The 72,089-nt window shown below is 39.3% G+C and overlaps 1 protein-coding gene and 1 pseudogene across 1 annotated transcript; one reads left to right on the forward strand and one right to left on the reverse strand.

Annotated features, from left to right (window-relative positions):
• Positions 1–6,347: 6,347 nt before the first annotated feature.
• On the reverse strand, positions 6,348–9,903 carry LOC114319661 (protein IQ-DOMAIN 18). Its single transcript, XM_028266705.2, has 5 exons — positions 9,467–9,903; positions 9,063–9,374; positions 8,643–8,921; positions 8,422–8,562; positions 6,348–7,759 (listed from the first exon to the last, which is right to left on the reverse strand). Exons 1-5 carry the CDS (start codon positions 9,641–9,643, stop codon positions 6,980–6,982), a joined length of 1,689 nt encoding a protein of 562 aa, XP_028122506.2. The 5' UTR covers positions 9,644–9,903; the 3' UTR covers positions 6,348–6,979.
• Positions 9,904–21,969: 12,066 nt separating this feature from the next.
• Positions 21,970–24,475, forward strand: LOC114319664 (uncharacterized; annotated as a pseudogene).
• Positions 24,476–72,089: the final 47,614 nt, after the last annotated feature.

Consider the following 72,089-nt stretch of genomic DNA (forward strand, 5'->3'; position numbering starts at 1 on the left):
CTCCCTGCACTCTGCTAACGTGCGCCGCTGACATCATCGCTGACATCATCTCTGTCCAGCAGCCTTTTCTGGCTATTTTCGACCTTCCGGACTCACTGGTACACTCTGTTTTACCAAATTTTGCTCCTACAGGTCTCTTCCTGTTGCTTTAATCCTACTTAACTAGTATTATGGATCGTCTTGACACCTCTCATCCCATTTCCGTTATTCTGAATGGTTCAAACTATGTTCTGTGGGCCCAAGCCATGTCTTCCTTTCTTAAAGGCAAGAAGCTCTGGCGAATTGTCACCGGGGATGTGACTAAACCAGTCAAAGACAGTGCCACTACTGAAACTCCTGTTCATACTGCTACATATGAAGACCGACTTGAGGAATGGGACAGTAAGAATTACCAAATCATTACCTGGTTTCGTAATACCTCTGTTACCTCTATCAGTCTTCAATTTGGCCGGTTTCAGCTTGACTCTGTAACTACTCCTGCGAAAGACATCTGGGATTTTTTGAAAGAACGATACCAGACTACTGGTCTTGCCCATCAATATCAACTTCAGAACCAACTTCACCGCATGCGCCAAGAATCCACTCAGTCCATTAATGACTTCCTTTCTCAAATATACTCTGTTTGGGATCAGCTTGCTCTTTCAGAACCAACCTGGCATGACCCCGAAGATGCAGTTTTATTTACTAACCATCGTAACCAGCAAAGGTTGGTGCAATTTCTCATGGCTCTTACCCCCTCTTTTGAGCCCGTACGTGCCTCTCTACTTCATCGCCATCCCTTGCCCACTCTTGAACAAGCCATTTCTGAGTTGCTATCAGAGGAGACTCGTCTAGGTACTCTTCAAACTCATCATGTGGACTCTGTTCTTGCCACTCCTCCGTCCCGGCCATCATTTACCCAGCGGACAACTGCTTGCCTCTATTGTCAGAATCGGGGCCTTCCTTCAACCCATCTCCTGGTCAATTGCCCCGTCAGATCCTGCCGCTACTGTAACAAACTTGGTCCTGGTCATCTGCAACGGGATTGTTTTCGCAATCCATCCCGCTCATCCTCCAATAGCCACTCCTCTCGCGGTGGCTCTTTCCGGGGAAGTTTTCATCGTTCCGGCAACCAGTCTCATCACAATGCTACTTCTGCTTCCGGGAATCAGTCTTATCACACTGCTGCTGCTGCTTCCGGGAATCAGTCTCATCACACTGACACTGCCCCCTCTGCAGGGTTCTCTGAGTCACCTGCTCCATCTACCCCTCACTTTTCTCCAACGGATGTAGAGGCCATGCTCAAACAACTTCTCTCCTCATCTGGTACACCTCCTCCTACTGCTTTGTCTGTAATCCCAGGTAACTCTTCTTGGTATTTTGACTCTGCCTGTTGTAATCATATGACCTCCAGTTCTACTATCTTTTCTTCCTTATCTTCATCTCCTCATATTCCCTCAATACATACTGCTGATGGTTCCCTCATGTCTGTTCGTCATGTTGGTACTGTTTCCACCTCTTCTTTATCTCTACCTCACGTTTATCATATCCCTGCTCTTACCTTAAACATTATTTCCATTGGTCAATTATGTGAACTTGGTCTAACTGTCACATTTTCTGTTACTGATTGTTTGGTACAGGACCCTCAGACAGGGCAGACTATTGGGATCGGCCGTAAGCGTGGACGTCTCTATGAACTCATTCACCTTCATGTTCCTGCCTCTCCTCAGATTGCTGCTCCTACATCTACTTCCTTATCATCTCCCTTTCATCTTTGGCATTGTCGCTTAGGGCATATTTCTGTTACTCGTTTAAGGTCTTTGGTTTCTAGTGGACAGTTGGGTCATGTAATTCCCGATAATTTCGATTGTATACCCTGTCAACTTGCCAAACAACCTGCTTTATCATTTAATAAGAGTACTTCTGTTTCTCTTGCCCCTTTTGATCTTATACATTCGGATATTTGGGGGCCCTCCCCTACTACTACTATGGGGGGATCCCGCTATTTTGTTGTTTTTATTGATGATTTTTCTCGGTTTACTTGGCTTTTTCTCATGAAAAATAGGTCTGAACTTAAACACATTTATTATCGATTTGCACAAATGGTTCACACCCAATTCTCCAAAACCATCAAAATTTTTCGCTCTGACAATGCTATGGAATATCGGGATTCAGATTTCCTTTCTTTTCTTCAGCATCATGGTACACTGCCTCATCGTTCCTGTGCTGGCACGTCCCAGCAAAATGGCCGCGCTGAACGGAAACATAGGCATATTCTTGACACTACTCGCGCTCTCCTTCTCTCTTCTTCCTGTCCTGAAAACTTTTGGGGAGAAGCTGCCCTCACTGCTGTTTACACTATCAACTGTGCTCCTACCCCTGTCATCCATAATCAAACTCCCTTTGAACGTCTGCATGGCACTCCCCCTCCTTACGCCAATCCCCGGGTTTTTGGTTCTGCTGGTTTTGTTCTACTTCAATCCCATGAACACACCAAGCTTGAACCTCGCTCTCGTCTTTGTTGCTTTCTTGGGTATGGCATTGAACATAAAGGCTTTCGCTGTTGGGATCCTCTCTCTAAACGTCTTCGTATCTCCCGCCATGTCGTTTTCTGGGAACACCAAATGTTTTCCTCGCTATCCTCCTTTCACTTACCCGGACTTTCCACTACTGCACTGTTTACTAATCCTTCCATCGATCTTTTCTCTGCTGATTTTGATACAGGTTCCTCCTCCATCGAGACGCCCTTGCTCACCCCTGATCCTGTCCAGCCTGCTCTACCTGAAGGTCTACCTCTGGTTGCCACACCTCCTTCTCCACCGACTCTTCCTCCCACCGATCCTCCTACGGGTCGACCCCGCCGGGTAACTCAACCTCCTATCCATCTTCGTGATTATATTGTTGGATCTGCTGCCTTCTCTACTTATGAACCTACCTCCTATCGTGAGGCTTGTACTAATCCTCTTTGGCAGCAAGCTATGACTGATGAACTCCATGCCTTAGACAAAGCTCATACTTGGGATCTTGTTGATCTTCCTCCTGGCAAGACTGCGATTGGCTGCAAATGGGTTTACAAAATCAAAACACATTCTGATGGCTCTATTGAACGCTACAAAGCTCGTCTTGTTGCCAAGGGTTTCAACCAAGAATATGGCATTGATTATGAGGAGACATTCTCTCCTGTTGCTCGGCTTACCTCTGTTCGCAGTTTACTTGCTGTTGCTACTGCTCGCCACTGGGGGCTCTTTCAGATGGATGTCAAAAATGCTTTCCTCAATGGTCATCTTCTTGAAGAGGTCTACATGCGACCTCCACCTGGGTCCACTTTTCAACCTCATCAGGTTTGCAAACTACAGCGTGCTCTTTATGGTCTCAAGCAAGCGTCTCGTGCTTGGTTTGCTAAGTTCAGTTCTACCATTTATGACTTCGGATTCACCTCTAGCTCCTATGACTCTGCTCTTTTTATACGGACTACTTCTCATGGTACTACTCTTCTTCTTCTGTATGTGGATGATATGATTATCACTGGTGATGATCAAGCTGGTATTCTCCACCTCAAACAATTTCTCCACCAACAGTTTGAGATGAAGGACCTTGGTACTCTTAACTACTTCTTAGGCCTTGAAGTCTCTCATGATTCTACTGGTTCCTATTTGTCCCAGGCCAAATATGCATCCGATCTTCTGGCTCGAGCTGGCCTTACTAATTGCAAAACTGCCTCTACTCCGGTTGATCCTCAGATTCGTCTCACTCCTCTCGATGGGACTCTTCTCTCTGATGCTACTCTTTATCGCCAGCTCGTCGGCAGTCTTGTCTATCTCACAGTCACTCGTCCTGACATTGCCTATGCTATTCACATTGTCAGTCAGTACATGTCGGCTCCTCGCACTCCCCACTATACTGCTCTACTCCGTATCCTTCGCTACCTCAAAGGCACTATGTTCCATGGTCTTCACTTCTCGGCTTTTTCCTCTCTTGACCTACGTGCCTTTTCCGATGCTGATTGGGCTGGGGATCCTACGGATCGACGCTCCACCACGGGATTCTGTTTCTTCTTAGGGGATTCTCTTCTTGCTTGGCGTAGCAAAAAACAATCCCTCACTGCCCGCTCTAGCACCGAAGCTGAATACCGAGCTCTTGCTGATACTACTCAGGAACTTCTCTAGCTTCGCTGGCTCCTTGCTGATATGGGTGTTTCTTCATCTGCTCCTACCCCTCTCTACTGTGACAATCAGAGTGCCATTCAGATTGCTCACAATGATGTTTTTCATGATCGCACCAAACATATTGAGATTGATTGTCATTTTATTCGCCAGCATGTCACCTGTGGAACTGTTCATCTTCTTCCTATTGCTTCAGTCGATCAACCCGCTGATATCTTCACTAAGGCTCATCCTCCTGGCCGTTTCAATGATCTTGTTTCCAAACTCAACTTGGTTGATGCTTTCCTTCCTTGAGTTTGCGGGGGCTGTTAGAATAGCTTTAGCTTTATCATTATTAATTGTATAGCTTTATGATAGACTAGCTTTAGCTTTATATTATTAATTGTATAGCTTTACTTTTTGCTTTCGGTGGTAATGGTGGTATCCAATGCCCATATTTCTCTCTATAAAGAGAGACTTCATTCTCTTTGTAAATCAATCAATATACAAACATTTCAGAGTCTCTCTCTCACTCTATAGCTTCTCTCACTCTCTCAAACTAATCTTTCAACAAAGATTAGCAGTGCTGCAGCCATAATCTCTTCAACTTTCAAGCTCTAAGGTTTAATTATTAAGTCATTTTATTCATTTAAAATTCATTGAAATATATATTTTTTTTACTGGAAATTTAACATTTTTAAAAACGTAATAAAACAAGATCTCAATATTTAACTTGAGATAGATAGATAGATTAAAAAAGAAAAAACGACTTGAATGGAAGCACAAAGAACTAGTGAATAGTTAGTACCGGGTAAGTAGTGGCCTTTGAGTCAAAACTGGTGTTGGAAATAATAATTTCAATCAACTCAGCTACAGTTACTTTTCGTACTGATATCAAAATGGGGGTGGTGGGTCGCAAAGATCCCAAAAGCACCCACTGAGAGTGATTAAATATGGGGTCATGAATTTTGTCAATAATCAGTTTGGATTTCAGTGATGACATATATACATACATTTACACTTTGATTCTCACTTTCTTTGTTTCATTCTGAGCCTTCCATTCCATTCAATGGGGGGCATGGAAGAGAAAGAAATGGGCGAAAAGGTCTAGAAAAAGCATGAGAGAGAGAGAGAGAGATTGCCCCCTTTGCACTAACAAGTGTATTGAAGTGAAATTTATGAGGCTTTTTTGCACATGGAAACGCAGAAGAGGAGAAGAAAAAAGTACACAAATAAAGGGTGATGATATATATATATATATATATATATATATATATATAGCACATGAAAGTGTCTTTCCTCCTGATCATAATGGGAACTTTCCCCAAGCCATTGTCCCCTACCCCATTCAGATGATAGAATTATTTGCAACATCTAATGTGAAATTTTATAGAAAGCTGTCATACGTTTATATAATAGGTTCCATTTTAATAATTCAATTTGTTAATTTCTTAAAATTTTAATGTGTAAATTATTTATAAAAAAAAATTTAGATTGGCATGATCATTGTAATCAATGAGGCCATCTCCAACGGTTCACAAAATCCAACATCAAATTCAAATTTGATGAAAAAAAGTTGCTTTTTGTGCTCCAACAGTTGCACCAAAAGAGTATCAAATTGAGAAAATATCAAACGTTTCACCAAACTGAGGACGAATTGCTCCTTTCACCAATTCTCTGTGCATAGCCGTTAAAGTAGAAATTTGTGGAAATTTTACACATGGTGGTTGACCACCCGGTTGACCAACCGGTCTACCAGCTCATGCAAATTACTGGTTCAAACAATTCAAAAAAAATTTGAACCAACGGTTAGGTAGGTTCAAACAGTTCAAAAAGGTAAAAAAAAAAAAATTAATAATTTGCTTTACCGGTCGACCCACGGGATGATTCTTCTTTTTGATGCACCGTTGGAGCAACTGATATTAGATTGAGAAAATGAGCCATTTTTTACTCAAATTTAGTAAAAAAAATATTGAACCGTTGGAGATGCTCTGATGTAACAAATTTAGCTACCCCAATGCTGCTATTGAAATGAATAGAAGAATCATTGTAGAGCTAAGAAATTGATGTTGGGATCACTCATGTACCTTGCCCAGTTAGATATGGTTAATTCAATATTTACAGTCTAACCAAGGTGTATGATTAATTTAAAAACAAACTTCTCAAATACCCAATCCAAACAAGTCTAGATAAAAATAATAATAATAAATAAAAAAAAAGGACAAATTATACGAAGTTAGTTCTACCATACAGTCAAAATAACCTCTCAAAAGGTCAAAACAATTCTCTTAAAACAAGATACATACATGTGACTGTATTGATAACTATTGAACTCGACAACATAACAAAATAGCTACAAGAACACAATCCTACTAAACAAGAATTCTTTTTTGTTCTTTTTATGGTCAATAAATCCAACTACTTACTCAATATTCAACTGACTAACACACTCATTCCAACAACCACAATGCCCCAATTTTTTATCCGGAGGGTTAAAAGAAAGAAAATAAAAGAGCAGCCCCAACAAATTGTAATAGCTCTAGAAGGTCATCATATAGAGGTCGACTTCTCTACCGTCTAAGGTATGAACAGGTTTGGTTTAATCTTGCACATTGTGTCATGTCAACATTTTTTTTGTAAATTAAAAGTTTAGATTTTGTCCATCCATTCACAAACTCAATATTGGATCTGAGTAAAAATTTTGACCCAATATTTAATAAGTCAATGGGTAGATAAAATTTAAGCTTTTAATTTATAAAAAGTGTCTACTTAACACAATTTAGAAGGTCAGATTGAACTCTCTGGTCTATATCTGAAGTGAAGAGAAGCTATTCTCCATATAGTATTTGGTGTTTAAATCATCTCAACCACCTCCTAAGATCACTGGTTGATGAAGGGGAGATCTCACCACCAAGACTGTCCGTACAGCAAGATGAATAATTGGAATGAAACCCAGTTACACTCTTAAAGCTTGGACTCCTCAGATTATTATTATTGTAGCCTCCATAACCACCATACCCAGTAATTCCTCCATTGTTGTATGGGTCCGGAACCGGGTATGACAACCGCTTTTTAACCGTCCCAAATCTTTCCCTCTCTGGCGTCGATGGCCTCTGCCTCGGTGCACTCTGGGACCTAGCCCTTGCTTTAGCAGACTCTGTTGCAGCCATGTAATTTGGAACCACACCACCACCGCCGCCAACACCACCGTTGTAGTAGTAATTAGACCTTAAGCTCGGTGTCTGTGCTGCCTGGTAGCTTCGTTCTTCTCTAGCACAGCGGGGGCTTGCAGAGCGGACTTGGGGAGGCCTTGTTTGGGACGGAGAGGGCGTAACAGGGGAGACATGGAGGGCTCGATGGTGCAGAGGAGACGCATGGCATTGTGAAGTGGATCTTTGGTTGTGGTTTTGGGGATGGTATTGGGGTTGATTTGATCGTCGGAAATTAGGAGCCAAGTATGAGTCAGGTTGTGAGGTATTGTCAATTTCGACAGTTTTAATAGGGTCTCTTTGATCAGTTGAAGCTCTTCCCCTGCCCTCCCACGGCTTCCCTGCCATCCACCTGTCCAGCCATTGTGGTTGTCTCTCTCCAAGCTCGTCTTCGTTTCCAAATGATTGGTTCCTCCTAGTTCTCCACATCTTCGACATAGTATTGCAGAAAACATTTGCAACTATTAGCTCATAACTTCCATAAGAGTAAGAACATAGATACAACTTATCAAGGCATTGAAGACATTAGATGTGTTGGGACAATTTATAAAAACTCTGTACGGTATCTCCAATCCTTGACTAATTCTTTCATTAAATGGAAATTTTGATGAATAAATGTGAGCTTCAGTCATTTCATCAAACTTGTATCAAGTCAAGGTAAACACAAAACTTTCACTAAATTAAGGATGAACCAAATACTTCAAATTTTCAACAGCCATTTTTACTTGAATTTGACAAAATTTTGTAATGATTGGACATGATCCCCCCATAAATAAATGGTTAGGTTAAACCAGGTTTTTAGCATAAATTGATTTATTTTTTTTAAAAAAAGATGGAGTGTATCATACTCGATCAAGTTTTTAACCAAATTTTCAATTGAAAGAAAGAGAGTCAAGATTAGAGAAGAGTCTGCTAATTTTCACCAAAATTTTACTTTAGAATGTTTTGCCCCACTCTGTATAGTCTGTTAATGGATTGCAAATGGGTTACTGATAAAATCATCCCGAAATTATAACAAAGCTCTTGAAAGAAGAACTGCAATCAACAGAGTTGAAGGATTACAGCAACTATTTTGAGAGAGAGAGATGAACCTGGTGAGAGAGAGCATGAGAAAAAGTTTTTTCACGCTTCAAAGCAGCTTCCTTTCGATTCTGTAGCATGGCTTTCACTTCCTCAACTGTGTGTGGGCGTCCGTCCCAGTCATCAGCAATGCTGCTACTTCCATCTTTCGACTGTCAACAATGTATTTACACAAATGCGATTAAAGAATCTGAAGCTTCAATGAATGAATGAGTAAAAAGCGAGAGAATACCATTGACTTTCTATCAGAAGCAGTAGTAGTATCTGGTTGAAGTTGAAGAAGATATGGGGATTCCCATAAGCTGCTATTTGGGTCACTGAAGGTTGATTTTCTGCTTCTGGTATCTTGTGGAGATTGGCGTTGTGTGCGTTGACCAAGTACCCGGGCCTGCACTCGAACCAGAGCTTGCATACATCGGAGTGTCATCTTCGCTTGCTTTCGAACATTGTGACCTCTCACTAAGGCTTGCAACTTTACTAGCCCTTTTAGCGCACGAAGAGCTCTCCTTGCCTTGAACAAAACCCAAATCATAAAATTAAGCAACCATACTTGATTGAAATATCTATATATCTATCTATCTATCTATCTATCTTCTATTTATCTATCATAATTCATTTTACTTAACTAGATCAGAATGCATTTCTCTCTCACCAAATATCCTCTGAATGCTGTCTGAATAACAGTCGCGGCATAGTGTTCCTTCGCATAATTAGGTGGTGGTGGCCTGGCGAGCCGAGCAACCTTCATGGCGGCTTGGGCGGTGGCCACCGCTGCCTCTGCGGCTACAGCGCTCGCCACAGCCACTGCAATGGCGTGTCTTTGCTCAGCAGTGGCGGCAGCTGCTGCATCTGAAACGCCACCGCCGCCGTTGCAAGCGGTAGCCGGCATTTTCGGCGGTGTTTGTTGGGTTGCTGGTTCGTGGTTCGTGGGCTTCCGGAAAAGCCATCTTCGTTTCTCTCTTTTCTACATAATAGAGTAAAGAAAGGGACATTACATGAAAAAGGAACAGATCAAGAGAGAGAGAGAGAGAGAGGGGGAAGGTAAAATAATCGAACCTTATCTTCTTCTTCTGGTTGTGGTTGTGGTTGTGGTTGATCAACTGCGTTGGGGTTGTGGTCGTGGTCGTGGTCGTTTCTTCTTCTGGTACTTGTCTTTTCAGAGTCCTTGGATGGAGATCTAAAGGCCCTTTTAACGGCGGTCAACCAGGAGGAGCCTCCTCCCTTCTTGCCCATGGAGAGAGAGAGATGTGGTGGTGTTGGTGGGAGTGAGTGACTAATACTAACAATAATTAATAAGCTCTTTCTTGTACATTACATTTACTAGTGTGAATAGAAGAGACGATCATGGACACGGCACGGAAGCTTCACTTTGGGCAACTTGAGAGTGAACCGTTTGCTAATGTGGAGGGAGATAAGTGGTGTTTCTGGTCAAAGTAGCCTAAGCCAGGGAATTTCGAAATCATCAAATTACTACTGTTACTGTATTCAAAATTGCAAATAAGCTAGTACTAATCTATACAATATATTAAGCAAAAAGAGTTTTTTAACCCTAAGGCCTGTGAGAGTTCCAATCTCTTAATCCTAATTTTTAAAATTTTTGATTTAAAAAAAAAAATCTCAGCATTTATTGACACCTCCCAACCCACAATCCCTTTTGACTTCTCTCATAATTATTGCAACACCCTTTTCAATTTCTCCCATCTATACTATATATTAAGTAAAAGGGGGTTTTTAACCCCAAGGCCTGTGGGAGCTCTAATCTCCTAATCTTAATTTTTAAAATTTTTGATTTAAAAAAAAAAAACCTCAGCATTTATTGACATCTCTCAACCCACAATCCCTTTTGACTTCTCTCATAATTATTGCAACACCATTTTCAATTTCTCCCATACACTATGGTTACACACAAAAATAAAAAAAAGATAAGAATTCAGCTATAATCTCACAAATTTTAAAAAAAAAATATTAAAACTTGCATTATTTTTCTCTTCCCCAAAAAATCAGATAATATTTTTTATTAAAGTTGTAGATATCTACCTATATTTTATATATTATATTACAACATAACAAAAAAAATTAAAAAACTATTTTTTTTTAAAGTTATCTAGATAAACTTTAAATCAATAAAACTCACATGTCTATCACATATCTAACTCACATCATAACTTACCTAAATAATAATAATTAAAAAACAAATAGAAATCACAGATAAATTAAATTTAAAAAAAAAGATACCCACAACTCCATCTTAAATAAATTGGAAAAAAAAAATCCGAATAGAAACCAATTATGATTTAATAATATAATTATATATATATATATATTATGTATATCTATCAAAATTTTAAATCACTTAATGAGAAAAATTAATCAATTTTCCAAAATTATTGATTTTTAATTTACAAAATAGATTAAAAAAAACTATTGACTGATTTATTTATTTAATAACAAAAATATTTCATAATCTCTCACTCCTAATCTCTCTCACAAATTTAAAAAAAAATATTAAAACTTGCATTATTTTTCTCTTCCCAAAAAAATCAGATAATATTTTTTATTAAAGTTGTAGATATCTACCTATATTTTATATATTATATTATAACATAACAAAAAAAAATTAAAAAACTATTTTTTTTTTAAGTTATCTAAATAAACTTTAAATCAATAAAACTCACATGTCTATCACATATCTAACTCACATCATAACTTACCTAAATAATAATAATTAAAAACAAATGGAAATCACAGATAAATTAAATTTAAAAAAAAAAGATACCCACAACTCCATCTTAAATAAATTGTAAAAAAAAAATCCGAATAGAAACCACACAAAAATAAAAATAAAAATAAAAAGATATATCTATATATCTATCTATCTATCTATCTATACTATATATTAAGCAAAAGGTGGTTTTTAACCCTAAGTCCTGTGGGAGCTCAAATCTCCTAATCCTAATTTTCTAATTTTTTTATTTAAAAAAAAATATCAGCATTTATTAACTTCTCCCAACCCAACCTCAGCATTTATTGACTTCTCCTAACCTACAATCCCTTTTGACTTCTCTCATAATTATTGCAAAACCCTTTCCAATTTTTCACATACACTACGGTTACACACAAAAATAAAAAAATAAAAAAAGAATTTAGCTATAGATCTCAAAATGATATAACATCTAAATTTGAATTATGATTTAATAATATAATTATGTATTTTTTTTATGTATATCTGTCAAAATTTTAAATCACTTAACGGGACAAATTAATAACTTACCTAAATAATAATAATTAAAAACAAATGGAAACCACAGATAAATTAAATTAAAAAAAATAGATACCCACAACTCCATCTTAAATAAATTGAAAAAAAAATACCCGAATAGAAACCACACAAAAATAAAAATAAAAATAAAAAGATATATCTATCTATCAATCTATACTATACTATATATTAAGCAAAAGGGGTTTTTAACCCCAAGGCCTGTGGGAGTTTCAATATTCCAAGCTAAATTTTCTAAATTTTTTATTAAAAAAAAAAACTCAGCATTTATTGATTTGGTTAAAATCCTCTGATCAGCATTTAAAATCCCCTTATACAAATAATTATGGATACAATCTGTGTATAATTAGTGCAGTACCCTTTTTAAATTCTCTCATACACTATGGCTAGTGATAAGATTGTTAAATTATTTTTATAAAAAATTTTAAAAAACATAATTTATATATTAAAAAAATCTAAAACAAATATAAATATTTATAATTATCCCGTGCATAGCACGGGTGATAGGCTAGTACTATATATTAAGCAAAAAGAGTTTTTAACCCCAAGACTTGTGGGAGCTCCAATATTCCAATTCTAATTTTCTATTTTTTTGATTTAAAAAAAACCTCAGTATTTATTAATTTCTCCCAATCCCCATGCCTTTTGGGAGATTTGGTCAAAACCCCCTAATAATTAAACTTTAATGCATTAAAGACCAGCATAAACAAAATTCTTGAAAATTTCAACACATCTAGCTATAGATCTCAAAATGATATAACATCTAAATTTGAATTATGATTTAATAATATAATTATGTATTTTTTTTTATGTATATCTGTCAAAATTTTAAATCACTTAACGGGACAAATTTATAACTTACCTAAATAACAATAATTAAAAACAAATGGAAACCACAGATAAATTAAATTAAAAAAATAGATTCCCACAACTCCATCTTAAATAAATTGAAAAAAAAATACCCGAATAGAAACCACACAAAAATAAAAATAAAAATAAAAAGATATATCTATCTATCTATCTATCTATCTATCTATCTATGTATCTATCTATCTATACTATACTATATATTAAGCAAAAGAGGTTTTTAACCCCAAGGCCTGTGGGAGCTTCAATATTCCAAGATGAATTTTCTAAATTTTTTATTAAAAAAAAAAAACTTAGCATTTATTGATTTGGTCAAAATCCTCTGATCAGTATTTAAAATCCCCTTATACAAATAATTATGGATACAATCTGTGTATAATTACTGCAGTACCCTTTTTAAATTCTCTCATACACTATGGCTAGTGATAAGATTGTTAAATTATTTTTATAAAAAATCTTAAAAAACATAATTTATATATTAAAAAAATCTAAAATAAATATAAATATCTATAATTATCCCGTGCATAGCACGGGTGATAAGCTAGTACTATATATTAAGCAAAAGGGGTTTTTAACCCCAAGGCTTGTGGGAGCTCCAATATTCCAATCCTAATTTTCTATTTTTTTGATTTAAAAAAAAAACCTCAGTATTTATTAATTTCTCCCAATCCCCATGCCTTTTGGGAGATTTGGTCAAAACCCCCTAATAATTAAACTTTAATGCATTAAAGACCAGCATAAACAAAATTCTTGAAAATTTCAACACATCTATCTATCTATATTATATTATCTATATCTATATCTATACTATATATTAAGCAAAATGGGGTTTTTAACCCCCAAGGCCTGTGGGAGTTTTAATATTCCAATCTGAATTTTCTAAATTTTTTATTTAAAAAAAAACGCAGCATTTATTGATTTGGTCAAAATTTTCTGATTAGCATTTATTAACTTTTTTCAATCCACGTGCCTTTCCACATACTTGCATTTATTGATACAATCCCCTAATCAACATTTAAAATTACCTCATACAAATAATTATAGATACAATTCGTGTATAATTACTGCAGAACCCTTTTTAATTTCTCTCATACACTATACCTAGTGATAAGATTGTTAAATTATTTTTACAAAAAATATTAAAAGCATAATTTATATATTAAAAAAAATCTAAAATAAATATAAATATCTATAATTATGCCGTGCATAGCACGAGTGATAGGCTAGTTGTAAATATATATAAAAATAAGGGATTGGTTTCCGTCCCGTCCGTGATCGGATTGAAAGGTGTTATTGGACTCGGTCTGTGAGAGTCTACTATGGATCTCGTTTTGATAATCTGAACCGTTCAATATACACAACTCGTTGAGTACTATATGCTTGTAAACAATCACGTTGATAAAATATCGATAGCAGTTTCATTAGATCAGGTTTCTGTCAAACATTTATTTTTTTACCCGTTAATTTTTTTTTATACAAAATTGATTTTGATCACGTAATTATCGATATCCAATTAACGTGATTATTTGTAGGTATATAATACTCGACGAGTTCTACACATTGAACGGTTCAGATTATAAAAATGAGACCTGTGGTGCACCACCACGGGCCCAACAGCACCCTCTACGGCATATCACTTAAAATTTCAACAGTTTATCAAATTTATCATCAAATCCAGAATTTCTCAAATTTTTCATCAAATGGAGGACAGGTGTGCCTTTTATCAAATCACTATTCATTGTCGTTGGATTTTCACCACCAAATTGTCTCTAGATGACCACCTCAACACAAAAATTTGTAAAAAAATTACACTAGCCGATCATCCATCCAGTCAACCGTTGGTTTGATAAAGCCTTAAAACCTTCCGTTAAAACATTTGATATCAAAGAAATTTTTATTCAAATTTAATTAAAAAAAAAGATGCACTGTTAAAGACTTTGCCGGGACCCCCCAGTGCCACATGAGGCTCTGCCATTGGTTGAAAGCAAAAAAAAAAAAAAAAAAATTTTTTTTGAACCAATCACAAGAGACCCCAGCACCCCCACTAAGGGTCTCATGCATTTTCCCACTGTTAAATACATACAATCCAATTCTATTAAAAAATTTTGAAATAATATATATATATATATATATTAATTTAATAAAAGGTAAGTGTAATTTTTTTAAAAAAATTCTGTAAAAATTTGTAATTTGTCAGTAATTATTCTAACAGATTTCTATTCATAAATTTTGTTTGTAACTTATAATAAAGGTCAGTGGACTTTTTTTAAAAGAAATATAATTTGGATGGGTGGTGGGCATGGAATGGAATGGATGACAGCAATGGTAGTTGTCAGAGAAAGAGGGTGGTCATCAACTTTGAACACCCAAATTATTTTTCAGAAAAAAGGGAACGAGCAAGTTCACAGGCAGAGAGAGGGACACACCGCTTTCAATGTGCTCTCTCTCGAAATCACTCATACACTTACAGACACACACAGTACAGTCTCTCTCTCTCTCTCTCTCTCTCTCTCTCTCTCTCTCTGTGCGTGTGTATTTTATTGTATTATTGAGAGGAGAGTGCACGTTGAGGGTGGGTTGCACAGAAACCAAAACACTATTCAATGCATGCCCTCTCTAATATCAATTTTTTTTTTTCTTTTTTTTTTTTTTCTTTTTTGTTGTTTTAATCCTTTTAACTTCTTTCAATGGGGGGATAAAGCTGAGATTCTCCCTTTCCTTAAAAAAAGGTTTATTTTTTTTTATAAGATTAAAACCAAAAACTATGGACTTTTAAGTTGCAAAACTCTACTAAAAATAACAGATCAACTCTCGTGGTGTCACATGTCATGGGCCAATGGGCCAGTTAAAGGTGAACAGTGAATATGCTACGAAAGAGTGAAAGAGAGAGACAGATCCATGAGCCCATTTATCAAATCAGGATCGCTTTATATTATTTGCATGGTTTGTCAATACTTCTTATTTTTAATGTTATTAGTGATTGAGCATGTGTATTATTTGTGGCACCTGATTTTTTATTATTAATGGTTAATATTGTAATTATACGTCTTTTAAATTGTTATGTGCTAATATATATATATATAAAGTATGAAAATTTATATAGATAAATTAATCTATATCTAAAATATAACTAAATAAGAAATAAATATATATTCGATTGAAGAATTTAAATGATAAATGAAAATTTTTATAAATATAAATATTAATTTATAATTAGATTGTTGAAATCTTAATCTTATTTTAAATAATAAATAATAAATAGGTTCTTTAAATATATAGTATTATACAAATATTTTTTTGGATTAATTACTTAAAAGTCCTATCTACATATTTGGTGGTAGGTTAGGTCCTATCAAAAAGTTTTTGAACCAATAAGTCTCATTTAAAGGTAAAAAGATGTTTTGCCCTTTAATTTCAAAACTGAGAATGTTCTCAATTTATAATTATCAAAACTAAGAAATTTCTCAATTTTTTTCTAGTATAAACTGAAAATATTTTCAAAATTAGAAAATTTATAATTATTAATTTTGAGAAATTTCTCAATTTTTTTCATGATTAAAATTGAGAATATTATAAACTGAGAATGTTCTCAATTTCAAAAAATCCTAGATCACACCCATAAACAGAGCACCTTGTTGTTCTGTCTCTCAAAAGCCAAACGCTGAGAAAAGTTTCTTCTATGTCAGAGCTTCCTCTCACCATGATTCTCTCTCTTCCTTTTCCAAATTCTAACGAAATTTACTATCCTCTCTCTCTCACACACTTTTTTATGCAAAAAAAGAAACTCTCCCCGTGTACCCCTGCCTGTACCGTCTTATCACAATCACCAGATTTTTTCTCAGAAAAAAGGAAGTAAGAAAAAAAAAGCAAAAGTATTTTCCTAGGAACCAAACACAGAGATCGACCCAAAAATGGGACAATGGAGGCAGATCTGTTCAGAGGCAGATCAATAACAACCTCAACCTCACGTATGAGCCACTCGTAGATTTGAGTTCTTCATCTTCATCGACGACGACAACACGACAGATCTGAGTAGGGGAAGGAGGTGGTGGTTCTAGTGGCAGAGCTGGATTTCCAACAACAGAGCTCCGTCGAGGACGTCGATGGAGGACTTGAGGACGGAAGGGAGACGGAAGGCGACATCGAGACAGTTTGCCTGGAGTTCGTTGGAAGGGTAAATTGGTCTATTAAAAATTAATGGGACCTGAAGGAGCAAATAATTTTTTCTAGGACTTAGTGGATTATAAGTTCACAAAATGGGACTTGTATGTAAATGGTCCTATTTATCAACTTTCCACTTTAATTTTTCATAATCCATACATATAATATAATTGAAGGTATGAAATTAATTACAAAATTTTGTTTTAATAGTTCATCTCATAGTATAAATTTATTGAACCTACTATTGCATATTATTTACATACTATTGGTGTAAGAATGCATTAATATCAATATGTAATATATTTTTATACATCAATAGTTATTGAGTCTCGTTTCCTATAACACGAATATCTTGCATGATGAAAAATATAACATTAGTTATTAGTATATTTTCATTTATATAGAAAATGTGGAATAATTTTTTTAAGGAAATGGAATGATATTGTACCTTAATATTTCGATTGATATAGGAATTTTACAATTATTTTTACAATGTTTATAGATTCATACTTATAAGTGTTTGCATTGTCATTTTTATGAAATTGTCAAGTTACATAATTTATTATGGTATCTGTAAGTAATTAGCATATAACAAAATTTATCGAAACTTTTATTTGATATACTTGCTTTTTGTATCATTGAGTTGTTGCGATAATGTTTGGTTATCATTTGATTTTTTTTCCCCTTATAATTTGACTAAAATATGTGCATAAGGTACATTATTTTTCTTAAACTTTACAACAGATAGAACAATTTTTGCTTCGACTCATCTAACTTTACTTGGAGAGCATATTGAAATAATTTTTTTGTAGTTTTTGTTTCACTATCTTCTTGTTTTTCTTCTTACTCACCATTATAGCTCATTGTAATAAAAATATTTTGATGAGGAAGAGCTTGAGGCGATATTAAATTGTTATAAATTTCAAAATTCATTTTTCCTCAATAATGTGATTTTTTTTATAAGGGGAAAAAAATTACAATTATTGTCGTGATAGAGGTGTTTTGTAAAGTCTTGATTTGTTATTAAAAGTGTTTGTTGTGGACACTTATTTGTATGACATGTATGTATATATGTATTCAACATAAGTTGATAAGAGAACAATACATAATTTCACAATTTTTTTCCTAACAAATATAACTATATTACTAAAGTAATACATGTTAGAAAATTAAAATATCCGATGGTAATATAATATTACAGGTTGACAATGTATGAATACAGTAACATATATAAATTTATATTTATATTTTTTTATATATTTATATAGTAGAAATTGACATATATAAGATATTACAAAAATGATATGTGAAATCTTTTGTAACAATATAATACAGATAACAATGATAAGTTAATTATTTATAATTAAATAGTTGGTCAAAATGTAGATGTTTAGTGTTACATTTTTGTGTGTATGCACCATTTTTAATTAGATTATTAAATTCACATAAAAATTGAAAAAAATTTGTGAATAATTTGTGTAAAATTAGAGATTATTGAAGAAGATTTTAAAAAGAGAAGTTTATAGTGTTTGGTTTGATTTGTTTTTTTCAAATATTTGTTTTGAATTTTTTTGGTTTTTTTTGTTTTCTTTTTGTTTTTGACATTGTTTTTTTAATAACCCTTTTATTTTCTTTTTAGATTCACTTAATTTAATACTGTTTTATTTTATAATTTTACTTTTAGATTTAGATTCACTTAATCTAAACACACTTAAAAAATAATTTGTTGTGTATTCATTTTGAAAAAAAAAATATTAAAAATTAAATAATAATAATAACAACAAAAATATATAATAATAAAAAATACATATTTGAATTTATAAATTTCTTTTGCCAATATTTTACTTTTTAATTATATTTAGATTATTAGATATTAGATTTTCATGTAAAAGTATAATTTAAATACAAAATATGAAGAAATTCTAACATCTTTAATTTTCAAAACTGAGAAAAATATAAAAAAATTTAAAATTTAAAATAAAAATTAAAAAATAAAACCAACGAAAGTAATTCTTGTTTAAAATTTTGACATTATACCTTGATTATTAAAGTACCATATAAAATATTATAGTTTAGAAAACATAATTTAAACAAAAAGAAAGTAAATGAAAAAAATCTGAGAAATTTTGAGATATAGTACAAATTTCTGTGTTAAAAACGAATGCATATAACTTTAAGATTTAATCAAAATTATTTATAAATATTATGTATATCAATATAGAAGCAGACATAGAAAATAAGAAAGGCTAATTATTTTTTATTTTTCAATCACCATCAATGTAAAAAATAAATATACGGTTTCTTTTTTTTTTTTCTTTCTTTTTTTTTTTGATAAGAAGGAAGACGGTTTATATATATTTATATAGGACTCTTGAAAGCAGATATATCGGTTTTGAGTGTTTAACTCCAAAAATAAAGAAAGAGTTAGTTTATAGAAGACTCTTCATGACTTTTAGAAAATATAGTAAATTTGAGAGGATAAAATTGAGATTTAAAAAAAGTAGAAAACATGAGACACTCTTCACACTTTTATAATTATAATAATAATAATAATAATAATAATAATAATAATAGTAGTAGATAGTAGATAGATAGACAATGATGGATTTCACAATTTTTTTTTAATAAATATATTAGCTTTTACATATATATACATAATTTTTATTGTATTAATACACTTATAAGGTCAAATAAGTAGAGATGGATTCACTTTATTTGGTTTAATTTTTAAAAATTATTTTTGAATTTTTTTTGCTTTTAGTCAAACTTTTTGGTGATCAATTTTTTTTTGTTGGTATTTCTAAACTAGATGCACTTAAAGAATAAAATATTTATCAAAAAATTTATTTTGTTTTACCAAATACAAAAAAATATTTTATTTTTTAAGTGCATCATGGATCTGGAATGTAAAAATAATTGATTAAAATATAAAACAAATCACTAAAGATAATAAAATATAAAAAATAAAAAACTTAAAAACCGTTTTCGAATTTCATAACCAAGCAGGGCGATTGTTTCCAGTTTTTGAAATAACTCAATGGGTCCAATTTGCGTTTGTGGATTCACTAAAAGCCCACTTTGATAATGTATTGTTTAAATTTTGTAAAAAAAAAAATTTTAAAAAAATGATTATTCATGAACAAAATTTAGATTGATTTAGCAATCATATTTATCATATACTCACAAAATTTTTATCATATTTGTTCTCAAAAAAAATCATTTTAAAAATCATGTTTGTAAATTTTTTTTTTGAAAAATAAATATAATAAAAATATAATTACAAATATCAAAATCAATTTAATTTTTTTTTTCTCTCACAAATAATCAATAGGACTAGTCAATCCACTATACAAACTAGGCACAATCAGTCATCCTCCTATCAAAATGGCACACTATCTAATTCATTATAATCTCAATTGGCCATTGTTATACTTCTTCTTTTTTTTTTTTTCTATTTTTTTTTTTTTTTTACCATTCTATTTAACTTGTCACCTGTGTGATTAATTTATTGTTTGCTTCACAAGACATTGCTCCACAGCAATTTCTTGGCATTTCACAAAATATCAACACAATAATAGATAATTTTGTGACAATGGTTCTCAAAGCACCTAATAACTTATCCTATACGAGGGCAGAGCTATATTATGAAAAAGAAAAATGTTTACACCCCTAAAATAAGGAAAATATTTAGTGGCCCGAATTTTTGTAGCTCAAATGGTTCAAATGTGTCAAAACGACATCGTTTTACACCTAAAATGACATCGTTTTGGATGTTTCGAGCCATTCGAGTCATGATTTTTTGGGCCACCAATCAGTGTTGCTAAAATAATATCATCATCAAATTTGCTAGCACAAGGCTGGTCAAACCTCTCATATTTCAATAATGTCCGAATTACCACAATTCTATATCATATTATTCTTACTATTTTACTTATAATATCGGAATAATGGTCGCACCATTAATGTAAATGTCCAAGACAGTACTGGCAACTAAACTGAGACATCCAAAGATTAAGAAGAGAAAGAAATACATTGAAAAAGAAACGTGATATATATAGACGGTAAATGTAATATTATTCCTCTTTTACTCTGCAAGTAAACTTTCCTAAATTTGAGTACTAAGGCCTCGTTTGGGAACCCTCACTTTTAGTCAAAAAGTCAAAAAGTTACTAAATTAGCCAAAAAGTCAACAACCTATACAAAAAAGTCAAAGATTCTCTTTTCTCTCTACTTTTTGCACATCTTTTCGTAAAAAGCCAAAAAGTTATCCCAAACATACTAGTTTTTTTTAGCTTATATTTTAGCCAAATAGCCAAAAAATTACTAAATTAGCCTGTTCCCAAATGAGGCCTAAGCTTTGAAAAACATGCTTCAATAGTCATATATCACAATGAGGACAGTTTATTCAGAAAATAAGGTGAGTTTAGGCATAAGATTGAGAAAGGCTCTGTTCAGTGAAGTAACAGGAGGCCCGCCCTGAGGGCAGGCCAAAGAGGCCTGTGCCTTGGGCCTTTAGATTTGGGCTGAAAATAGGATTCCAAAAAATGATTTTTTGTTTTAGATATAAAAAAGAAATCCAAATATTAAAAGCCCAATTGAACATAAGGCCAAAAATAAAAAAAAACATATCAGATTTGAGGCCCAATGAACGTGGGCTCAAAAACGTGACACATCATGATATACCCACAGAATGAATTCACATCATGATATATCAAGTTTGAGGCCCAATGAACATCATGATATACCCACAGAATGAATTCACAAGGGTCTTGCTTGCATATTTGACGAAACACATAAACAGCACCTGAGATTCTGAGAAGAATGAAACACATCTTTGTCTCCTCCATATTTGACGAAACCGTGAGTCTTGCATTGGACTGATGAAGATGAAACCGTGAGTGAGTCTTCAGTCTTCTCCTCTCCTCCATATTTGATGGACGCTGAGCATTAACGATTTTGGGCATCAAAACCGTGAGTCTCTCTCTCTCTCTCTCTCTCTCTCTCTATATATATATATATATATATGTATATATCACATTTAAATGGAGGAAGTTTTTGTCCTAATTTTTTTCCTAATTTGTTGCCCTAATTTTCCCCCTAATTTTCCTCTTAATTTCTTGCCCTATATAATTTGTTCTTTAAATTAGAAAATTACCTAATTTATGTGCTTTTGTGAAAGTCTATAATTTTTGTTGTGCTCTAATTCTGAAAGTATATTATTTGCAGAGATCAGCGATTGTGAATTTGTGTGGATTTATGATTATATAGAGTAGTCATGCCTCCTAGGAAGTATATTTCTGGATGTGAAAAAAGAAAAAAGAAGCAAAAATTAGAAAATTTTATTCAATCTCAATCGGGAGCGCTTGATAAATTTTTTGGTAGCAAGAAACAAATAGAAAGTTCATGTTTGGTTGATGAAGATTTGGTAATTGAAGAACTTAATCAATGTAATGAGAATGATAATGAAGATTTGGGTGTTGAAGAGGCTATTGAATGTTTGAATGAGAATGACAATGAAGATTTGGTGAATGAGAAAGCCACTGCAATTGAAGATTTTAATGTTGAATATGGACCTTCAAATATTGATGACCCAAGTAATTGGGACAAGATTGATCAAAATTTTAGAGATTTATTAGTTGAAAGAGGTCCTATAAGAAGTAATGTTGTCAATTTTCCTAGAGATGATAAGGATAGACATTTCTCTTCTACATATTACATTCGAAATTTATCAAATGAAGAGAAGCAAGATATGAAATGGCTAGTATATTCAGATGCTTCAAACAAAGTATTTTGCTTTTGTTGTAAGTTGTTTAAGGAAGATGGGAACAAGACTCAGTTGGCTACTAATGGATTTAAAGATTGGAAGAATCTAGGTCACAGGCTTAGAAGTCATGAAACTAGCAATGAGCACATGACTTGTATGAGCAAATGGATTGAATTGGAAAAAAAGATTGCAAAAGAATGAAACAATTGATAAAGGTGTTCAAGAACAAATCAATAGGGAGAGAGAACATTGGAAAAATGTATTACTAAGGATAATTGCTGCTGTGAGAACTCTTGCTAAAAATAATTTAGCGTTTCGTGGAGACAATGAGAAGATTTATCAAGAAAGAAATGGAAATTTTTTGAGTTTAATTGAAATGATTGCTTAATTTGATTCGGTAATGCAAGACCACCTGCATCGCATTGAAAGGAATGAAATTCAGTACTATTATCTTGGTCACAAAATCCAAAATGAATTGATATAGATGTTAGCGGGTGAGATCAAAAGTACAATTGTGAAAAGAATCAAAGAAGTGAAATATTTTTCAGTTATTCTTGATTGTAGTCCAGATGTTAGTCATGAAGAACAAATGTCTCTTGTAATAAGATGTGTGGATGTTTCAACTAATCAAGTAAAGGTGGAAGAGTTCTTTTTAGAATTTTTAAAGGTGGATGACACATCGGGATTGGGTCTTTTTAATGTACTTAAAGAGGTATTGTGCACACTCCAACTTGATATGATAATGGCTCTAACATGAAAGGGAAACACAAAGGTGTACATAAAGGCTACTTGAAATAAATCCTAGAGCATTCTACACACCATGTGGTTGTCATAGTCTTAACCTTGTACTTTGTGATATGGCTAACTCTTGTCCCAAAGCTATCTCTTTTTTTGGAGTGTTACAACGTATATATTTATTGTTTTCATCTTCTACAAAGCGGTGGAAAGTTTTCAAAGATTATGTGGAAGGTCTCACATTGAAGCCATTGCCACAAACAAGGTGGGAAAGTCACGTTGAAAGTGTTAAAGTAATAAGATATCAAGCTCCACAAATAAGAGATGCTTTAAATCATTTGGAAAATCTTGGTGAACCCCACAATACATAGAGTGAAGCTGAGTCTTTAGTAACATATGAAATTGAGAACTTTGAATTTTTGCTTGGCATGATTATTTGGCACAATTTATTGTTTGCAGTTAACTCAGTTAGCAAAATATTTCAAAGGGAAGACATGCATATTGATGTTGCTATAATTCAGTTAAAAGGACTCATTACCTTTCTTGAAAAGTATAGAGAAACTGGATTTTTGGATGCCATGATTGAGGCAAAAGAAGTTGCTACTCTAATGGAAATTGATCCAGTATTTGTGAAAAGCGTGTCATTCGTAGAAAGAAGCAATTTGATGAGAATGTTAGTGAAGAGGTGACACAGGCTGCTGAAGAATCTTTTAGAGTTAATTACTTTATGTATATAATTGATCAAGCTCTTTCTTCACTTAAGAGTAGGTTTGAACAATTTCAAGTATATGAGGAAAATTTTAGATTTTTGTTTGATTTGAAAAAGTTGAGTTCTACCAACAAGGAATGTTTGAAGACTTATTGTGTTAATCTTGAAGATTTTCTGAAACATGATGAACTTTCTGATATTGATGGGAGAGATCTATTTTCAGAGTTGAATGTCTTGAAAGAAGTTTTACCAGAAGGAATCAAAAGGCCAATTGAAGTATTAAATAATTTGAAAACAATTGATGGTTGTTTCCCAAATGCATGGATTGTGTATAGAATTTTGTTAACTATACCTGTTACAGTGGCCTCTGGAGAAAGAAGTTTTTCAAAGTTAAAGTTAATCAAATCTTACCTTCGATCAACTATGTCACAAGAAAGATTGAATGTGTTAGCTTTGTTATCCATTGAAAAGGATATGGTGGATAAATTCGATTATGCAAGTTTCATTAGTGATTTTGCAGCTAAAAATGTGAGAAGAGTAATGCTTATGTGAAAGTTGGTTCAACTGTAAACTGGATATTGCTAAACTATAAAGCAACAAAACCAGATTTTTAGTTTTTTGAGTATTTGTAATGATTGCTTCTTATCTTAATATATGAAAGTAAATTTTTGTTTATAATTTTAATGATTATATGTGCAAATAAATTTTTATCCATTTATCCATCAACTTTTTTTTTTTTTCCCAATGTAAGAAAGGTCCTTTTTCCGAAGGTCGCCTTGAGCCCCCTAAATCTCAAGGTCGGCCCTGGTAACCAGTGAGGCCTGGTTCAAATTTATGCTATGTAACACAAAAGTTCAATCAAATACCTCCTTCCTCACACTTCTCACAATTACTTCTGTTAGCTATTATTAATCAAAGCAAGACAAATAAAATCAACTAGCTAACCTGGTTTTTATTTAAAGCCACCTGACACGTCTCATCATTTCCGCTTTTGAACTTTCAAAACATAATACAAAATCTAGCTCGACATTCATCTGTAAAATATAACAAAAAAGATTATGAGAGCAACTAAGAATAAGCAACTGATACCAAAAATAATAAAAAACAAAAACTACAACTATGAATTGGTAACATGAAGAGTGAGTTCTATTTGACTAAAAGGTGCAATCATGGAAATTGATGAAACATTTAGGCTAACTATGTTTTCAGCTGCAGCAAGATTTTCTTTGCCCGTTGAAGAACCTTGACACAACTTTCCTTCAGGCTTGAAGTCCTAGATAGATCAATGCTCTGCTTAAAAGACAAAGGCAAGAGGAAAAAAAAAAAAAAAGCTTGATTCATGCAAAAAACAATAATACAATCTTCAAGAAATGTGTCATATACAATGAAAAACCATACCTTAATGCGAGCACAGGAGACACTGTTAGCATTTGTGCTCTGAAAAATTAAGGTTACGTTTGGCTTAATTTTGAAACTGTAATTCTCTTTTTGGAGTTGTCATTTGAATGTGGAATTATGAGTTGAGTTTTGAAAAGAGAAATTTTGTTTGGTTATGAGTTTTGAAAATGTTTTGAAAAGTGTTTTGAAAGGAGTTTTGAAAAAAGTTATGAATATTAAATTTTGAAAAGTGTTTTGAATTTTTGAGTTATATTTTAAGTTTTGAGTTTTTGAATTTTGAGTTGTATTTTGAATTTTTTGGACTTATTTTTTTAAAATATTAAAAAATGTTTAAGAAAAATTTAAATTTTTTTTTTATTTTAAACATTTTATTTTATTTTGTAAATATTTTAATTTTTAATTTTAATATTTTAAATTCAAAACACAACTCACACTCAAACCATTCATCTGCCTTCTTGGGCTCCGGACCCCCATGAGACTCATTCGGTTTAGCTCGCAAGAATTCCCGAAAAAGGAAAACTGATCTAGTCTCCATGACATTCTCTCGTGCTTGATTCTCTGCCTTCATGATATTCATAGACTCCCTCAAGGCCCTCTCCATCTCTTTGGTTAAGGCACCCATAGCGGCTTGACCCGCTTGCTCGGGGATCCCCGCTTGTCCCCTTTGTTCGGCCACATTAGTTGGGTCTGCTTGCTCGACCACTAATGTCCTAACCCCTCCTTTTGCATCGAAACCTCGTGAACCGATACCTCATGAACACCTTGGCGAGGCCTACCACGCCTTCCGCCTTTACCACCACGTGCACGACCTCCTCTGACATCCTAATTAGGGACAAGAATAAACAATTTTGCACACTAACACATACGTGTTTTGCAATCGCATCCCACATGTTACGTCACAATAATTTCATAAATTTCCATTTCACATAAACACTTAGTTTCACACCACATAAACACATTAGTTATAATGCCCCCAAAATAATACGATAAAACCAACTTATAAGCCGAAGAATAATAGAAATAAGATACTTTCATTTATCAAAGTTCGTTTACAAAGGTGAACACATACGATATACATTCACAAATGTTCATCCTGAATCTACAGCATGTGTTGCAATGATAATAGAATTGAAACTAAACAAATAGTCATATGCCCTATAGACTTACATTTTTCCAAGTCATTGCTTGGTTACACAAAGGTGAGCTTAGCTCAATACAATTTAAAGCTATTGGCTATGCAAAATATAACAAAAGAAAGAAACTCTTGCTCCCAAAAGTCCCTCAAAGCTATTGTCTTGGCGGAGGCATGTCACCAGCACTTGAAAATGATTTTTCCCAAATAGGGTGAGCCAAAACCCAGTAGGAACAATCTAACACAATATATGAAATTTAACAAAGATATAACTGTAATGTGCATATACAATGCTAGTGACAAAATATCCACATTTTATATAACCATAAAGCACCAAAGTTCATATTTCAATTCATTTTCCTTCAATTCATTTCAAATTCATTTATTCTTCTCAATTCATGAGTCAATTTCATTATCTTTCAACAACCCAACTGAGACTACAACTCAGTGGTTTTCCAATTCAATACACTACCACACAAACACTTCAAATCTGTCATTTTACGAAAATTTCGTTCACGGGATCGGTACCCATGTATACATGCAATTTCGGGACTTTCACTCTGGACACTTCAGTCAACTTAATTTCAATGGAGTCCATCCCCTTTCTCCTTCCAAAAATCATACATATACAGTGTATTTAAAACATAGTCATATACAATGACAACCAACAATAGATTAGTTTCAATTTACCTAATCCTAATGCATTTTCTACAACAATCATAGCTATCCTCTACCGATAGCCCAATATAGATATTTTTAAACAGATATACAATCTCCTCAACAGATAAATTATTCAAATTTTCGTAGGTGAGAGACAACACGTGTCCAACTCCACCATTTATATCAATAATCCTCCAATTTCATATTACCAATATCAATTTCAGTTATCTATACAAAATAACAACTTGACCCATTTAGGGCAAAACTCCATTTTTTCCTAGATATCAACCCAAGTGGAAAAATCAACAATTTTGTCACAATGCAACTTCATATTCAAATCCCATAACTATTTATTTCACATTCACTAAAAATCCCTCTTTTTATTTCACACCCAAACCCTAGGTTTTTTCAAACCACTCCCAAATTCCAACATTGTTACACCACTACAAATAACTAAGCTAAAACCATATGAAACTATAGAAAATCCCTACCTCAAAGAGAGATGACGAGCTAAGTAATAGTGAAACTTCAAAGATGCCCAATTGTAGCTTGGCTTTCCGCGCTCCCTTTGGGAAGAATGAAATAGCCCCTACAGTTTGGACTCTACTTGTGTTGGTTTTGAATTTGATTTCACAAGTGCAATGTGAAATAGTGGAAACACGAAAAGAGTCCAAATCCGGCAATTGCTTTTGAAAAATTGATGTTTTGAATCAAATACCAAAAATGGTCTACTTTGCCTGATATCAGAGTCGCCACCTAATATTTATTTTGGGAAATTTAGGAAACCTGTGATTCATGCCAAAGGCCATCAGTCCGTCGTTACCAAAGTGTCTTGGTTCGGGAACTTAGATATGAGAGGGGAAGGTCAATAATGAGCACCCCACTCACTCGATCAAAGATCGACCTCTACTAATTATGATGTGATTCTTATGTACAATATATGTTCTTATTTTATTTTTAACATACAAGTATAGACTAATTTCACTAGAAGTTGGAACGCTTGATTTTATGTTTGTTTTGAAAAAGTGTTTTGAGTATGTACCACTTGAAAAAGTGATCTCATATATATATATATATATATACATTTAATCAAAGTGTCCCAATTTCAGTGAATAGCCTTCATCCACAGGCATTCAAGCAATTTAACAATTAAGCATTTAGCCTCTTAGTAGTATGTTTGATATGACAGCAATCACACTTATACAATATGCTAAAGGATAAAAACTTACCTCGTACTCCAAGCCAAAAAAGGAACTAGTTAGAAAAATGCATGATCCTAACTATGTAATATGGCTAATGCAACACATACAATATGCAATTAATAAGTTCGGCTACTAGCATGGCATGCGAGTTAATTCAAGGCATGTGATAGTGCACGTATTCAAGTAAGGAGTTTGAATTTGACATTTGAATAATATGATGAGCCGGACTTTTATGCATGCAATACAACTGGATGCAAACATGAGTATGCTAAATTAAACATGATGTCCTTAAACTAACTATCATAAGCTGGTAAATAAAAGGGAGAAAGCCGTAGAGTTGGAAGACATACACATTATTACAAGTTTGTCTGCCCTTGCGCAGCAGGGTCCGAATGTCCAAGTGCCAGAATAGATAATTATTACAAATTCGAATGAATAATAATAACTAAAAGGGGGCTGTCTAATTTATTACAACAAATAATATGTAATGATTGCGCGGTGCTTCTTAGGAATTACTCTGTCTGCCTTGCTGGGATTTGTTCTGTTTCACCTCTAGTCACTGCTTTTGACCAAAAGTATATTGTTTTGCAATTTATTGGAGCCTTGCTGACCCAAAATGCGACTCGGTTGAGCCCCAAATAAATCTAATCATACCTTGTTTTCTTTGCGAAAATCTTTTTTTTGTGCCTGAGGTGAAACAGTGCAGACAGGGTATTCCTAGCCATGTTTGTCTCTTCTACCCTTCTCTATCATAGAAACTACTCAAGAGAGGAGCGAACTCGGTTCCCAAACCATCACTGGTTGCAAGTTGATTTGCATGATGATTTCAGACACGATAGGACAAAGATCAATAAATGCAATGTATGATAACTACCCCTCCCTCCTATCATGAAGTGAATTCAAGAAGGGAAGTAGAGACGCTTCAAGGTTCATCAAATTATCATGAATTAATGTAAGACACGCCTTAGCACAATAAACTCGGTATAGCGTCCGACTGAATTCAATCAATCATCTTGGTTCTTTATGTTGGTTTATTCATTTTAAACTCAATTTTGTTAGCCTCTTTTGTATTACCTTTCCTTTTCTTTAATCCATTAAGTCCACAGTGATATTTACATCCACTAAGTCCAAAATACAATAAAGGAAAATAAGTGTCAACTTAACCCGAGGAAATAAACCTTATTTTCTTCAGAGGAAATTACAAAGGAAGAGTCAAACTTATTTACAAGTTAGGGATTTCAAGTCAAACCCAAGATACGCAACAAGAACTAGTCAAACTCAGAAGAGTGATAATGACTTAGAAAAACCCAAAGTGAGTGATAATGACATGAAATCCAAACTTGATAATAAGTGATAATGACACTTTCCTTGGTGATTTCCAAGGGTCCATTGGTCCCTTAAAAGTAAACACACTAGTGATAAAAAGAAATAAAAAAAAAAATAAAAGATTGGCTTTAGTATAAGAAAGATGTATGCCCTTGGTAATGAACCTTCGAGGAGATTAAATCATTAAGCATGAAAAATTTTCTTTCTTATACTTGAATGACAACCTTAATTTTTCACAACTTTTTAATCCAAATAATCACAGAATGGATGGAAATTGTAGAGATGATTATGCAAAGTTGATTAATTAGTTATCATAGCACAAACGGAATATGTAAAACAAACTTATTGAAATAAATTAAGTAGCCCCTAAATAACATAAAATAGTGTTGAAATTAAGCTAACAAAGGTGAACAACTATGAATAGATTAAAGCTAGTAAACAAGTTTAAAGAAGGGTGGCTAACCCCTCCATTTGTACAACTTCAAATTACATAGCTTAGATGTTGAAGAACAGCCCCAAAACAGTCCCAAAAACAATATGAAAACACAAGAAAAAGATGAACAAAGATTGAAATAAAAGCAAGAAAGTTTTACCTCTTGTAGAGAAGGTGTTCTTGTTGTAAATCAAACTTGAATCCAAAGCACCCTCAAGTTTGAGTATGATTTTCACTTCTCAAATCAAGTTCAAGTTCATGCTCTTGAATGGTATGTATGGATGATATGAAAGCTTCAAGGCTATGGAAGAACAAAGATGAACTCAACTATTGTATAGTTCTCACATTTCTTTTGATATTTCTCTTGGATATTTCTATATTTGATCTTTGTAACTAATATCTCTTATTGATGGTAGTAATCTCTAACCCCCTTTTACAGCAGTTTCAGCCTTGTATTTATAGGCCTCAAACAGTTTTGACACAAATATTTGTAGAATTGGGCAGCTGGTAGAACACTGCTGATTCTGTGTAAAAAGTTAAAAGGTCTGGCAGATGTTGGTATCTCCGGCCAGATATACTGAGATCTGGACGGACTTTAGTGTATTTCCACTATCTCCTACTTTCAGGTTCAATACATATTGATACAAAGTGCAATACTTAAATTTTGGGGTAGAAATACAGTGGGTATGACAGGTTGGAATTGTTTAGAGATCGAACTCGGATTCTTTTATTGAGAATTTAAACCACTGACTCAATGTAATCGTCATCATTGAGTGCTCGGAATCAAGCTCCTAAGTCTTACGAGCGGTCAAAATTAGGGTGTCTACACCAATCCCAAGTCTATTTGAATCAAAATGGAGATCTTGTGACGGTCTACCTTTTTAACAAAGGGATTACGGTGAAGAAATCACTAAAACTAGGTGAAAATGTAGAGAGAGAGAGAGAGAGTCTCAACTTTAGGTTTTAGGGAGAAAAGATTGGAAAAAGTGATGCAAAAAGTCATTTTCGCGATTTGATATACGCACAGTCCTCTCGAGCACAAGAGTTGATGCTCGAGCGTCAGACACAATAAGTTGTTCCGCTCGAGTGCAAGAAAGGCCGCTCGAGTGCTAAGACACAATGAACAAGACGCTCACCGCTTGAGCGCAAGAAGTGATGCTTGAGCGTAGAAACACACCTCTAGTAATTTTGCAGACAACAAACTAACGCTCGAACGCAAGAAAGGTTGCTCGAGCGCCCACCCGTTCGACCATAGGAAATGTCGTTCGAGCATAGAAATCACTCTCCCAGTAATTTTGCAGACTTACAAAAGTACTGAGAGTTTGCAAAGACCACTTGAGCACAAGAAGTGCCACTCGAGCGGAGGACTGAAATTCTAGGCAACACAAGGTTTGAAAAACAAGCGACCAACCTGCCCAAACACAACCCAAACAACCCAAAAGCCAATTTCAAAGAGATACAAGGGAAGAAAGAGGTAAACAACAATATGAAAGCATTAAACCCAAGTCTGGAATACCACAAGAATCGGGTCAAAATTGGGATCGCTATATTAGTCACATAAACACATACGGATTACTCCTTTACGATGGAATTTGTCCCGTGAAATACCAAGAGTTCTTATCAGAATGAGCATTGATCAGGTGCCCTTCTAATAAGACTTCCAAGGATTTAATAAGTGCATAAAACATCCCAAAAGTTCAATCCCATAACCATATAGTCATATAGGCACATCTCCTAGTTTAACAAAATTAACCCATTGTGGTAAAACAACCACTTGCCGCGAACCCCAAGTATTCAAACTCAGTAGCTTTGATACTATAGACTTGACTTTTTTCGCGCACCCCCCTTTTGGAGAGGCGCGAATCCTGTCACGGTTTTGAATCTAATTTCACAAAGTGTAATGTGAAAATGATAAACACCAAAGAGTCCAATCCGGTAAATCATTTTGGAAAATTGATTTTGAATCAAATAGTGCCAAAACTAGACTGCTTTGCCAGATTACAGAGTTGCCACATAAATATTTTATTTTTGAAAAATTTAGGAAACCCTGACTCGTGCCAAAGGCCACGTGTCCGTTATCACCAAAGTTGCCTCAGCTCGGGAACTTGGGTACGAGAGGGGAAGGTTATGACATGAGCACCCCCGCTCGCCCGATCAAAGATCGGCCTCTAGTACTATGATATATTGTTTTATAAACCTCATGTGTTCTTATTCCGGTTATTAATCTAACTTTACTATGTGATGCACACAAGCAAGTATAGACTAAAATTGCGAGAATTGGAACGAATTCGACTCATGTTTGTTTTCGAAAATGGTTTGAAAGTGCCACTCGCAAGTGGGCTAAAGCGCGGATTTGCCACCCTCAAGTGGGCTTAAAACATGATTTGCCACTTCGCAAAGTGGGCTTAAAACTCACAATCATCGAATTATTCCAATTCAAGCAACCAAACCTTCACCAACAGGCATTCATACAGTTAAGCACTTAAGCAAATAGCTTCATGGCAAGCATGCAATCATGACAACACTCATACTTATGCAAGTATGCTTAAGCATAACACTTACAGTGTACTCCAAGCCAAAACAAAAGCTAGTTAGAAATTATGCATGATCCTAACTATGTTAAGATGCCTAATGTAACACATGCAATAATGCAGCTAAATAGGCTCGGCTATCTAAGATGGCATATGAATGCAACAACTTGATAACATGCTTTGAAACACGTATTCAAGTAAGTGTATTGAAATACGATGCAATTTAAATAATGCGCCGAGCCCGATGCATGCAATACAAATGAATGATGCAAACATGAAAGCATAAGGTATGGTAATTGAAAATGACCCTAAACTAACCATCGAAAGTGGTTAAGTAAAAGGGAGAAAGAAGCGGGGTTGGAAGACATGCACACATACATGCACGCTTATTACAACATTGCGCCCTCTCGAAGGAGGGTTCGAATAAATAAGCTAAGCTACACTAAACTAAGCTATTTATTACAAAATGAAACTAATTAACTATTCTAAACTAATTAATTACAACACAAATTAACTAGCTATGCTAAGCTAATTAAAATATTACAAAACAGATTAAACTAATTAATTACAACACATGTAATAATTAACTATAACTAGCTAATAAAGCAATTAAGTGGCCTTGCGGGCGAGAGAGATATGCATGCTCGATTGGCTTTCTTCCAATAATCCACCGCCTTGCCTTTGGATACCTCTGTTTGCACTTTCCTTTGATCTCTGAACCTTACACCATTTAACAGACTGCCTTTGCTCCAAAACAGGAACACTTTGAACAACTTTTCAGTTGGTGGCCGGTCGGCTACCATAGGTGGTTGTCGGCCACTATTTGTGGCTGTTGGCCACCATTGGTGGCCGGTCGGCCACCCTTTCCCTGGGATTCCCCTTTTTGCTGCAATGGAGAGCAAACAAAGGCAAAGCAGTGTATTTTTCAAGGAATGTGTGTACTGCCACTCTCTTTATCATGTTTGAAGCTCAAAGGAGTATGGCGCTTGGCTCTCAAGCCACCAATCAAGCATTTTCATGCATGATGGCCAAAGAATCAAGCTTGTACAAGTTTAATGAATGTGCACATAAGACTCAAATGGCCACCACCCTATTATGCATGATCAAAGGTGACGGTGACTAAGAAACGTGACACATTTCATCACTTTGAGTATGAAACGTCCCATATTTCTTGTGTTTGGATTAACGTCCGATCCAAACACATGCAATGCAACACAAAATGCTTATCCTGTTCATGTTTTACTTTGCTCAATTTTGTTTACACATTTTACATTACCGATTAATCCTTTAACTGATTAAGTCCAATGTCATTGTCCTCTAATGAGAGAGGGGCCAACCAAAGGATGGTTTAAGACATGAGAGATCATGCCTTTGACTAGTAGAAACCCTCAAAAGAGAGTTAAAGCCATTGAGCACAAGCTCTATCTTAAGCTTAAACACAAGCATAAGGTTAACCAACCCTCAAAACAAATGAAAAGTGAAGAAATAAGGGAGGTTGTAGAATTTTCAGTGCTGAAATGGCATGAAAAATAGGACTACAACATGCAAGCAACACATGTACAACATGTTAAAAGCCAAAAACATCAAAGCTAGTGAAGAGCACTACACTAGAGACATGCAATATCAAGCTCAAATGATCAAACCAGCTCTGGACAGAGCTTAAACATGCTAAATCAGTGACTAAAACATACTGAGATAGAAGCACGAAAAGCTATAAAAACATGCTCATGTATTGGCTCGCAAGCTAGGCATAAAGCACAACTCTCAAAAGCAATGAAATAGTGAAGTATGTGAGAGTGTAACAAAGATATATGCACTGAAATCACATGCTAAATGATGCTATATCATGCAATCATCTCAAGCAAAACATGTGAGAGGCCTTAAATCACTAAGCTAGTGAAACCATTTACACTACAACCATGCATAACAAATCTCATATGACCAAGGAAGCCCAAAACAAAGCTAAATCATGGCAAATCAGTAGCAAAAACAAGCTGAGACCAAGTCACAAAAGAGTAGAAAATCATGCTCACATGCTAGGCCATCTACACATGCAAATAAGACACAAGGAGGGGAGGCCACCCCCTCCTATTTTGGACCTCAAAACATACTTTTTGCCACTGAAATTCCCCTAGAATTCAGTGGTTTAAAGGCCAAAAAAAGTTGCTTTAGAAGGCTTTGAAAGATGACACAACATTTAGCAAACAAGCTACAAAAGAGGGTGGACCACCCCTAACTCCAAAAAGGCCTTAAACCATCATTTTTAAACCTTAAAAACAGAGGCTTTTGTAGTTGAAGAGTAGGCCAAAAACAGCATGCAAAGGTGGCCAAACAAGTGTGCAAAAAGAAGCTAAAAGAGGGGTTAAGCCTATACCTTTGAAGCACAGCAACAAACAACCACTTTCTGAGCCAAAACCAGCTTTGAGAGCTTAAATGAGACCTCCAAGAACCTCAGCTACAAGGTAGTCTAATTTGGTTAATGGATTGTATGCAAATATGTAAAGAAAACTCATTTTCAAGCACCAAATAGGAAGAGAGAGAGAGAATTCTAGACAGAGAGTGAAATTTTGCTCACAATTTTTTTGAACCCTCAAAATGGGGGAGGGACCTCCCCTTATATACAAAAACAAGCCAAAGGCTTGGCTTCATCCCTCCATACATGTATGGAGGATACATTCAGTGATCAACAGCTGGCACATAAAATATCTGAAAAAGGAGAAAAATGGCCGTTGGCCATCAGTAGTGGCTGACCGGCCAGAAATGTAGCCGATCGGCCATCAGTGTAGCCGACCGGCCACCACTGATGGCCGGCAGGCACAAGCCATGGCCGATGGACATTGGGGATGGCTGACAAGCCACCCTCTCCTCCAGATTCAAAGTAACAAGCTCTTGGTCCACAACCAAGCACAAAACAAACAAGTTGAGAGGCTCCAAGGCGAGGCGCTCAGTTGAGACCTTTAGAGACTCAAAACAAACATGAGCATGCACAATCATCGGGTGTTCAAACGATGACATCCAAGTCTTGAGGACGGTAAAAAATGGGGTGTCTACAGTTGCCCCTCTTTGACAGAACTCAGAAGTCATGAAATGACAGGAGTGAATGTCAAAGCCCAGAGACGACCCATTTTTGACGAGGCCGAAGACTTAGACAAACAAGAAAGATAACAATATACATGCACCTGCAGGCTGGGGCAAACTGCAAAAGACATGCACAATGTAGAACATAACTTAAGATCATGCAATGAGGGCTGTAATGAAACATCTAGATGCAAACGTTGTGCAGAGAAACGTTACAGCAAACTCGTACATAAGCAAGTTAACACGAACCAAACCACATTTCATGCAGAAAGGATGTAAGAAAATTAGACAATCTTAACTGTGCCTCACGTAGGAAAGATAAAGAGCAACAACCGTCGGGCACACCCGAGACAGAAAACAAGATCTCAACGCATGGCACACGCGGAGAGAGAAGTGGTGCGAACCTAAGGACACACCCTAAGGTTTTGAGCCACAGAGAACAATAATAACAAGTGAAACACATCCAACTGTTATGCAATCGAAACAAAGGGCGGTATAAGCATCTGGATCCGTCTAGATGCATTTAACCAAAGCATCCTAACGCGCCACGCGCGAGAGGGAAAAGGGAGCGGTGCAAACACCAGAGGGTGGTATAAATATCGGAGCACATTCCAATTTTTCTAACCAAAACAGAGTGGTATAAGCGTCAAAACACGTCCTAAACACTTCTAACTGGAGGGGTGGTATAAACATCGGGTATGCAACCCAAGTGTTTCTAACCAAAACAAGGTACAAGTGTCAGACACACGCCCCAAATGCTTCTAACCGGAGGGGTGGTATAAACATCAAGCACACAACCCAATGCTTCTAACCAACAGGGGTGGTATAAGCGTCGGACACACGTCCCAAACGCTTATAACCAAAAGGGGTATAAACATTGGGCACACAACCCAATGCTTCTAACCAAAAAGCCGGAGTGGTGTAAACACCGGGCATACCTGAGTGTTTCTAACCAACAAAGGAATGGTATAAGCACTGGGTGTACCCGAGTGTTTCTAACCAACAAAGGAGTGGTGTAAGCACCTGGCGTACCAAAGTGTTTTTAACCAAAACGAGGTATGGTGTAAGCATCGGGCGTACCCTAATGCTTCTAACCAAAATGAAGTATGGTGTAAGCACTGGGCATACTGTAATGCTTCTAACCAAAACGAGGTGTGGTGTAAGCACCAGGCGTACCCGAATGCTTCTAACCAAAACGAGGTGTGGTGTAAGCACCGGGCGTACCCGAATGCTTCTAACCAAAACGAGGTGTGGTGTAAGCACCAGGCGTACCCGAATGCTTCTAACCAAAACGAGGTGTGGTGTAAGCACCAGGCGTACCCGAATGCTTCTAACCAAAACGAGGTGTTCAAAAGACAAAAATGATCTTACCTGGAATTATTTTGAATGAACCGTACATACAATATCGTCAGGTTGCACTAGCTTTGAATGAACCGTACATACATTATCGTGCCTGCATAGGAAAGAAACTTAACAGATACAACAAGATAGGAATGCATTTTCTGTGCAAGATTGACAGCATGTTCTATGCGAACGTGAAAAGCACATAATCTATGCGAATGTAAGGGCATGCACAATGCAATACAATGCAACATGCATATTCAAATATGAGAGTATGTTTAATACAATGCGACACGACATACGTCTTCCATGCATAATGACAACAATGCATTATGCAATGCAACATTAATAGCATGTTCGATGCAACACACCAAATAAAGAAACACGCGTCTTAAAAAGACCAACTCAAACGCAACCTCTGATTTACCTCTCGGAGGGGTTGCAACAAGCTAAAAGGATACACCTCGTACGTGCTGAGCATCTCATACTGAAAACACAGTCCGAAGCTTCCGTGGAGGCCACTTGAAGTTAAAAAAAAGTACTTCCCTGCACTTTCTTGAGGGATCAAGGTACAAAACAGCAAAACAACATCCAAGGAGAGCATCAGAGGCCTGCTGGCCACCTTGGGAAGCCACCGGCCACCCATCGGCCACTCATCGGCCACCAAAGCTGGTCGGTCGGCCACCAATGGCAAATTCGGGGCATTTTTGACATTTCACCACGGGTCTTTAAATATAGGGTTGTAAACCCTATTTCCTCACTTCTCCTCTTGATCTGAGCTTCAAACACGTTTTCGGTCATCCCACAAACATTTGATTCGCGAAACCCTCCTAGTTCACAGTACTTTGAACCGATTGAAAAGTGGTTTGGGTACCATTTTCTTGATTTCCACCACTTGGGATTCTCTTTCCCCGAGTTACCCTTGGTTTCAGTGCCCTCTTCCGAGCCTTGACATTTTCTTCTATTTTTCCTCACCCGGAGTTGACTTTTGGCATTCCCACCCATTTTCCACACTTGCGACCATTCTTTCATCCTTTCTTGAGATGGCGGAAGACATTCCACATGGCGGAGCTCCCCCGGGGATGGAGATGGATCCCGAGTTTGAGCCATTGCCGCTCAGCGTTCGACCGTTCGACCCAGTGACGTACCATCCCGAGGTACACGTGTTGCCTCCCGATGGCATCTGCCAGTTCAAGGGGTTTGCGCGAGGTGCATCGGAGGACCTCCTGCTACGCGAGCCGGAGTCACACTTATCCCATGGCGCCTCTGAGGTATACACTTCCTCTTTATTTTCTGTAATGTAGGTTACAATTTTTGTATAGTTCATACTGCTTTTCACCTGTTCATCCCGAACACACTTGTGCACTGTATTTCTTACACTGCCTTGCATCTATTTGTCTTGCTCACAGGGGGATTCGCATGCCTTTCGCGGATACGGGACCATCTCCGCGAGAGAGTGGTACATGGAGCTGCCTGACGCAGTACACCACATCGTCGATGAGGCTAGCTTTGGCGCATTTTGCATGGGGCTCACATTTCTCATCGCGAGCCGGCCTCTACTGGGTGCTTTAGTAGAGAGGTGGTGGGATACCACCAATCCCCTCCATTTCTCTACAGCAGGAGAGATGGCGATGACTCCCTTTGACTTCTCTATGCTCATTGGCATAGCAGTTGGGGGTCATCCGATTTCTTACGACACTCACATGGAGAAGTGGGAGGCCGCTCAGATCTATCTGTTGGGGATTCGCCCACCCATCTCCCGATCAGGGATGGTGCAATATACATGGTTCGTCGACCATTTCAGAGGGACGATGCCGACGACCCGCGAGGAGACCGAGTACTACGTCCGGGGGTTCCTCATGTTCTTGTTTGGCACTACTTTGTTTACCGACCAGGCGAACACCGTCTGGCTCTACCTCATGAGCGCTTTGGTGGACCTGTCTCGCGTCCGATTCTACGACTGGGGCGGCATTAGCTTGGCCACATTATACGGATACATGAGCTCCTCCTCTCGCCGGAGCGGGCATCTGCTAGGAGGCTACTAGAGAGCTTGGGAAGTACACCCTACCCTTCTGCTTTACATTTCTGCTTCGCATTTCCTGTACACCACACACACTGTACACTGCACTGCAAACCCTCTGCTTTCTGCTTTACATTATCTGTACACTGTACACACTGTACACCGCACTGCACACAATCTGCTTTTTTCTTTACATTATCTGTACATTGCACACACTGTACACTGAACTGCACACAATCTGCTTTCTGCTTTATCTTATATGTACTCATCTGATATACACTCACTGTACACTGCACTGCACACAATCTTCTTTCTGCTTTATCTTATCTGTACACTGCACTGCACACTATCTGCTATAGACACCCCATTTTGACCATCCTCAAGACTTGGACGTCACCGTTTGAACACTCGGTGATCATCTATGCTCGTGTCCGTTTTGAGTTCTCAGAGGTCTCGGCTGCACGCCTTGCCTCAAGACCTCTCAACTTGTCTGTTTTGTGCCTGGTCATGGACCAAACAGTTGTGTTTTTGCTTCCGAGGGCAGGAAATGGCTTGTTGGCCATCCCCACACCTCACTGGCCAAGGCTCGAAGCCACCGGCCCCATTTTATTGCCACCGACCAAGTATTTGGCCGGTCGGCATTGTTTTTGGTCGGTCAGCCACATTTGTTGGTTAATCGGCCATTTTTGTTGGCCGAATCCTGTTCATCTGCTTTTACAGATATTTTTATGCCAACTGTCACAGCTGGCATCCACTTTACACCCCCTCCATACACGTGTATGGAGGGATTTGCCTCTTGTTTAGCTTCTCTTGGAAGCCTTAGAAATTGGATTTCTATAAGAGAGGAGGCTCCCCTCCCTTCTTAGAGGTTCTGGAATTTAGGGTTAGAGTTGATATATCTCTCTCTCTATATCTCTCTCTATATATATTTGTGTGTATTTGTGACCAAAAGTGTATTTTGTTCACATTTTTGCATTAAGACACCTAGTGCTACACCAAGACACCTAGTGTTACACCATCCTTGAGTTGCTGAGGTGCTAAGGAGTTGGTTTTGGAGTTCTTGAGTTGTTTTGAACTCAGAAAAAGTGCTAGAGTGGTGTTCTTGAAGAAAGTCTACAGGGGTGAGAAACTTACCTTTTTATTTCCCATTTTTGCACAAGCTTTTAACCTATCTTGCATCCATTTTTAAGCTTAGTGTATAACTGAGAAAAGTTCTGTTTTTACTTGCTTTTGAACTTTGTTTGAGTTCATTTTGAGGTTTGGGGTTGTCTCCCCCATCTAAGGCCTTGTTTTAGGGCATACCTTTTGGCCATTGTTTTGGTCTTTGCATGACCTCTCTACCACTGAAATCGAGAGGATTTTCAGTGGTGGAGAGGTGGTTTTGAGGTCCTAAATAGGAGAGGGTCATTCCCTCTCCTTGTTGCCTTCTATGTTTGCACGAATGGCTTGGGTTGTAGCTTGTATGCCTAGCTTGCTTTAGCTTCATTTCAGTAGATATTTGGTGTTATTTTGCCATGATTTACCTCTATCCAAAGTTGGTTTAGACATGCCATGTGTGCTCCATACACTTGTCTTGTAATCCCATTTTTTTGGCCTAACATGCCTCATGTTGTAACATGTCTTTCTAGCATGATTTTGGCTTGGCTTCAAGAAGTTTTTATCCATGTTTTGGTATGCTTGAGGTCTATTTTTGGTCATTTGAGTCATCTATGATTTGCTTTGAGTAGCTACCATGCAATCTAGCTTGAAGGCTTTGAGTTTTGAATCCCTTAGCATGCATTACTTGGCTTGTTTCAGTGATTTGGAGTCACTTACCATGTCATTTCAGTCCATATGGCATGCTTGTTTACTTACATTTGATGCTCCTTTAGTGCCTTAAAGAATTGTTGTTTTATGCTCCATGTTTAGACCTTTGTGTATGCCATCATGTGTAGGCCATTTAGATGCCATCTAAGTGGGTTTTTGGCCTTGATTAAACCTGCCTTGGGACTATTTTAGGTCCCCATGGCCCTTTGGGGTTTGCTTCATATTGTCTTGGTTCGAGTCCCATGGTTAGTTTCCAAATCTTGGGCTTGGTTGCATGCTTTGCTTGATTTGTTTAGTTGGTTTGGCACCATTTCTAACTTAATTTCAGAGCTTACAATGCTTGTCATTTGTCCATATTAGTCTCTTTTAAATGTGTTTAAAAGTTGCCTCTTTTATGCCTTAGATGATAGGCCTTTGTGCATGCATGCTTGCATGTCTATTCCATGTTTTTGTTGCATCATTTTGGCCGCTGATTTGGGCTTATTTGAGAGCTGCCCGAATTGGTTTAAGACCAATCCCGCATGTTGTTGCATGCATGCCTTGTATGTTGTTGCATACTTGGCCCATTGACATGTTGTTGCATGTTTAAGTGGTGTTGCATTTGGCATGCATCTTATGTTAAATTGCTTTGCATATTTGCATGAGTTTGTCCCTCACATGTTGTTGCATGCTCGCCTAACCATGAATATTGTCACATGCCTTGCATGTTTGCATATTAGTTTAGGTTGCATTACATTTGGCATGTTTATTATACATTGCTTGTTGGCATGTCCATGTTGCACTAGTGTGATTGCATGTTTAGGATTGCATAGCATTGAGCATGCATCCCTTGCCTCTTGATCAACCATGATTGAGGTTGGGGGTCCCTTGGTATGTTTTGTGTTTTGTGCATTTAATATTGAAGTTGCATACTTGACTCATTTGTCCATCACGCATTGAAATACGCGATTGGTGGCCCGAGGGTCGAGAACCATGCTCCTCTAAGTCTCAAACATGCTGAGGAGGGTGGTGGTGCATAAATTGCTTTGAAAATGCATTGCCATGTTTTGTCTGTCCTTTGTTGCAGCAAACTAGTCTTCTATAGGAAGAAATGGCCGGCCGACAATTTTCAGTGCTGGCCGACTATCAAAACCCAGCCGGTGGCATAATTTTTGGTCGATGACCAGTTCTCCATGGCCGGTGGTGTTTTCCCTTGGTCAGTGACCTCCCACAGTGCTCAGGGAGTAGTCCAGAAGTAACCTTGAGACTTGTACAGTCCTCAGAGGTGTAGAGCAGTGTAAATATAGGCAACATGTGACATGGCGATGGATTTCCGAGTGGGGCCGAGCGTGCTTGTATTCGTCCCTCTTCCCGAGGTTGTTTTACTGCTTTCAGTAATTTAATTAATTTGTTTAATTAATTAAGGGTCTGTAATATTTAATTAGCTTGTTAGTTAATTAATTTGTATTATTCATTCGTACCCTCCGAGGGAGGGCAATTGTGTAATAAGCGTGCGTGTGTGTGATGTATGTCTTCCAACCACCATTTCTTTCTCCCTTTTACTTAACCGCTTATGATGGTTAGTTCTAGGGAGCGTTTCAATTAGCATCCTTATGCTATGCATGCTTGCATCATTCATCTGTATTGCATGCACTGGGCTCGGCGCATCATACTAACTACATAGTATTTCAAATTCCAAGTTGAATACGTGTATCGAGTTGTTGCATTTCACATGCCATCCTTAGATTAGCCGAGCCTATTTTAGTTGCACTTTATATGCGATGCATTAGCCATCTTAACATGGACTTGGATCATACATTTGATTATTAACATGTTCCTTGTTTTGGCTCAGAGTACACTGTGAGTATTTATGCTTTAGCATCTTGCATGTGTGTAAGTGTTAACATGACAACATGCTTACCATGAGGCTATGTGCTTATATGATATAACTGCCTGAATGCCTGTGAGTGAAGGTTGGATTACTTGAATTGGAACAATTCATTGAAATCCGTGTTTTAGCCTACTTACGAGTAGCAAACTTCAAATCATTTTCCAAGCAAACGGATATGCGATGCTTTGTTCCAAATTAGGCGATCTAGTCTATACTTGTGTGTTGTGCGCATCACATAGTAAATTCTAGTTAAATAACTGGAATAAGAACACATATGTTTTCAAAACAAAATATCATGCTTAGTATAGGCCGATCTTCGGATCGGGCGAGCGGGGGTGCTCATAGCTGACCTTCCCCAATCGTACACAAGTTCCCGAGCCGAGGCAACTTTGGTGATGACGGACATGTGGCCTTAGGCAATGAGTCAGGGTTTCCTAAATTTCCCAAAAATAAAACATTTAGGTAGTGACTCTGTATCTGGCAAAGCAGTCCATGTTTGACACTTCTTTCTAAAAATCTATTTTTCAAAATGATTTGCCAGATTTGGACTCTTTGGTGATTTATCAATCTCACATCGCACATTGTGAGATCAGATTAAGAACCGTGACAATTTGTGTCCGGACTGTAGTGAGCCCAAATGAACAAAACAGGATTCCCTCCCGGGACGTTCGGGGACGTCCACAGTTTTTGGCGACTCCGCTAGGGATTTAGAGAACTTGACTCGAACTCATGATATCTTGTTTTGACTACACTTATGTGTTTCTTTGCATTGCATTTGCATCGGTGCGCTTAGGACGCCGTGTTTGCCGTCTGTTATTCCTGAACGGTTTGCCGGATGCTCGCTTTGAGAAGCGTGCCATAAGGCTGACCGGTTGCGGGCTCTGTCACGATGGGAACACAAACCCCAATTTTTACCGGGGCACCCTTTTTGACCATTCGACCTAGTGCATATCGGAATCCATAGTGACCATCCCAAACTAAGACAGGTTGCTTACCCGATTGTAGGTTGTTTGAAACCGCTGTATACGTAGTGAAACCCTAGTTCTTAACGAAACTAGGACAGGAAAACCCTACCCCAATATAGGGGTGTATTGGCTTTCATTTGCTTGTTATATGTGCTTTTAGAGTTGACCTCTATAGGGAACGCACATATCTGTTTGCAAGTTTGGGCATCAGGCCTGCGGGCATCAGTGTCAGTGTTTTGAGAATCAGTAGTGTCTGCAGGTATTAGATTCAGTTTTGGGGCAGTAGTTTTGGGGAACAGTGATCAGTGATCGAATACCGTTATTCAGTTGTGCTTACGATTGTTTGGGTAAATTGGGCTGAGATGCTACCTGTTTTCTCTTTCAGGAGGAGGGGGGAGTTTCAGAGATCTGAGTTCAAAATAGCCAGTGTTCTCCTTCGCCGAAGCAAGGCAGATATCTGATCAATCAAGTCACCAGTCACATCACCTCCGTTCAGTTCAGCGGATTTATGATGTCACAGAATTCAGAGGAAGTTGTGGTTATGGCAGCCGCACAAAACCAAGGGATCATCTTATAGGGTGAGACCGATGTTGAGATATCACACCCGCTCAGGTCACCTGCCGCGCGCCCCATCTAGGAACCCCAGTTGTTTCAAGCTCGTGAGCCTACCACGTTTGAGTTAATGGGAATGATTGGCGACCTCCAGAGATCTATGGCCGATCTAGCCTATGAAATGTCGGCCCTGTCACCAACTGCATCGTATGTTGGGAATTTCATGCCGCAGGAGCCCCCGCTACTGGGGCGAATTGTAATTGAGCTCAGCCAGCCTGAAGTTGTCTCGAACTCCGGCAATGGCGTATCAACGACAACGGGGCTTCGCACTGAAGCAACAATCCAAACCTCCCACAAAGCTGAGGCTAGTGGAAAGAACAAGATAAGGGCAGATGCAAATCCCTATGCACAACTCCAGTAAGCTGTTGAGGCTCTGAAAGCCGGGGGATTGAATAAGCAACATGTACTCGCAGTTGTGGCTAAGACTGTGGATGACATCTTCCCCACTCAGGCCGAGAGCAGTTCAAGCCAAAGGGAAAATCGAGATAGGGACCGTCGTACCAGAACCGTTCCTCTCAATCCTAATCCTACACCTGGAAAAGATCAGAGAGCCAAGGCAGTACCTGCTGATCCTTTTGCTAGTGCGCCCAGCAAAGGTCCATAGACTTCGAAGTATCTACCCCGAGGGCGCAGGGCTTTTCATGCCCTCTACATGCCTTTGTCCAAGGCGCTTCAAATCCTCACGGAAAAAGGTCATCTCAAATCTCTTGAGCCTCGGCCTCTCTCGAGTAATCTCCCTCTCTCACATGATGCCATCCAGTACCAAGCGTACCATCAACAGGCTGGTCACACCACCGACAATTGCTTTCATCTTCGCCACGAAGTGCAAGACTTGATCGATAATGAGGTCATCCTCCCACCCAGCTCAACAAAGTCTGTCACCACTGAGTTTTTGGACTTTGAAGATAATGCAAGTATGTGATTAGGCGTTGGCCCACCTACGGGCGGTGCTCGATTTACTTCAAATGTGGCGTATGGCACGCACTGTTTTGAGCGTTTGCGAATGCTAGCCTTTGTAGTTTCTGACTTGAATGTTGGGTTAGTTTTTGGGGTTTTGTTTTGAGTCTATCTCATTGTTTTGAGTCAGTCTTTTTGATTAAGGGTCTGTCTTGTTGTATCGAGTCAGTCTTGTTGTATAGAAGTTGGGTGATTCCGGGTTTGTTGCTTCGGATATCACTATTTTGTTTTGTGTTCGTCTTTTCTTTTGAGTCTGTTTCTGTCTTGAAGCCAGTTACACCAGAAGATTTGAATGAAACAGCAGTAATTTTCACACTCTCGTGTTTGCTTCTGCCTTGCGCCAGGTGTGCCAGAATCTTGAATGAAACGGCAGTGCATTTCACCTGCTCTTTTGTGCCTTCAAGTCATTGCATTAACCTAAGTTTTTCAAAACTTTTTGAACATTGTGATGAAAACGAAGAGGAAGGAATTCCTCGGGTTTTGTAAAAATTTGATCAATTGAGAGGAAGAGAGGCATGCTAAGCCCTTAATGAATGAGATCATGCTTGTTAGTGTGAGTATTGAGAAGGACCCTGGCTTGATCCAGACTAGTTCTACCTTGTCTTCAGCGCGAGCGATTCATCGTTTTCTTAAAATTTTTCAAAAAAAATATTTTGCGCGATCCCGCGAAGACCTGTGTGGAATCGCTCTTGAGATTGTGTAGCCTAGGATCGCTCTTAGCCTCGAAACTCGCCCCTTTTGCTTTCAAAACCTTGAACTTGCATCCAGAATGTTCAAACGGTCAATTATGATGTGAGGCTTGTATGGCCAGATCAGAAGCACCTCTCGAACAAGAGGTAAAAGATGTCAGATAATGCACTCGAAGAGTCCAAGACGAAGATCGACAAGAATGCCAAATCCCAAAAGGGAGGAAGGAAGAAAGTACTACCGGAGAACAACTGAGTTCCTATCCACAACACTAGGGGCAAATTCAGCCCCCATTGGATGGACTCCTGTATCGTTAGCAAATAGTAGCCATTCTCCTCGATTCAGATGACTTCAGGATCTCAAAACCATTTGACATGGACAAAGCTACACTTTTACCCTTGAGAGGCTCGCTGGGTCGAAAACCCGGAAGGGCGACCTAGGCAAAAGTTAGAGCAAGCAAAAAAAAAAAAAGAAGAAAAAGAACAAAAAAAAAAAAAAAGAAGAATGCAAAGAAAAGAAATGAAGAAAAAGGAATGAAAGGAGTTGAAAAGAAAAGAAGAACAAAGCTCGCAAGGTTGAAAACCCGGAAGGGCGGCCTTGGCAAAAGTTCGAGCGTAAAAGGAGAGGTTAATACCCGAGTGTCCCTTAACCAGAACTACGTAAGGCTTGATTCCCATGTTTGGGATACGTAGGCAACTTCATCCTGAAGACTAGCCACAAACACTTCCAAATTGATTATGTCCATGCAATGGTTTTGATCATCTTTTCCTTATCTGTATCCAAGAGTTTGGTTGTGTTCGTCACTTTGAGGACTGACTACAATGCACTGTGGTGCCATTTAAACAAGGGGCAACTTTCCGTTGCCATGCAGTGTCCTTCAGACAAGGGGCAGTTTTCCTTCCGATCTGAGGTTGTGCATTTCAAGAGTAAGTTCTATGCTCGTTGAGCAGTGGCTGTTTGCCAAAATAGTTTTTGAGAATTTTTAGTGAGGTTGACTGATTCTCTTGAAAATTATTCCATTTTTCCAAAACTGGACCATTTTCTTGGACCCAAAAAGGAAAATTTTTAGTGCTCACAACCGAACTTGCATGATTTTAAGTCAGAAAGTTGAACGAGCATGTTAATCAAACTTTTATATTGATCAAAATTGTTTTAGTAGAAAGCAAAAACAAAAAAGGGTCAAAATGATGAACTAGGGGCACAGTTGAGTCAGGTTTCCTGTCTTTTTCCCATTATCCATGCGTTTGCCAGAAAGGGCACTCTACCTGCCAGAAAAGCGCACAATTGAAGCTAATAACAAAGGGCTGAAAGCTCTCAGTATCCTTCGAGCAACGAGGTATCAAGCCAAGTGCGAAGCACAAACTCGAGTGGATCAAGTTACTCCATTCCCTCTTCCGAGGCCTTGACTAAATGACACCAGGGGGGATAGCTGCGAGCTAATAGCGTTGGGCATGAACCCCACAACCTTCTGTTTATCCATCAAACCACTCAGGGGAGGGATAAAAAATGAGAGATTGAAGAATAGAGAGATGTGCGCTGAGAGAAAAAGTGAGGAAAAAGGCTTTTTCAGAAAAAAATAGAGATTGAGTGCCAGAGTGATGTGAGAATCACAAATGAGAAAGGGTGGGAAACAATACCTGGAGAAACTGGCCTCTCACTTTTGTAATGCGTCTGAGTGTCGTGTCTTTGTTTTGTTTGTCTCGATTGTTGTCATGAGTCGTTTCAAGTGTCTGTGTTTGTCTTTAGGTTGTATCCCTTTTGTCTTCTATTGTTGAGTCGCTTTTCGCTGTGTTCAGTCGTAGGCTCAATACCCGATTAAGAACTCATTTCTCAATTTTCAAAATGGATCGCTTTGTGCTCAGAGTGCTGTGCCATTCTCCATGTTTGTTCTTTCACATTTGGAGCATCCGAGTATGTTTCAACTTTTGCCAATCCCACCTTCGCATCCCGTCTGTTCGAATCAAACTGTTTGTTCAGAATTAGCTGTATACCGAATAAACCGAATGCTGTGTTATGGGCTGTAAGTTCAGAATGAGCAATGTTCAAAATGGGCTGTGTATTTAGACTCGGCAGTGTCCTGCATGAGCCGTATGATCAAAATGAACAGAGTACTGTGATGCTAGCGGTGTGTTCAAAACGAACACTCTATATGTTGAACATATTGAGAACTTGTGATTAGTTCCATTTCCAGTGCCTTCCGATGTTGGCTTTGCAAAGTCACACCTGTATTACTCCAATTTGCTTATCGAGTTGTTGCTCATTTGCTTATCGAGTTGTTACTCATTTAGCTTATCGAGTTGTCGCTCATTCGCTTATCGAGTTGTTACCCATTTTGCTTATCAAGTTGTCGCCCATTTGCTTATCAAGTTGTTACTCATTTGCTTATCGAGTTGTTGCTCTTTGTGTATCGAGTTGTAAACTTGTCAAGGTTTTATGATTGCTTATTGAGTTAAGTTGCTGCGTTGGTCTACCTGACCTGGTGATACATGCATGTTCAATTTCCAATTCAACTACATTGTTATGTAATATGATGCGGTGCGACGTATCAAATATGTGATGCAACACTTTCTTTTTAGGAAAAAGTTTGTTTCATTCCATCATTTTTTCAAGTACATAGTTTTGAAAAAAAAAACAAAACCTGCCTACAGCAGTACAATGCGCTTACTAGCAAAAAGAAAATCAAAAAAAGAAAAGCAGCAAATGTCTATATCAATGGTCTCAGGCATGAGAGTCTGTCCTCGTCCTCTTCTTGGACGAAGGTCCAGGAGCATCGTCGCCGGCCCCACCATCTGAGCCCGAGCCCGAATCATCTCCAGTCTCATCCTCCGATGACTCTGCCTCTGTCTCTGTCTTTGACTCATTGTCGTCTAGAATCGGTGCTCGTGAGCTGCTCCCAACATTAGTGCGCCCCACTTTGGTGCAGGGGTGTACTGCGGTCCCTCGCCCTACTCTCCCTCCTCCTCGGGTAGATACAGATGGTCCTGTTGGAGCACTTCCTGCAGTCGGTATCTGTAATGGGGGCTGAAAAGGACAAATGGTAAATACATCAGTTATGCTACGCAAAGCAGAGTATGAATACAGAATACAGCGTATGAGTGCAGTGTATGAATGTTATGAACAGTATATCAGTGCAGAATGTCGTGTATGAATGCTATGAGTAGTGTGTCAGTACAGAGTACAGTGACTAAGTGCAGTGTATGAATGCCGTAAGCAATGCTATGAGCAGTTTGTAGGTTACAGTGAATCAAATGCCGTGAGGGCCGTGTATTAAGTGCCATGTTGGCAGTGCGATGCATTAGATTATGTGTAAAACAGATTATGCACAGTTTGATATTGTGGTTGAAAGAGCTTACCGGGATACCGTAGATAGCCAGCAGGTCGAGGCTCCACTGTAGCATCCCTATCACGGAGGTAGTCAACTCCAAAGATTGGCGAGTCTACTCGGCAGAAGTCTGTAAGGGTATTAGAGACATCAGTATTCTGCGGAATATCAAGAAAAATGAAATGAAATGACTGTAGAAGATACAAAATGCAATAGTACATATCGGAGGCAAACCATAGAATCCGACTAGCTTGTGATTAGGTAGAGGGGAAACGATAGGGATCTGGTAAGTCTCCCCACCCTGCCCTCGGCATGTCATCATAGTAGGCAGCTCAGGCTGCTCGGCTCCCTGCCCTCTCCGAGATCCACTCCTACCTCGAGTCGGAGGTACCCTTGCTGCCCTCGCCACTCTCCGTACTCCTACGCCGACTGTTGACGCCGCAGGCCTCTCTCTCTCAGCTCAACGAGGACCGGTCAGAGGTGGCATCAGATAGGCCTGGATATACTCAGTGTAGTCGCCCTCACCTCTGAATCCCTCGGAGTCCCAGTCGATCGTGTAGTCTATCATCTCCTCCGGAGTGTACCTCTCTGTCTGCCTCATGGTCGTAGGAGGCAGCTCCGGAATTGTCTGCTCTGGCACGCCTAAGGTCTACCGCAAGAAGCGCTCGCCCAGGTACCAGGCGTGGCAGATGGGGCCCTCCAATAGAACTCTGAATCGGGCCGTCTCTCGGGCACCAGCATACCGGTCTCGAACTGCATCAGGTAATGGAGCCCAAGGCTGCCAGGTAATCTGCAAATAAAACGCAGTTTGTTACCTACTGATATTGAAAGAACAATGCAAAGCGAAGCTCAAATAAACTATAATGTTTGACATACCTCGACTGCGGTGATGGTATCGAAGTAGCGGCGGAAAAAAATGAGGGACTCCCGTGGTCTTCGCTCACACGTCACGTTGAAGCGATGAGAGAACCGGACACCAAGGGGAATCTCCTCGTCTGGCACTGGGGCAAGTCTCGCGAAGTAGGCATACACCCACAACTGTACAGTGTGACAGAATAGATATGAGCATGCTTATCAGATAAAGCAATATACAGATAAAGCAGTATGTAGATAAAGCAAAAAGCGATATGTGCAGTGTATTGTGCAGAGTGTGCAGTGTACAGATAATGTGAAATAGAACTGAGAAAACAGAAAAGGAAATATGTACCTCCCAAGCTCGCCAGTAGCCTCTGAGCAACTGTTCGCTGAGGCAAGAGGACGAACTCATGTAGCCATAGAGAATGGCCAAGCCTGCGCCACCCCAGTCATAGTGGCGGATCTGTGTCACATCCACAAGTGCGCTCAACAAGTAGAGGGCGACGGTGTTCACCCGGTCGGTGAAAAGTGTCGTCCCTAGCAGAAACATGATAAAGCCACGAGCGTACTGCTCCTCCTCCTCCTGGGTAGTAGGCGCCTGGATTTGAAAATGGTCCTCGAACCATGAGTATCGCACGAACCTTGCCCGAGCGAGAGGTGGCTGAGCGTTGAGCAGGTACATCTGAGCGGCGTCCCACTTATCCATGTCAGTATCGAAGGGGATCGGATCACCCCCCACTCCGATGCCTGTGAGCATGGAGAAGTCGAAGGGAGTCATTGTTATCTCCCCGGTGGCGGAAAGGTGGAAAGAGTCGGTGGTGTCCCACCACCTCTCCACCAGAGCAGCAAGGAGAGGCCTACTCGCAGTGAGGTGCGAGAGTCCCATGCAAAAAGTCCCAAAGCCAGCTCGGTCAACGATGCGACGAACCGCATCGGGCAGCTCCATGTCCCAAGCTCTGGCGGCAACATTTCCATACCCCCAGAAGGCATGGGAATCCCTCTATGGTCAAAACAAACATTTACAAAGCAATGTTACAAATACAACGTCGAAAGCACTCAGAATTGATGAAAATACAGCGTGTGTGTGCGTGTTCAGATTCAAACAGATATCGGGTGCATGCATGCTCACAGTGAACTACAACATGTGATGTATCAGTGTGTTTGAGTGGTTCAGTGGAAAATACAGCGTGTGTGTGCGTGTTCAGATTCAAACAGATATTGGGTACAGGCATGCTCACAGTGAACTACAGCATGTGATGTATCAGTGTGTTTAAGTGGTTCAGTGGAAAATACAGCGTGTGTGCGCGTGTTCAGATTCAAACAGATATTGGGTGCAGGTGTGCTCGCAGTGAACTACAGCATGTGATGTATCAGTGTCTTTGAGTGGTTGAGTGAAATTACAACGTGTGTGCACGCATTCAGATTCAAACAGATATCAGGTGCGGGTGTGCTCGCAGTGAACTACAGCATGCGATGTACTGGTGTATCCGGGCCAAACATTTAAAGAACAGAATCAACTATTGTAGTTATGTATTCTACTTTGCAGAAAATGAAACAGGGAAGAGTGTACCTCAGAAGCGCCATAGGACAGATGTGACTCTGGCTCGCGTAGCAGAAGCTCCGGTGGCGCGCCTTGTGCATGACTCCGGAAGTGGCGAAGGCTGTCAGGAGGAAGCACGTGTATCGCCGGTCTGTAGGTCGCCGGATCGAACGGCCGGATGTGAAGAGGCAGGAGCTCAGCCTCAGGGTCCGCATTCAACTTCGGGGGAGCCCCACCGCCTGGAATGTCGTCCGTCATCTCAAGAATAGTGTGAAAATGGCCAGAAATGTGAAAACCGGGCAAGAATGTGAAAAGTCAACCCTAAGGTCAACCCCGGGAGGGTGGAAAATGGGAGAAATTATCAAAGTGCGGAAAAGGGCACAAAGACCAAGGAAAACTTGGGAGAAACGAACCCTAGGTGATGGAAATCAAGAAAACTACACCGAAATCAAGTTTTGTTCGGTTCAAAATGTGCGAAATCGGAAGGATTTCTCGAATCAAACAATGAAATGGGCCCGAAAACCAAGAAAAGACGGGGATCGAGAAGTGGAAAATCACCTAGAGAGAAGGGGGGAAGTTTTTGAGCTAGGGCAAAGTGAAAATATGAGGTTTGGAACCTCATATTTAAAGACCTGTGGCCAATTGACAAAACTGCCCCGACACAGGAATTTTTGGCCGGTCGGCCAAATTGTTAGCCGGTCGGCCAAAAAGTTGGCCGATGGCCTTATTTTGTGGCCGGTGGATGGCCGGTGGTCTTCCCCGTTGGCCGGTGAACCCCCTACACCCTTGTTTGGGTCATTTATGTGGTTTGGAACCTTCATTTATCAAGGCAGTACAAGGAAATGCACTTTTCAACCTTGATCGGCCTTCGTGTTGACCTCGAGCCATGTTTCCTGTATGCGATGCTCAATACGCGCAAGGTGTATCCTTTCCGTATCCTTTGGTATCTTGCAAGATTCAATAACTGATTTAAATGCGTTGCATTACAAGTGTTGCCTTGTTTATGATAAACACGCATAGGTTGTATTGTTATGTAAAACTACACGCGTTGTAACACGCACAATTTGCATTATTATGCATTGTTCATTTGCATTGTCATGCATTCCAACAAAACGTGTGTTGTCGTGCATTTGAGTTCATTTGCATTGTCCTGCATTTCAAAAAAAATAAGAGCGTTGTCACGCATTTGAGTTCATTTGCATTGTCATGCATTTCGAGAAAAAAACAAACGTGCGTTGTCACGCATTTAAGGTCATTTGCATTGTCATGCATTTCAAGAGACGTGCGTTGTCACGCATTTTGAATTCATTTGCATTGTCGTGCATCCCAATAGTATGCATTGTCATGCATTTCAAAAAGTCATGCATTGTCATACACTTCAATTACACGCATTGTCATGCATCTTTGTCATGCATTTCAATTACATGCATTGTCATGCATTTCAATTCATGCATTGTCATGCGTGTCTCATTTCGCATTGTCATGCATCTCAAATTACATACATTGTCATGCATGTTTCCTACCACGCATTGTCATGTGCACCTCATTTGCATTGTTATGCATTTCAATTATACGCACTGTCATGCATTTCAATTACATGCATTGTCATGCGTGTCTCATTTTGCATTGTCATGCATTTCAATTCCATGCATTGTCATGCATTCTCGTTCATGCATTGTTATGCGTGTCTCACTTTGCATTGTCATGCATTTCCTTACTTTGCATTGTCATGCATTTCAGTACATGCATTGTCATGCATTTCTCTCATTGTGCATTGTTATGCATACCTCATTTGCATTGTTATGCATTTCCTTATCATGCATTGTCATGTATCTCCTTACTTTGTATTGTTATGCATTTCGGTACATGCATTGTCATGCATTCCCTTATCATGCAGTGTCATGCATTTCAGTATATGCATTGTCATGCATTTTCCTACCTCACATTGTCATACACGTTTCATTTGCATTGTTCCTGCTATACACATTGCATGCGTTTCCGCGCGTGCTTTACTTACATGTGTATATTTAGCTTGCTTTACACATTGCATGCGTTTCCGCGTGTGCTTTACTTATATGTGTTTATGCACCCCCCCTCAGGTGGTTACACATTGTACATGTTTTCGCGTGTACTTTACTTACATGTGTTCATACCTTGCTTGCTTTACACATTATATGCGTTTCCGCGTGTGCTTTACTTACTTGTGTTCATGCATATTTTCAGGAGGTTACGCATTGCTTGCGTTAGCGCGCATGCTTTACTTACATGTGTTCATTCCTGCCATACACATTGCATGCATTGTCGCGTCATGCTTTACTTATATGTGTTCAAGTTCCTATACACATTGCATGCGTTGTCGCGTCGTGCTTTACTTATATGTGTTCAAGTTCCTATACACATTGCATGCATTGTCACGTCGTGCTTTACTTATATGTGTTCAAGTTCCTACACACATTGCATGCGTTGTCGCGTGATGCTTTACTTATATGTGTTCAAGTTCCTATACACATTGCATGCGTTGTCGTGTCGTGCTTTACTTATATGTGTTCAAGTTCCTATACACATTGCATGCGTTGTTGCGTCGTTCCTATACACATTGCATGCGTTGTCGCGTCGTGCTTTACTTATATGTGTTCAAGTTTCTATACACATTGCATGCGTTGTCGCATCATGCTTTACTTATATGTGTTCAAGTTCCTATACACATTGCATGCGTTGTCGCGTTATGCTTTACTTTTATGTGTTCAAGTTCCTATACACATTGCATGCGTTGTCGCGTTATGCTTTACTTATATGTGTTCAAGTTCCTATACACTTTGCATGCGTTGTCGCGTTATGCTTTACTTATATGTGTTCAAGTTCCTATACACATTGCATGTGTTGTCGTGTTATGCTTTACTTATATGTGTTCAAGTTCCTATACACATTGCATACGTTGTCGCGTGTGCTTTACTTATATGTGTTCAAGTTCCTTTATTTTCACACATTGTACATGTTGTCGCATGTGCTTTACTTACATGTGTACATTTTATTCTTCGCTTTACACATTGTACATGTTGTCGCATGTGCTTTACTCACATGTGTATACTCTTCCTCACCTCCACACATTGTACACGTTGTCACGTGTACTTTACTTATATGCGTTTGTGCCTTCATAGCATTGTTATGCTTGTTTCAAATCGCATTGTTATGCACACACTCGGGTCGCGTTGTTATGCACCTCTCTCACCCGCATTGTCATGCGCCCCTTCGCTTGCATTGTCACGCACTTTTCACTTGCATTGCTATGCACGTATCTAACGATATTGTACCTGTTAAGTTTTCTTTCTTTTTCAGGCACGATATTGTATGTACGGTTCATTTGAGGCTGGCACGACTAGACGAACCGCACAGGAATGATATTGTATGTACGGTTCATTTGAAGCTGGCACGACCAGACGAATCGCACAGGTATTGTATTCTCCGCGTCAAATGTAGCGAGAATTACATAATTCTCTTACATCCTTTCTGCATTGTAATGTAGTTTGGTTTTTGGCTTGCTTAAAACTATTGCATTTATTGTATGTATTTGCTTCGTTACAGCTTTCTTTGCGTGATCATAAGTTATGTTCGGCTTTGTGCATTATTCTTGCATTTTGTCCCTGCCTTTGGGCGCATATCTTCATCTGTAGTTTGTATGCTTTGTCTAAGTCTTCGGCCTTGTCAAAAATGGGTCGTCTCCGGGCTTTGACACTCACTCTCGTCATTGTTATGACTTTCGAGTTATGTCAAAGAGGGGCAACTGTAGACACCCCATTTTTGACCGTCCTCAAGACTTGGATGTCACCGTCTGAACATTCGGTGATCATCCATGCTCGTGTACGTTTTGAGTTCTCGGAGGTCTCGGCTGCGCGCCTTGCCTCATGACCTCTCAACTTGTCTGTTTTATGCCTGGTCATGGACCAAACACTTGTGTTTTTGCTTCCGAGGGTAGGGAATGGCTTGTTGGCCATCCCCAAACCTCACCGGCCAAGGCTTGAAGCCACCCGCCCCATTTTATTGCCACCGGCCAAGTATTTGGCCGGTCGGCATTGTTTTTGGTCGGCCGGCCACATTTGTTGGTTAATCAGCCATTTTTGTTTTCCGAACCCTGTTCATCTGCTTTTGCAGATATTTTTATGCCAGCTGTCATAGTTGGAATCCACTTTACACCCCCTCCATACACGTGTATGAAGGGATTTGCCTCTTGTTTAGCTTCTCTTGGAAGCCTTAGAAATTGGATTTCCATAAGAGGGGAGGCTCTCCTTCCTTCTCAGAGGTTCTGGAATTTAGGGTTAGAGTTGATATATCTCTCTCTATATATATTTGTGTGTGTATTTGTGACCAAAAGTGTGTTTTGTTCACATTTTTGCACTAAGACACCTAGTGTTACACCATCCTTGAGTTGCTGAGGTGCTAAGGAGTTGGTTTTGGAGTTCTTGAGTTGTTTTGAAGAAAGTCTACAAAGGTGAGAAACTTACCCTTTTATTTCCCATTTTTGCACAAGCTTTTAACCTATCTTGCATCCGTTTTTAAGCTTAGTGTATAACTGAGAAAAGTTCTATTTTTACTTGCTTTTGAACTTTGTTTAAGGTCATTTTGAGGTTTGGGGTTGTCTCCTCCCTCTAAGGCCTTGTTTGAGGCCATACCTTTTGCCGTTGTTTTGGTCATTGCATGACCTATCTACCACTGAAATCCAGAGGATTTTTAGTGGTGGAGAGGTGGTTTTGAGGTCCTAAATAGGAGAGGGTCATCCCCTCTCCTTGTTGTCTTTTATGTTTGCACGAATGGCTTGTGTTGTAGCTTGTATGCCTAGCTTGCTTTAGCTTCATTTCAGTAGGTATTTGGTGTTATTTTGCCATGATTTACCTCTGTCCAAAGTTGGTTTAGACATGCCATGTGTGCTCCATACACTTGTCTTGTAATCCCATTTTTTTGGCCTAACATGCCTCATGTTGTAACATGTCTTTCTAGCATGATTTTGGCTTGGCTTCAAGAAGTTTTTATCCATGTTTTGGTATGCTTGAGGTCTATTTTTGGTCATTTGAGTCATCTATGATTTGCTTTGAGTAGCTACCATGCAATCTAGCTTGAAGGCTTTGAGTTTTGAATCCCTTAGCATGCATTACTTGGCTTGTTTCAGTGATTTGGAGTCACTTACCATGTCATTTCAGTCCATATGGCATGCTTGTTTACTTACATTTGATGCTCCTTTAGTGCCTTAAAGAATTATTGTTTTATGCTCCATGTTTAGACCTTTGTGTATGCCATCATGTGTAGGCCATTTAGATGCCATCTAAGTGGGTTTTTGGCCTTGATTAGACCTGCCTTGGGACTATTTTAGGTCCCCATGACCCTTTGGGGTTTGCTTCATATTGTCTTGGTTTGAGTCCCATGGTTAGTTTCCAAATCTTGGGCTTGGTTGCATGCTTTGCTTGATTTGTTTAGTTGGTTTGGCACCATTTCTAACTTAATTTCAGAGCTTACAATGCTTGTCATTTGTCCATATTAGTCTCTTTTAAATGTGTTTAAAAGTTGCCTCTTTTATGCCTTAGATGATAGGCCTTTGTGCATGCATGCTTGCATGTCTATTCCATGTTTTTGTTGCATCATTTTGGCCGCTGATTTGGGCTTATTTGAGAGCTGCCCGAATTGGTTTAAGACCAATCCCGCATGTTGTTGCATGCATGCCTTGTATGTTGTTGCATACATGGCCCATTGACATGTTGTTGCATGTTTAAGTGGTGTTGCATTTGGCATGCATCTTATGTTAAATTGCTTTGCATATTTGCATGAGTTTGTCCCTCGCATGTTGTTGCATGCTCGCCTAACCATGAATATTGTCACATGCCTTGCATGTTTGCATATTAGTTTAGGTTGCATTACATTTGGCATGTTTATTATACATTGCTTGTTGGCATGTCCATGTTGCACTAGTGTGATTGCATGTTTAGGATTGCATAGCATTGAGCATGCATCCATTGCCTCTTGATCAACCATGATTGAGGTTGGGGGTCCTTTGGTATGTTTTGTGTTTTGTGCATTTAATATTGAAGTTGCATACTTGACTCATTTGGCCATCACGCATTGAAATGCGCGATTGGTGGCCTGAGGGTCGAGAACCATGCTCCTCTAAGTCTCAAACATGCTGAGGAGGGTGGTGGTGCATAAATTGCTTTAAAAATGCATTGCCATGTCTTGTCTATCCTTTGTTGCAGCAAACCAGTCTTCTATAGGAAGAAATGGCCGGCCGGCAATTTTCAGTGCCGGCCGACTATCAAAACCCAGCCGGTGGCATAATTTTTGGTCGATGACCAGTTCTCCATGGCCGGTGGTGTTTTCCCTTGGTCGGTGACCTCCCACAATGCTCAGGGAGTAGTCTAGAAGTAACCTTGAGACTTGTGCAGTCCTCAGAGGTGCAGAGCAGTGTAAACAGAGGCAACATGTGACATGGCGGTGGATTTCCGAGCGGGGCCGAGCGTGCTTGCATTCGTCCCTCTTCCCAAGGCTATTTTACTACTTTCAGTAATTTAATTAATTTTTTTAATTAATTAAGGGTCTGTAATATTTAATTAGCTTGTTAGTTAATTAATTTGTATTATTCATTCATACCCTCCGAGAGAGGGCAATTGTGTAATAAGCGTGTGTGTGTGTGATGCATGTCTTCCAACCACCATTTCTTTCTCCCTTTTGCTTAACCGCTTATGATGGTTAGTTCTAGGGAATGTTTCAATTAGCATCCTTATGCTATGCATGTTTGCATCATTCATCTGTATTGCATGCACTTGGCTCGGCACATCATACTAACTACATAGTATTTCAAATTCCAAGTTGAATACGTGTATCGAGTTATTGCATTTCACATGCCATCCTTAGATTAGCCGTGCCTATTCTAGTTGCACTTTGTATGCGATGCATTAGCGATCTTAACATGGACTTGGATCATACATTTGATTTTTAACTGTTCTTTGTTTTGGCTCGGAGTACACTGTGAGTATTTATGCTTTAGCATCTTGCATATGTGTAAGTGTTAACATGACAGCATGCTTACTATGAGGCTATGTGCTTATATGATATAACTGCCTGAATGCCTATGAGTGAAGGTTGGATTACTTGAATTGGAACAATACATTGAAATCCGTGTTTTAGCCTACTTACGAGTAGCAAACTTCAAATCATTTTCCAAACAAACGGATATGCGATGCTTTGTTCCAAATTAGGTGATCTAGTCTATACTTGTGTGTTGTGTGCATCACATAGTAAATTCTAGCTAAATAACTGGAATAAGAACGTATATGTTTTTAAAACAAAATATCATGCTTAGTACAGGCTGATCTTCGGATCAGGCGAGCGGTGGTGCTCATAGCTGACCTTCCCCAATCATACCCAAGTTCCCGAGCCGAGGCAACTTTGGTGATGACGAACATGTGGCCTTAGGCAACGAGTCAGGGTTTCCTAAGTTTTCCAAAAATAAAACATTTAGGTGGCGACTTTGTATCTGGCAAAGCAGTCCATGTTTGGCACTTCTTTCTAAAAATCTGTTTTTCAAAACGATTTGCCGGATTTGGACTCTTTGGCGATTTATCAATCTCACATTGCACATTGTGAGATCAGATTAAGAATCGTGACAATTTGAGTCTGAACTGTAGTGAGCCCAAATGAACAAAACGGGATTCCCTCCCGGGACTTCGGGGACGTCTACATCTGCTTTCTGCTTTATCTTATCTGTACTCATTTGATATACACTCATTGTTATCCTGCCACTTTATGTAGCTATGGGTCTATGCCTATTTCCCAAGGCTCGCCCCAGAGCCAGAGGTAGAGATACCTCCTATGGTGCCGTACTCTCACAGATATGATGGGAGATGCCAGCGGAGGCCCCGAGAGTCATTCTTCTTCTTCCGTCGATTTTTTGACACTGTGACCGCCGCAGAGGTAACTCAAACCTTTCAGTCATTTCAGCTTTACTTCATATTGTATCTCTGATGGCAGCTAATAACTTGTATATTCACTATTTGCAGATTACCTGGCAACCGTGGGTAGTGATGCCTGCCGGGGTCAGAGATCAGTTTGCTGGTGCTCGGGAGGCGTCCCAATTTTGGATTTCTCTTGAGGGCCCAGTTTGTCGAGCATGGTTCCTAGGGAAACGATTCCTACGATAGAGCCTTAGCTTACCTAAGCCGGTGGTTCCGATGCCGCCTCCCACGTACATGAGGGTCACAGAGAGGTACATCACACAGGAGATGATCGACTTTACGGGAGGTTGGGACGCTGACTTTTTCAGGCTTGAGGGTGATTACACTGCCTTTATCTAGACGTACCTCATGCTACCTCTGACTGGGGCCTGTGGAGGTGAGAGAGCTAGAGCTCCAGCTGCAGGGGAGAGAGCGGGAGGATCCAGGGCATCCTGAGCTCATGGTAAGAGAGGCCCTCAGGTGAGGTAGAGAGCGGGTGGCCAGAGCTGCCCACTACACTGACCTACTGGGGATCCAGAGGGGAGACTTATCAGGTTCCCATTGAGCCTGCACCAGCTGGTCACGAGCTCGTCGGAGTTCGAAGCCCGACTTCGGTACGTACCGTACTTTACATTTTGCACATTCAGTTCATTTCAATTATGCTTTATAGGCCATTGATCATTTCAATGCATTTGCAGGCTTCCATAGAGTACACTGGGTAGGCTCTCGAGTTGGCGGCTTCTCTGATGGGGATGGTTCAGACTAGCCTGAACCTTCTCAGTCTTTACAAGATTCTGGTAAGTTTTCTTCAGTTTGCACTTCATGCCATAAAACTTTTCTACTGATACATTAGTATTTCAATTGTAATCTACCCCATACTGATCTGCATACATTACGTCGAGAACACTGCATTGATATGCTGCTCTCACATACTACATTTCAACATTATACTCATCTTTGCATACCATAACTGATGCACTTGACAAACTGTTCTTTTTAGGTCCCTTTCCAGATGCCAGTTCCACCGGGCACCCCAGCAGGAGCGGCAGCAGGACGTTCAGCGCCTCCACTAACAGTAGGGAGAGATAGATGAGGGACTCCGGCACACAGCTGAGGTAGAGTTAGACGTACTCATGCTGCGAGCGGTCCACCAGATCTTATCCCAGAGGATGATGAGACAGACGAGGACGAGGAGCCAACGAGCTTGCAGTCAGAGTCATCTGAGGGTAGAGGTGACGACACCGGTTCGGGTCCAGAGAGCGGTGGCGTTGCTCAGGACGGCTCCGATGAGGGGAGCAGAGGCAGCTCTGGATCGGGCTCCGGCTCAGATTCAGATAGTGGTGCTGATGGTGACAGCTCAGAGTCTGCTCAGCTGCGGAAGAGGATCAAAAGGGCCTTCCGATCCTGAGGTGGTCGGCGCGGATTCAGACGTTTTTTGCTTTAGTTTTCTTTTTACTAGTTGTTAGCACATTGCACAGCCTTAGGCAGTTTTATTTTCTTTAAAACTTGTACTCTTTTTTATAAAAAGAAACCATGATTGGAATGAAAACATCTTTTTGTTTTTTAAAAAAAAAGTGTTGCATTTTATATTCTGAGCATCGCATAACATCGCACTGCATGAAAATGAGATTGATTTTTTTGTTGAAAACTGCACGTTCAAATTGCATCGTCTTAATCAGGTAGTGAACCAACTAACAACTGAAAGAACAAAACAACTCGGTAAACAACACAAGGCCTTGATAGGCTAATCAATGTAAGTACAACTTGATAAGCAAATTGCAACAACTCGATAAGCAAAACAAAAACTCAATAAGCAATGCAACAACTCGATAAGCAAAACCAACAACTCGATAAGCAATTTGAAAAAATTCTTAAAGAGAGACCGAAGAGATGCCCCAAGAGTGGAAGAAAACACAGGTTCTTTAGCACTTTCAACACATGAATAGCCCAGAGGGCCAAATGAGAGGCCACCGGCCATATATAGATGCTGCTGGCCATCAAAAAGTGGTTGTTGGCCACTAGTACTGGCCGGTCGGCTACAACAGTGGCCGGTTGGCCACCAGTGTAAGGAACCTCCAGATTGTTGCCGCCTGTCTTCCACTCAACACCTTATCTTCTACAAAAGCTCCAGCTTCATAGTTTCTTTATTTTAGCTCCATTTTTACCCCAAATGGAACCATTCTTTGCCCAAAAACTCTCCGATTGGATTGCAACTTTAGATGGCTCGGAAAAGTTGAATTTCTGGGGCTTCGGGATAAATGCACTATTCCCGCTGAGCCACACTTCACTGTGTTTTCCATTCCTCCGTGCCGCGGCTAGATGTTGGACTCCGATTATACATGTCTTTAGCTTTAGCGGACAAGAGATGTGCCCCACAATTCAAGAGTTCCAAGCTTTGATGGAATCCCAACGTGATGAGGAGATCCTCCCCCTGTTCCGTTTTGGCCACATCCAAGCTTTAGGAAGGATGTGCAGGCTCACTTTGCATGATGCCCGACCCTTAGTTCACAATGGGGAGTTGGATATTCCAAGTTTGATTCATCGATTTTTTGATGCCCGACCGCGAGGTTTTTGGTAGCAAGCCCTCTGCTTGTGCATGTTGGCCCATTTCTTGCTTGCCCCTGGCTTTGGAAGGTCTAGCATTCGCTTGATTGAAGTTGCCCAAGGCTTGAAGGAGGGCAAGAGTTGCATTAGCTTAACACTAGCTGAGACTTTGATGGGCTTGGATGCTTTCCATCGCCGGGAGACGACTAGGTTCGCAGGATGTCCACTACTTTTGTAGGTAATGTTTCCCACCCTTCTCACATACATTTCTCACATCACTCGGCCCTCAGGCTCTATTTTTCTCTCAAAACCCTTTCTCACTTTTCTCTCAACATACACCTCTTTATTCTTTAATCTCTCTTATTTTTCATCCCTCCCCAGGTTTGGCTCATGGAGAAGTTGAAAGTAGTGGACGCTTGCCCAACATATTCAGCGCGTGGCTATTTCTTTCACCCACGGTAGTTGATTTCCCGAATGAGGGATGGTGGTGCTAATGGATGTGCACTAGGTTTGCCGTCGACATTGCCTGGCATTGCCCCTGGTTTGATCTGCTCGAGATGAGCTACAGCATGTCTCGACAGCCTGGCATTCAATTGATTGGCTTGACACAATATGTCTTCTATTTTCCATTTCGGTTCTAGCATCAGTTCGGCCATGACCAGACTTGTCTAGAAGAGGGGATAGAGTACCCAGCTTCATTTTTGATCCGAGGCTCACAGCTAGCTCGGTATTCCACTGCATGGAGGACAAGAGAAATTTTTGGCTCCCGCTCCCAACTTTAGTTGCACCCTTCCTGGCGAATGCATAGCCTGTCTTGAAGATAAGGCACAAACCGGGCCTACTTTGGCATTTGAAGCTTCCAAAAGCTCTGGGAGGGGTGCAAGAACACCTGACTTATCAATGCCCCAAGTTTATTGCTTTAATCTATACTTTCAAGTTTTCCTTTTGAATGTAATAAAAAAGTGACTTCAATTTGTATCAAGAGCAGGAGAACTCTATATTGAAATCAATGAAATTGAAGGTTGTGGGTACTGAAAAGTTTCCTTTTGGTCCAAAAATGGTCTAAGTTGTAAAAAGATTAATTTGAACAAAAACAACTTTTATTAAAACTTTCAAAACTATTTTTGATAAGGATCACAACTGGACACACCCATAATCTATCCTTGAGATGCACAACCCTAAATCCAATAACTGGAAAGTTGCCCCTTGTCTGAATATCACTGCACTGTAGATCACAACCAAACTCTTGAATACAGAAGAGACAAAGATAACCAAAACAATCACAAGGACATAGTTGATTTGGAAGTGTTTATGGCTGGACTTCAAAATGAAGTTGCCTACATATCCCAAAGAAGGGAATCAAGCCTTACGTAGTTCGGTTCTAGTTCACTCGTGTATTAACACTCTCCTTTTGCGCTCTAACTTTTGCCAATGCTGCCCTTTCGGGTTTTCAACCTTGCGAGCTCAGTTTTTCTTTTTTCTAATTTTTTGTGCTCTAACTTTTGCTTAGGTCGCCCTTTTGGGTTTTCGGCCTAGCGAGCCTCTCAAGGGTAGTAATTCTTCAACTTGTCCATGTTGATCGGTTGGGAGAATTTGAGGCCATCTAAGTCCATAAGAATGACAGCTCCACTCGACCAAATAGATTTGATGATGTAAGGACCACTCCAATTGGGTCTAAACTTGCCCCTAGGGTCATGGATGGAAGCTCGGTTGTCATTGAGAACCAAATCCCCTTCTTTCAGATTCCTGGACTTAACTTTCTTGTTGAAAGCCCTGGAAATCCTGTGTTGATAACCTTGAACGTGGTATAGCGCTTGCAGCCTCCTTTCATCAAACAACATAAGTTCCTCGAACCTACTCTGTTGCCAATCTGCTTCCGCTATCTGGCACTCAGCCCTAACCTGCAGCGACGGAACTTTAACTTCAATCGGAAGAACATCCTCCATCCCATAAACCAGAGAATACGGAGTTGCCCCAGTAGAAGTCTGAATTGATGTTCCGTATCCCCAAAGAGCAAATGGCAGCTTATCTGGCCAGTCCCTGTAGGTTTCCACCATCTTCTGTAGAATGTGCTTGATGTTCTTGTTGGCGGCCTCAACAGCTCCATTGGTTTGCGGCCGATATGTGGATGACTTATGAAATGCCACGTTATATTCTTCCAACAAGTCGATCACTTCCTTCTTGAAGTGGGAACCATTGTCCGAAATGATCTAATTCGGAACCCCATAGCGACAGATGATGTTATTCCTGATGAACTTGGCCGCATGTGACGCTTTCAGCACTACGTAGGATTGGGCCCCGACCCACTTTGTAAAGTAGTCTATTGCACCAGGATGTACTCATGCCCGTTTGATCCCTTCGGAGTAACTGCCCAATGACATCGATTCCCCAGACTGAAAATGGCCATGGTGAAGTCATGTTGTATAGCTTCGACGGCGGAATGTTCATGCGATTTGCATGGATCCAGCATTTGTGGCATCGCCAAACAAAACCAATACAATCCTCCTCCATGGTTGACCAGTAGTAACCGTGTCTGAGAATCTTCCGAGCTAGCATCACTCCACTCATGTGCGATCCGTATTCTCCTCCGTGGATGGCCTCCATTAGGTGCTTTGACTCTTCAGCATCAACATACAGCTTATGCATTCCCAGATGGCCCCATTTGTACAATTTACCCCCGCAGATGATAAACTGAGCAGCCATTCGTCGTATCGCCCTTTTATCTTTGGCATTTGCCCCTAGTGGATAAGCCTCCTTGGACTGCTTTGCCGCAATAGATGAAGTGCAAGATTGATAAATCGCCAAAGAGTCCAAGTCTGGCAAATCGTTTTGGAAAACAGATTTTTAGAAAGAAGTGCCAAACTTGGACTGCTTTGCCAGATATAGAGTCGCCACCTAAATATTTTGTTTTGGGGGAATTTAGGAAACCCTGACTCGTTGCCTAAGGCCACATGTCCGTCATCACCAAAGTTGCCTCGGCTTGGGAACTTGGGTACGATTGGGGAAGGTCATTTATGAGCACCGCCGCTCGCCCGATCCGAAGATTGGCTTGTACTAAGCATGATATCGAGTTTTGAAAACATATGTGTTCTTATTCCGGTTAATTAGCTAGAATTTACTATGTGATGCGCACAACACACAAGTATAGACTAGATCGCCTAATTTGGAACAAAGCATCGTATATCCGTTTTTGTTTGGAAAATGGTTTGAGGTTTGCTACTCTCGAGTAGGCTAAAACACAGATTTCAATAAATTGATCCAATTCAAGTAATCCAACCTTCACCCACTGGCATTCAGGCAGTTATATCACATAAGCAAATGGCCTCATGGTAAGCATGCTGTCATGTTAACACTTACACACATGCAAGATGCTAAAGCATAAATACTCACAGTGTACTCCGAGCCAAAACAAGGAACAAGTTAGTAATCAAATGTATGATCCAAGTCCATGTTAAGATGGCTAATGCATCGCATACAAAATGCAACTAGAATAGGCTCGGATAATCTAAGGATGGCATGTGAAATGCAATAACTCGATACACGTATTCAACTTGGAATTTGAAATACTATGTAGTTAGTATGATGCGCCGAGCCTGGTGCATGCAATACAGATGAATGATGCAAACATGCATAGCATAAAGATGCTAATTGAAACGTGCCCTAGAACTAACCATCATAAGCGGTTAAGTAAAAGGGAGAAAGAAATGGTGGTTGGAAGACATGCATCACACATACGCATGCTTATTACAAAATTGCCCTCTCTCGGAGGGTTCGAATGAATAATACAAATCAATTAACTAACAAGCTAATTAACTATTACAGACCCTTAATTAATTAAACAAATTAATTAAATTACTGAAAGCAGTAAAACAGCCTCGGGAAGAGGGACGAATGCATGCACGCTCGGCTCCTCTCAGAAATCCACCGCCATGTCACATGTTGCCTTTGTTTACATTGCTCTGCACCTCTGAGGACTGTACAAGTCTCAAGGTTACTTCTGGACTACTCCCTGAGCACTGTGGGAGGTCACCGACCAAGAGGAAACACCACCAGCCATGGAGGACTGGTCATCGACCATTTGTGGTAATCTCGGCTAACAATGAATAACCGGCCGGCACTCAAGATGGTCGACCGACCATCTTTTTCTGCAGAATCCTGTTTTGCTGCAGCAGAGGATAGACAGAGCATGGCAATGCATTTTCAAAGCAATGTTTGCTCCACCACCCCCCTTATCATGTTTGAGACTCAAGGAGTATGGTTCTTGACCCTCGGGCCATCAGTCACGTATTTCAATGCATGACGGCCCAAGGTACCAAGTGTGCAATTTGATATCAAATGAAATGCACACAAACACACAATGATCCTAACCTCTATCATAATTGATCAAGAGGCAAGGGATGCAAACATGCACAATGCTATGCAACCTAGACATGCAAGCAAACTAATGCAACATGAGTATGTGAACAAGCATGCAAACATGCAAGCATGTAACAACATATTAAACTCATGACAAAATGCAAGCTAACAAGTTTGCAAAATGCAACTTAAGCATACAACAATATGCAATGGGCCAAGTATGCAACAACATACAAGGCAAGCATACAACAACATGCAAAGGATGGGCTTACACCAAGATGGATAGCTCTCCAATAGGTCCAAAATAGTGGCCAAAATGATGCAACAAAGGCATGAAATACACATGCAAACATGCATGGTATTGGGCTTAACACCTAAGCATCAAAGGGGCAACTTTTAAGCACACTTAAAAGGAAAAGGAAGTATTCAAATGTGACAACATTACATGCCTTGAAATGAGGCTAGAAGTGATGCCAAATCACATAAACAAATCAAGCATGACATGCAATAAAGCCCAAAACTTGAAACTAGCCAAAGGACTCAAACCAAGGCTATATGAAGCAAGCCCCAAAGGGCGAATAGGACCTAAAACAGTCCTAAGTCAAGTCCAAATGAGCCTAAAACATGCGAGGAAAGAGGCCAAAACATGCTAGGACATAACTCCCAAAACATGAGGCATGCAAAACCAACAAAGAGGTGTTACACTACACCTAAGACAACCAAACATGGCATGATTTAGGCAATCAAAACAGAGTTTTAACATGCCAAAATTAACCCAAAAACCCACTTAGGTGGCATCCCAATGACCTAACATGATGGCATACACAATGACATACTCATGAGGCATAAAACACAAACTATCCAAGGCATGGAATAGGTGATAAATGCAAGTATTCAAGCATGCTATATGGACTGAAATGACATTATAAGTGACGCCAAACCACTGAAATGATCCAAATAGAGCATGCTAGAGGATTCAATACTCAAAGCCTACAAGCTAGATTGCATGGTAGCTATACAAAGCATGTCAAGCATGGCTGAAATAACCAAAATCAGAGCTCAAGAATGTTAAAACAAGGCTAGAAGCTTCATGGAGTTGAGCCAAAATCATGCTAAAAAACAACATGTTACAACATGATGCATGTTAAGGCCAAAACATGGGATTACAAGACAAGTGTATGAATCATACATGGCATGTCTAAACCGACTTTGGATAGAGGTAAATCATGGAAAAATAACACCAAATATCAACTAAGACATGGCCAACATGAAATTAAACAAGGTGCTCACACATGAGACAAATATGACAAGTATTGAAGACAAAAAGGAGAGGGGATGGCCCTCTCCTTCTTAGGACCTCAAAACACCATCCCTACCACTGAAATGGATTTCAGTGGTGAGAAGGCCAATACAAGGTGGTCCCGGAGATCACAAAAAAGGCACAAAAATGAGGCCAAACAAGGCCTAAGAGGGGGTAAACAACCCCAAACACCAAAGTGATCTTAAAAAACTATTTTAAGCACTTAAAAAAGAAATTTTATCAGTTATAACTTAAGCTTAAAAATAGATGCAAGATAGGCTAAAAGCTTGTGCAAAAAAGGAGAATCTAAAGCAAGGAACTCACCCTTGTAGAACCTCTTCAAGAACCAAGCTCCAGCAAGTTTCTCTGATCAAAATCAGCTCAAGAACCTTAACAACAACCCTCTAATGCCTCAGCAGCCCAAGGGTGGTGTAATGCTAGGTGCTCAAGTGCAAAAGTAAGACACAAACTCACTTTTGAGGCACAAAATGGGATCAAATAAGGGAATATAGATACAAAGTTGTATCTCACTCTCTAACCCTAATTCTCTGAACCTTGAGGAGGGAGGAGAAGCCCTCCTCTTATAGCGGTTCAAATCTAAAGCTTCTAAGAGAAGCTAACCAAGAGGCAAATCCTTCCATACACGTGTGTGGAGGGGGTTGTAGACACCCCATTTTTGACCGTCCTCAAGACTTGGACGTCACCGTTTGAACACACGGTGATCATCCATGTTTGTGTTCGTTTGGAGTTCCCGGAGGCCTCGGCTCACGTGCCTTACCTCAGGATCTCCGAACTTGACTATTTAGTGTCTGGTTTCACACCAAACACTTGTGTTTTGCCTTGGAAGGGCAGGGTAGGGCTTGTAGACCATCCCCACCCATCACCGGCAGTGGCTAGAGGCCACCGGCTGCTTTTTGCTGCCGGCCGGCACTATTTGTTGCCGGTCAGCACTTTTTAGTGCCGGCCGGCACTCTTTTTGGCCAAGATGGCATTTTTGGCCGGCCGATTACTGTGCATCTGCTTTAGTAGATATTTTAAGACAGCTGTCTTGCTTTTGCTCCCCTCCATACACGTGTATGGAGGGATCTCCCTCTTATGAAGCTTGTCTTGTAAGCTTTACAAGACAAGAAGTGCCATATAGAGAGGGGAGGCTCTCTTGGCTTGAAGAGAGAGGGAGTTTAGATATTTTGAGAGCAAAAACAGCCATTGTTAAGCTCTGGTTTTAGGGTTTGAGTTAGATACAATTCCTATATCTCTTTCCCTCTCTTTTGTACTCTAGGTGTTTTGTGTCTTACTATTGCACACAAACACCTAGTGTTTCACCTTTCTCTTGGAACTGAGGTTCTAAGGGACTGATTTTGAAGTTTTGGTGTTGGATTCAAGCTAAAGGAGGCCATTGGAGCACCATTTGTGAAGGGGTCTTCAAGGGTGAGAACCTAGTCTCCTTTTTCCCCAACTTTGCATTGATTTTCTACCTATCTTAGAGCTGTTTTTGTGCTTATTGTATAACATAAAAAAGTTCTGTTTTTAGGCCCTCTTTATTGTTTATTTAGAGTGTTTTGTTGTTTGAGGGTGGTTGACCCCCCCTTAAGCCTTGAAAGGCCTCATTTTGGGCCATTTTGTGCTAGCTCTGGGATTTTGGTGTTGGGGTCTCTTCACCACTGAAATCTTGAGGGATTTCAGTGGTGAAGATGATGCCTTGAAGTCCCAAGAAGGAGAGGGCCACCCCCTCTCCTTGTTGTCCTTGAAAAGGGCATGTTTTGGCCTCTTGAGAGAGCATTATGCTTGAGTGTGTGTCGAGCATGTTTAGGCTGTTTTTCATGCTTATATATCCATAATATAACATGATTTCAAGTTGGTTTTGGTACTCCATGCATGCTTAGCATAGTTGCCTTGTAATGCCTTGTTATGCCTTAACATGTCTTAGGTTGTTAGCCTTTGTTGGAGCATGTTTTAGGCTTAGTCTTGTGAAGATTTTGTGCATGTTTTGCCATGTTCTAGGTCTGTCCTAGGTTGTTTTGTTTGATTTTGGCATGCTTGATATAGCTCCTTTGTATTTGGGCTTGTTGGCCTTGAGTATGTGCATGTGTAGCATGACATCTTCGCATCGATTTGGTGATTTGGGGTCCCCCCACATGTTATTTCAGTCCCATTTCCATGCTTGTTTGATTGCCTTGCATGCCTCTTTAATGCTTTGGAAGCTTGTGTAGCAATGCTCCATGTTTTGACCATTATGCATGCCTTTGTTTTTTGAGTCATTTGGATGCCATCTAAGTGGTCCTTAGGCCTTGTATTAATGTCCCAAAACTCTGTTTTTGGTCATTGAGTTCATGCCATGTTTGGTCTTACTAAGTGTAGTTCAATGCCCCATTGGTTTGCTTTGAACACTTGGGCTATTTGTTGCATGTTTGGCTTGATTTTGTTGCTTGGTTTGGCGCCATCCTAACATGCATTTTTAGAGCTCATGTTGCATGCTAATTAGTCCATGTTCCCCTTTTTCAAATGTGTTTGAGGGTTGTTCAACTTGTGCCCAAGTGTTGGCCTTTCAACATGTGTATGTGTGCATATGTATTTGGCCCCTCATTTTAGCATTATGGCTACTGTTTTAGGCCTATTTAGAGCTGCCTAATTCATGTTTAAGTCCATCTTTGCATCCATTTGCATTGCCATATGTATGCTTGTATGCTTGCATAAGTTAGTTGCCATGCCATGTTGCATCCTTAGCTTGTATGCTTAGGTTGCATTGCATTTTGCATGCATTCCTTGCCCCTTGATTTGGTGATAGGGATTAGGACTTTGGTTTGATTTGGTTTGCATGCATTTGAAATCAAAGTTGCATACTTGGTTCTTTGGGCCATCATGCATGGAAATACGTGATTGGTGGTTCGAGAATCGAGGCACATGCCCCTTTGAGTCATTATCGTGATAAGGGACATGGTTGGTGCATACATGCCTTGAATTGTGCTGCCATGCTTTGCCTTGCCCTCTGTTGCTGTCATTTGCAGATTCTGCAGGAACACTCTGCCGACCGGCAGTGTAAGGTGCCGACCGACAACAATTCCTCTGCCGACAGCTTCATTTTGTGCCGATGGCCACACACCACTGCCGGTGGTGATTCCACTCAGCCGGTGGCATTCCCCAGTGCCCAAGGACGCAGTCCTGAGGTTTTGACAGCCTCCAGAGGAGTGAAGGAAGGAAAACAGAGGCAGCCTATGCATGGCGGCGCGTTTCCCGAGGCGGTTTATCTGTTTTCTTAGCTTAATTTAATTTGTTAATTAAATTAATTAATTTGTAATATTTAATTAGCTTGCGTAGTTAATTAATTTGTAATATTTATTTGGTCCCTCCGAGTGAGGGTAAATATGTAATAAGTGTGCGTGAGTGTGTGTATGTCTTCCAACCTCACGTCTTTCTTCCCTTTTATTTACCTGCTTATGATGGTAGATTAGGGCACGTTTAATTTAGCATACCTTATGCTATGCATGTGTGCATCCATGCATTTGTATTGCATGCATTAGGCTCGGTACATCACGCTAACTGCATTTGTACTTCAATTCAAAAATTGAATATGTGATAGTTGATCGCATGTCATATGCCATGCTTAGGTTAGCCGAGCCTATCTAATTGCATCCTGTATGTGTTGCATTAGGCAATTTAACATGAACTAGGACACGCATGTTTGCTAACTAGTTTACTGTTTTGGCACGGAGTACGATGTAAGTATTTCCGCTTTAGCATATCGCATGAGTGTGAATGTTGTCATGACAGCATGCTTAACATGTGGCTAGATGCTTATGTGTTATAAACTGCTTGGATGCCTGTGGGTGAAGGTTGGATTGTTTGAGTTGGAAAAACTCATTGAAATCCGTGTTTTAGCCTACTTGCGAGTAGTAAATTCCAAGGCATTTTCAAAACAAACGGATATGCAATGTTCCTTTCCAAATTAGGCAATTTAGTCTATACTTGTTTGCTGTGCGCATAACATAGTAATTCTAGGCTAATGAATGGAATAAGAACACACAACGTTTTCAAAATCGGGTATCACGGTTAGTAGAGGCCGGTCTTTGGACTGGGCGAAAGGGGGTGCTCATAGCTGACCTTCCCCGATCGTACCCAAGCTCCCGAGCCGAGACAACTCCGGTGATGACGGACATGTGGCCTTCGGCACCGAGTCAGGGTTTCCTAAATTCTCCCATAAAAAATATTTAGGTGGCGACTCTGTATCTGGCAAAGCAGTCCATGTTTGGCACTACTTTTC

The sequence above is a fragment of the Camellia sinensis genome, chromosome 2, assembly GCF_055761805.1.
Source record: "Camellia sinensis isolate YWXY chromosome 2, ASM5576180v1, whole genome shotgun sequence".
Taxonomy (NCBI): domain Eukaryota; kingdom Viridiplantae; phylum Streptophyta; class Magnoliopsida; order Ericales; family Theaceae; genus Camellia; species Camellia sinensis.

What these genes read in the sequence shown, in the direction of transcription:
- LOC114319661 (XM_028266705.2), bottom strand. Translation starts at nt 9,643, where the DNA reads ATGGGCAAGAAGGGAGGAGGCTCCTCCTGGTTGACCGCCGTTAAAAGG. An exon ending in CAGCATTCAGAGGATATTTG is followed by an intron (nt 8,922 to 9,062) that starts GTGAGAGAGAAA and finishes GTTTTGTTCAAG; the next exon opens with GCAAGGAGAGCTCTTCGTGC. An exon ending in CTCATGCTCTCTCTCACCAG is followed by an intron (nt 7,760 to 8,421) that starts GTTCATCTCTCT and finishes ACTATGTCGAAG; the next exon opens with ATGTGGAGAACTAGGAGGAA.